Source organism: Symphalangus syndactylus, chromosome 2, assembly GCF_028878055.3.
Source record: "Symphalangus syndactylus isolate Jambi chromosome 2, NHGRI_mSymSyn1-v2.1_pri, whole genome shotgun sequence".
Lineage (NCBI taxonomy): Eukaryota > Metazoa > Chordata > Mammalia > Primates > Hylobatidae > Symphalangus > Symphalangus syndactylus.
The window spans coordinates 511034-583122 of NC_072424.2; positions in this window are offsets into that span (position 1 = coordinate 511034).

Sequence of the window (72089 nt, forward strand, 5' to 3'; positions counted from 1 at the left end):
AAAGGCTCAATCAAAAGTAAGGTTCAACTCTGTTAGTTGAATGCACAGAACAGAAAGAAGTTTCATACAATGCTTCTGTGTAGTTTATATTTGAACATATTATTTTTTCCACTATTACCCTCTTATCGCTACGAATGTCCAGTTGCATTTTCTACAGACAGAGTGTTTCAAAACTGCTCAATCAAAAGTATGGTTTAACTCTGTTAGCTGAATGCTCAGATCAGAAAGAAGTTTCACAGAATGCTTCTGTGTAGTTTATATTTGAATATATTCCTTTTTCCACTACTACGCTCTTAGCGCTCCAAATGTCCAGTTGCATTTTCTACAGAAAGAGTGTTCAGATCTGCTCAATCAAAAGTATGGTTTAACTCTGTTAGCTGAATGCACAGATCAGAAAGAAGTTTCACCGAATGACTCTGTGTAGTTTATATTTGAAGACATTCCTTTTTCCACTATTACCCACTTAGCGCTCCGAATCTCCACTTGCATTTTCTACAAAAAGAGTGTTTCATAACTGCTCAATCAAAAATATGTTTTATCTCTGTTAACTGAATTTACAGATCAGAAATAAGTTTCACAGAATGCATCTGTGTAGTTTTTATTTGAAGATATTCTTTTTCCCAATGTAGGCCTCTTAGCGCTTAGCATGTCCAATTGCAGTTTCTACAGAAAGAGTGTTTCAGAACGGCTCAATCAAAAGTAAGGTTCAACTCTGTTAGTTGAATGCACAGAACAGAAAGAATTTTCACAGAATGCTACTGTGTAGTTTATATTTGAATATATTCCTTTTTCCACTATTACCCTCTTAGCGCTCCGAATGTCCACTTGCATTTTCTACAGAAAGAGTGTTCAGAACTGCGCAATCAAAAGTATGGTTTAACTCTGTTAGCTTAATGAACATATCGGAAATAAGTTTCACACAATGCTTCTGTGTAGTTTTTATTTGAAGATATTATTTTTCCCAATATAGGCCTCTTAGCGCTCAGAATGTCCAATTGCAGTTTCTACAGAAAGAGTGTTTCAGAAAGGCTCAATCAAAAGTAAGTTTCAACTCTGATAGTTGAATGCACAGAACAGAAAGAAGTTTCATACAATGCTTCTGTGTAGTTTATATTTGAACATATTCTTTTTTCCACTATTACCCACATAGCGCTACGAATGTCCAGTTGCATTTTCTACAGACAGAGTGTTTCAAAACTGCTCAATCAAAAGTATGGTTTAACTCTGTTAGCTGAATGCTCAGATCAGAAAGAAGTTTCACAGAATGCTTCTGTGTAGTTTATATTTGAATATATTCCTTTTTCCACTACTACTCTCTTAGCGCTCCAAATGTCCAGTTGCATTTTCTACAGAAAGGGTGTTCAGATCTTCTCAATCAAAAGTATGGTTCAACTCTGTTAGCTGAATGCACAGATCAGAAAGAAGTTTCACCGAACGATTCTGTGTAGTTTATATTTGAAGACATTCCTTTTTCCACTATTACCCTCTTAGCGCTCCGAATCTCCACTTGCATTTTCTACAAAAAGAGTGTTTCATAACTGCTCAATGAAAATATGTTTTATCTCTGTTAACTGAATTTACAGATCAGAAATAAGTTTCACAGAATGCATCTGTGTAGTTTTTATTTGAAGATATTCTTTTTCCCAATGTAGGCCTCTTAGCGCTTAGCATGTCCAATTGCAGTTTCTACAGAAAGAGTGTTTCAGAACGGCTCAATCAAAAGTAAGGTTCAACTCTGTTAGTTGAATGCACAGAACAGAAAGAATTTTCACAGAATGCTACTGTGTAGTTTATATTTGAATATATTCCTTTTTCCACTATTACCCTCTTAGTGCTCCGAATGTCCCCTTGAATTTTCTACAGAAAGAGTGTTCAGAACTGCGCAATCAAAAGTATGGTTTAACTCTGTTAGCTAAATGAACATATCAGAAATAAGTTTCACACAATGCTGCTGTGTAGTTCTTATTTGAAGTTATTATTTTTCATAATATAGGCATCTTAGAGCTCAGAATGTCCAATTGCAGTTTCTACAGAAAGAGTGTTTCAGAAAGGCTCAATCAAAAGTAAGGTTCAACTCTGTTAGTTGAATGCACAGAACAGAAAGAAGTTTCATACAATGCTTCTGTGTAGTTTATATTTGAACATATTCTTTTTTCCACTATTACCCACTTATCACTACGAATGTCCAGTTGCATTTTCTACAGACAGAGTGTTTCAAAACTGCTCAATCAAAAGTATGGTTTAACTCTGTTAGCTGAATGCTCAGATCAGAAAGAAGTTTCACAGAATGCTTCTGTGTAGTTTATATTTGAATATATTCCTTTTTCCACTACTACGCTCTTAGCGCTCCAAATGTCCAGTTGCATTTTCTACAGAAAGAGTGTTCAGATCTGCTCAATCAAAAGTATGGTTTAACTCTGTTAGCTGAATGCACAGATCAGAAAGAATTTTCACCGAATGATTCTGTGTAGTTTATATTTGAAGACATTCCTTTTTCCACTATTACCCACTGAGCGCTCCAAATCTCCACTTGCGTTTTCTACAAAAAGAGTGTTTCATAACTGCTCAATCAAAAATATGTTTTATCTCTGTTAACTGAATTTACAGATCAGAAATAAGTTTCACAGAATGCATCTGTGTAGTTTTTATTTGAAGATATTCTTTTTCCCAATGTAGGCCTCTTAGCGCTTAGCATGTCCAATTGCAGTTTCTACAGAAAGAGTGTTTCAGAACGGCTCAATCAAAAGTAAGGTTCAACTCTGTTAGTTGAATGCACAGAACAGAAAGAATTTTCACAGAATGCTACTGTGTAGTTTATATTTGAATATATTCCTTTTTCCACTATTACCCTTTTAGCGCTCCGAATGTCCACTTGCATTTTCTACAGAAAGAGTGTTCAGAACTGCGCAATCAAAAGTATGGTTTAACTCTGTTAGCTTAATGAACATATCAGAAATAAGTTTCACACAATGCTGCTTTGTAGTTTTTATTTGAAGATATTATTTTTCCCAATATAGGCATCTTAGCGCTCAGAATGTCCAATTGCAGTTTCTACAGAAAGAGTGTTTCAGAAAGGCTCAATCAAAAGTAAGGTTCAACTCTGTTAGTTGAATGCACAGAACAGAAGTTTCATACAATGCTTCTGTGTAGTTTATATTTGAACATATTTTTTTTCCACTATTACCCACTTAGCGCTACGAATGTCCAGTTGCATTTTCTACAGACAGAGTGTTTCAAAACTGCTCAATCAAAAGTATGGTTTAACTCTGTTAGCTGAATGATCAGATCAGAAAGAAGTTTCACAGAATGCTTCTGTGTAGTTTATATTTGAATATATTCCTTTTTCCACTACTACGCTCTTAGCGCTCCAAATGTCCAGTTGCATTTTCTACAGAAAGAGTGTTCAGATCTGCTCAATCAAAAGTATGGTTTAACTCTGTTATCTGAATGCACAGATCAGAAAGAAGTTTCACCGAATGATTCTGTGTAGTTTATATTTGAAGACATTCCTTTTTCCACTATTACCCACTTAGCGCTCCGAATCTCCACTTGTATTTTCTACAAAAAGAGTGTTTCATAACTGCTCAATCAAAAATATGTTTTATCTCTGTTAACTGAATTTACAGATCAGAAATAAGTTTCACAGAATGCATCTGTGTAGTTTTTATTTGAAGATATTCTTTTTCCCAATGTAGGCCTCTGAGCGCTTAGCATGTCCAATTGCAGTTTCTACAGAAAGAGTGTTTCAGAACGGCTCAATCAAAAGTAAGGTTCAACTCTGTTAGTTGAATGCACAGAACAGAAAGAATTTTCACAGAATGCTACTGTGTAGTTTATATTTGAATATATTCCTTTTTCCACTATTACCCTCTTAGCGCTCCGAATGTCCACATGCATTTTCTACAGAAAGAGTGTTCAGAACTGCGCAATCAAAAGTATGGTTTAACTCTGTTAGCTTAATGAACATATCGGAAATAAGTTTCACACAATGCTTCTGTGTAGTTTTTATTTGAAGATATTATTTTTCCCAATATAGGCCTCTTAGCGCTCAGAATGTCCAATTGCAGTTTCTACAGAAAGAGTGTTTCAGAAAGGCTCAATCAAAAGTAAGGTTCAACTCTGATAGTTGAATGCACAGAACAGAAAGAAGTTTCATACAATGCTTCTGTGTAGTTTATATTTGAACATATTCTTTTTTCCACTATTACCCACTTAGCGCTACGAATGTCCAGTTGCATTTTCTACAGACAGAGTGTTTCAAAACTGCTCAATCAAAAGTATGGTTTAACTCTGTTAGCTGAATGCTCAGATCAGAAAGAAGTTTCACAGAATGCTTCTGTGTAGTTTATATTTGAATATATTCCTTTTTCCACTACTACTCTCTTAGCGCTCCAAATGTCCAGTTGCATTTTCTACAGAAAGGGTGTTCAGATCTTCTCAATCAAAAGTATGGTTCAACTCTGTTAGCTGAATGCACAGATCAGAAAGAAGTTTCACCGAACGATTCTGTGTAGTTTATATTTGAAGACATTCCTTTTTCCACTATTACCCTCTTAGCGCTCCGAATCTCCACTTGCATTTTCTACAAAAAGTGTGTTTCATAACTGCTCAATCAAAATATGTTTTATCTCTGTTAACTGAATTTACAGATCAGAAATAAGTTTCACAGAATGCATCTGTGTAGTTTTTATTTGAAGATATTCTTTTTCCCAATGTAGGCCTCTTAGCGCTTAGCATGTCCAATTGCAGTTTCTACAGAAAGAGTGTTTCAGAACGGCTCAATCAAAAGTAAGGTTCAACTCTGTTAGTTGAATGCACAGAACAGAAAGAATTTTCACAGAATGCTACTGTGTAGTTTATATTTGAATATATTCCTTTTTCCACTATTACCCTCTTAGCGCTCCGAATGTCCACTTGCATTTTCTACAGAAAGAGTGTTCAGAACTGCGCAATCAAAAGTATGGTTTAACTCTGTTAGCTTAATGAACATATCAGAAATATGTTTCACACAATGCTGCTGTGTAGTTTTTATTTGAAGATATTATTTTTCCCAATATAGGCATCTTAGAGCTCAGAATGTCCAATTGCAGTTTCTACAGAAAGAGTGTTTCAGAAAGGCTCAATCAAAAGTAAGGTTCAACTCTGTTAGTTGAATGCACAGAACAGAAAGAAGTTTCATACAATGCTTCTGTGTAGTTTATATTTGAACATATTATTTTTTCCACTATTACCCTCTTATCGCTACGAATGTCCAGTTGCATTTTCTACAGACAGAGTGTTTCAAAACTGCTCAATCAAAAGTATGGTTTAACTCTGTTAGCTGAATGCTCAGATCAGAAAGAAGTTTCACAGAATGCTTCTGTGTAGTTTATATTTGAATATATTCCTTTTTCCACTACTACGCTCTTAGCGCTCCAAATGTCCAGTTGCATTTTCTACAGAAAGAGTGTTCAGATCTGCTCAATCAAAAGTATGGTTTAACTCTGTTAGCTGAATGCACAGATCAGAAAGAAGTTTCACCGAATGACTCTGTGTAGTTTATATTTGAAGACATTCCTTTTTCCACTATTACCCACTTAGCGCTCCGAATCTCCACTTGCATTTTCTACAAAAAGAGTGTTTCATAACTGCTCAATCAAAAATATGTTTTATCTCTGTTAACTGAATTTACAGATCAGAAATAAGTTTCACAGAATGCATCTGTGTAGTTTTTATTTGAAGATAGTCTTTTTCCCAATGTAGGCCTCTTAGCGCTTAGCATGTCCAATTGCAGTTTCTACAGAAAGAGTGTTTCAGAACGGCTCAATCAAAAGTAAGGTTCAACTCTGTTAGTTGAATGCACAGAACAGAAAGAATTTTCACAGAATGCTACTGTGTAGTTTATATTTGAATATATTCCTTTTTCCACTATTACCCTCTTAGCGCTCCGAATGTCCACTTGCATTTTCTACAGAAAGAGTGTTCAGAACTGCGCAATCAAAAGTATGGTTTAACTCTGTTAGCTTAATGAACATATCGGAAATATGTTTCACACAATGCTTCTGTGTAGTTCTTATTTGAAGACATTATTTTTCCCAATATAGGCCTCTTAGCGCTCAGAATGTCCAATTGCAGTTTCTACAGAAAGAGTGTTTCAGAAAGGCTCAATCAAAAGTAAGTTTCAACTCTGATAGTTGAATGCACAGAACAGAAAGAAGTTTCATACAATGCTTCTGTGTAGTTTATATTTGAACATATTCTTTTTTCCACTATTACCCACATAGCGCTACGAATGTCCAGTTGCATTTTCTACAGACAGAGTGTTTCAAAACTGCTCAATCAAAAGTATGGTTTAACTCTGTTAGCTGAATGCTCAGATCAGAAAGAAGTTTCACAGAATGCTTCTGTGTAGTTTATATTTGAATATATTCCTTTTTCCACTACTACTCTCTTAGCGCTCCAAATGTCCAGTTGCATTTTCTACAGAAAGGGTGTTCAGATCTTCTCAATCAAAAGTATGGTTCAACTCTGTTAGCTGAATGCACAGATCAGAAAGAAGTTTCACCGAACGATTCTGTGTAGTTTATATTTGAAGACATTCCTTTTTCCACTATTACCCTCTTAGCGCTCCGAATCTCCACTTGCATTTTCTACAAAAAGAGTGTTTCATAACTGCTCAATGAAAATATGTTTTATCTCTGTTAACTGAATTTACAGATCAGAAATAAGTTTCACAGAATGCATCTGTGTAGTTTTTATTTGAAGATATTCTTTTTCCCAATGTAGGCCTCTTAGCGCTTAGCATGTCCAATTGCAGTTTCTACAGAAAGAGTGTTTCAGAACGGCTCAATCAAAAGTAAGGTTCAACTCTGTTAGTTGAATGCACAGAACAGAAAGAATTTTCACAGAATGCTACTGTGTAGTTTATATTTGAATATATTCCTTTTTCCACTATTACCCTTTTAGCGCTCCGAATGTCCACTTGCATTTTCTACAGAAAGAGTGTTCAGAACTGCGCAATCAAAAGTATGGTTTAACTCTGTTAGCTTAATGAACATATCAGAAATAAGTTTCACACAATGCTGCTTTGTAGTTTTTATTTGAAGATATTATTTTTCCCAATATAGGCATCTTAGCGCTCAGAATGTCCAATTGCAGTTTCTACAGAAAGAGTGTTTCAGAAAGGCTCAATCAAAAGTAAGGTTCAACTCTGTTAGTTGAATGCACAGAACAGAAGTTTCATACAATGCTTCTGTGTAGTTTATATTTGAACATATTTTTTTTCCACTATTACCCACTTAGCGCTACGAATGTCCAGTTGCATTTTCTACAGACAGAGTGTTTCAAAACTGCTCAATCAAAAGTATGGTTTAACTCTGTTAGCTGAATGATCAGATCAGAAAGAAGTTTCACAGAATGCTTCTGTGTAGTTTATATTTGAATATATTCCTTTTTCCACTACTACGCTCTTAGCGCTCCAAATGTCCAGTTGCATTTTCTACAGAAAGAGTGTTCAGATCTGCTCAATCAAAAGTATGGTTTAACTCTGTTATCTGAATGCACAGATCAGAAAGAAGTTTCACCGAATGATTCTGTGTAGTTTATATTTGAAGACATTCCTTTTTCCACTATTACCCACTTAGCGCTCCGAATCTCCACTTGCATTTTCTACAAAAAGAGTGTTTCATAACTGCTCAATCAAAAATATGTTTTATCTCTGTTAACTGAATTTAGAGATCAGAAATAAGTTTCACAGAATGCATCTGTGTAGTTTTTATTTGAAGATATTCTTTTTCCCAATGTAGGCCTCTGAGCGCTTAGCATGTCCAATTGCAGTTTCTACAGAAAGAGTGTTTCAGAACGGCTCAATCAAAAGTAAGGTTCAACTCTGTTAGTTGAATGCACAGAACAGAAAGAATTTTCACAGAATGCTACTGTGTAGTTTATATTTGAATATATTCCTTTTTCCACTATTACCCTCTTAGCGCTCCGAATGTCCACATGCATTTTCTACAGAAAGAGTGTTCAGAACTGCGCAATCAAAAGTATGGTTTAACTCTGTTAGCTTAATGAACATATCGGAAATAAGTTTCACACAATGCTTCTGTGTAGTTTTTATTTGAAGATATTATTTTTCCCAATATAGGCCTCTTAGCGCTCAGAATGTCCAATTGCAGTTTCTACAGAAAGAGTGTTTCAGAAAGGCTCAATCAAAAGTAAGGTTCAACTCTGATAGTTGAATGCACAGAACAGAAAGAAGTTTCATACAATGCTTCTGTGTAGTTTATATTTGAACATATTCTTTTTTCCACTATTACCCACTTAGCGCTACGAATGTCCAGTTGCATTTTCTACAGACAGAGTGTTTCAAAACTGCTCAATCAAAAGTATGGTTTAACTCTGTTAGCTGAATGCTCAGATCAGAAAGAAGTTTCACAGAATGCTTCTGTGTAGTTTATATTTGAATATATTCCTTTTTCCACTACTATGCTCTTAGCGCTCCAAATGTCCAGTTGCATTTTCTACAGAAAGAGTGTTCAGATCTGCTCAATCAAAAGTATGGTTTAACTCTGTTAGCTGAATGCACAGATCAGAAAGAAGTTTCACCGAATGATTCTGTGTAGTTTATATTTGAAGACATTCCTTTTTCCACTATTACCCACTTAGCGCTCCAAATCTCCACTTGCATTTTCTACAAAAAGAGTGTTTCATAACTGCTCAATCAAAAATATGTTTTATCTCTGTTAACTGAATTTACATATCAGAAATAAGTTTCACAGAATGCATCTGTGTAGTTTTTATTTGAAGATATTCTTTTTCCCAATGTAGGCCTCTTAGCGCTTAGAATGTCCAATTGCAGTTTCTACAGAAAGAGTGTTTCATAACGGCTCAATCAAAAGTAAGGTTCAACTCTGTTAGTTGAATGCACAGAACAGAAAGAATTTTCACAGAATGATACTGTGTAGTTTATATTTGAATATATTCCTTTTTCCACTATTACCCTCTTAGCGCTCCGAATGTCCACTTGCATTTTCTACAGAAAGAGTGTTCAGAACTGCGCAATCAAAAGTATGGTTTAACTCTGTTAGCTTAATGAACATATCAGAAATAAGTTTCACACAATGCTGCTGTGTAGTTTTTATTTGAAGATATTATTTTTCCCAATATAGGCATCTTAGAGCTCAGAATGTCCAATTGCAGTTTCTACAGAAAGAGTGTTTCAGAAAGGCTCAATCAAAAGTAAGGTTCAACTCTGTTAGCTGAATGCACAGAACAGAAAGAAGTTTCATACAATGCTTCTGTGTAGTTTATATTTGAACATATTCTTTTTTCCACTATTACCCACTTAGCGCTACGAATGTCCAGTTGCATTTTCTACAGACAGAGTGTTTCAAAACTGCTCAATCAAAAGTATGGTTTAACTGTGTTAGCTGAATGCTCAGATCAGAAAGAAGTTTCACAGAATGCTTCTGTGTAGTTTATATTTGAATATATTCCTTTTTCCACTACTACGCTCTTAGCGCTCCAAATGTCCAGTTGCATTTTCTACAGAAAGAGTGTTCAGATCTGCTCAATCAAAAGTATGGTTTAACTCTGTTAGCTGAATGCACAGATCAGAAAGAATTTTCACCGAATGATTCTGTGTAGTTTATATTTGAAGACATTCCTTTTTCCACTATTACCCACTGAGCGCTCCAAATCTCCACTTGCGTTTTCTACAAAAAGAGTGTTTCATAACTGCTCAATCAAAAATATGTTTTATCTCTGTTAACTGAATTTACAGATCAGAAATAAGTTTCACAGAATGCATCTGTGTAGTTTTTATTTGAAGATATTCTTTTTCCCAATGTAGGCCTCTTAGCGCTTAGCATGTCCAATTGCAGTTTCTACAGAAAGAGTGTTTCAGAACGGCTCAATCAAAAGTAAGGTTCAACTCTGTTAGTTGAATGCACAGAACAGAAAGAATTTTCACAGAATGCTACTGTGTAGTTTATATTTGAATATATTCCTTTTTCCACTATTACCCTCTTAGCGCTCCGAATGTCCACTTGCATTTTCTACAGAAAGAGTGTTCAGAACTGCGCAATCAAAAGTATGGTTTAACTCTGTTAGCTTAATGAACATATCAGAAATAAGTTTCACACAATGCTGCTTTGTAGTTTTTATTTGAAGATATTATTTTTCCCAATATAGGCATCTTAGCGCTCAGAATGTCCAATTGCAGTTTCTACAGAAAGAGTGTTTCAGAAAGGCTCAATCAAAAGTAAGGTTCTACTCTGTTAGTTGAATGCACAGAACAGAAAGAATTTTCATACAATGCTTCTGTGTAGTTTATATTTGAACATATTTTTTTTCCACTATTACCCACTTAGCGCTACGAATGTCCAGTTGCATTTTCTACAGACAGAGTGTTTCAAAACTGCTCAATCAAAAGTATGGTTTAACTCTGTTAAACTGAATGATCAGATCAGAAAGAAGTTTCACAGAATGCTTCTGTGTAGTTTATATTTGAATATATTCCTTTTTCCACTACTACGCTCTTAGCGCTCCAAATGTCCAGTTGCATTTTCTACAGAAAGAGTGTTCAGATCTGCTCAATCAAAAGTATGGTTTAACTCTGTTAGCTGAATGCACAGATCAGAAAGAAGTTTCACCGAATGACTCTGTGTAGTTTATATTTGAAGACATTCCTTTTTCCACTATTACCCACTTAGCGCTCCGAATCTCCACTTGCATTTTCTACAAAAAGAGTGTTTCATAACTGCTCAATCAAAAATATGTTTTATCTCTGTTAACTGAATTTACAGATCAGAAATAAGTTTCACAGAATGCATCTGTGTAGTTTTTATTTGAAGATATTCTTTTTCCCAATGTAGGCCTCTTAGCGCTTAGCATGTCCAATTGCAGTTTCTACAGAAAGAGTGTTTCAGAACGGCTCAATCAAAAGTAAGGTTCAACTCTGTTAGTTGAATGCACAGAACAGAAAGAATTTTCACAGAATGCTACTGTGTAGTTTATATTTGAATATATTCCTTTTTCCACTATTATCCTCTTAGCGCTCCGAATGTCCACTTGCATTTTCTACAGAAAGAGTGTTCAGAACTGCGCAATCAAAAGTATGGTTTAACTCTGTTAGCTTAATGAACATATCGGAAATAAGTTTCACACAATGCTTCTGTGTAGTTTTTATTTGAAGATATTATTTTTCCCAATATAGGCCTCTTAGCGCTCAGAATGTCCAATTGCAGTTTCTACAGAAAGAGTGTTTCAGAAAGGCTCAATCAAAAGTAAGTTTCAACTCTGATAGTTGAATGCACAGAACAGAAAGAAGTTTCATACAATGCTTCTGTGTAGTTTATATTTGAACATATTCTTTTTTCCACTATTACCCACATAGCGCTACGAATGTCCAGTTGCATTTTCTACAGACAGAGTGTTTCAAAACTGCTCAATCAAAAGTATGGTTTAACTCTGTTAGCTGAATGCTCAGATCAGAAAGAAGTTTCACAGAATGCTTCTGTGTAGTTTATATTTGAATATATTCCTTTATCCACTACTACTCTCTTAGCGCTCCAAATGTCCAGTTGCATTTTCTACAGAAAGGGTGTTCAGATCTTCTCAATCAAAAGTATGGTTCAACTCTGTTAGCTGAATGCACAGATCAGAAAGAAGTTTCACCGAACGATTCTGTGTAGTTTATATTTGAAGACATTCCTTTTTCCACTATTACCCTCTTAGCGCTCCGAATCTCCACTTGCATTTTCTACAAAAAGAGTGTTTCATAACTGCTCAATCAAAATATGTTTTATCTCTGTTAACTGAATTTACAGATCAGAAATAAGTTTCACAGAATGCATCTGTGTAGTTTTTATTTGAAGATATTCTTTTTCCCAATGTAGGCCTCTTAGCGCTTAGCATGTCCAATTGCAGTTTCTACAGAAAGAGTGTTTCAGAACGGCTCAATCAAAAGTAAGGTTCAACTCTGTTAGTTGAATGCACAGAACAGAAAGAATTTTCACAGAATGCTACTGTGTAGTTTATATTTGAATATATTCCTTTTTCCACTATTACCCTCTTAGCGCTCCGAATGTCCCCTTGAATTTTCTACAGAAAGAGTGTTCAGAACTGCGCAATCAAAAGTATGGTTTAACTCTGTTAGCTAAATGAACATATCAGAAATAAGTTTCACACAATGCTGCTGTGTAGTTCTTATTTGAAGATATTATTTTTCCCAATATAGGCATCTTAGAGCTCAGAATGTCCAATTGCAGTTTCTACAGAAAGAGTGTTTCAGAAAGGCTCAATCAAAAGTAAGGTTCAACTCTGTTAGTTGAATGCACAGAACAGAAAGAAGTTTCATACAATGCTTCTGTGTAGTTTATATTTGAACATATTCTTTTTTCCACTATTACCCACTTAGCGCTACGAATGTCCAGTTGCATTTTCTACAGACAGAGTGTTTCAAAACTGCTCAATCAAAAGTATGGTTTAACTCTGTTAGCTGAATGCTCAGATCAGAAAGAAGTTTCACAGAATGCTTCTGTGTAGTTTATATTTGAATATATTCCTTTTTCCACTACTACGCTCTTAGCGCTCCAAATGTCCAGTTGCATTTTCTACAGAAAGAGTGTTCAGATCTGCTCAATCAAAAGTATGGTTTAACTCTGTTAGCTGAATGCACAGATCAGAAAGAATTTTCACCGAATGATTCTGTGTAGTTTATATTTGAAGACATTCCTTTTTCCACTATTACCCACTGAGCGCTCCAAATCTCCACTTGCGTTTTCTACAAAAAGAGTGTTTCATAACTGCTCAATCAAAAATATGTTTTATCTCTGTTAACTGAATTTACAGATCAGAAATAAGTTTCACAGAATGCATCTGTGTAGTTTTTATTTGAAGATATTCTTTTTCCCAATGTAGGCCTCTTAGCGCTTAGCATGTCCAATTGCAGTTTCTACAGAAAGAGTGTTTCAGAACGGCTCAATCAAAAGTAAGGTTCAACTCTGTTAGTTGAATGCACAGAACAGAAAGAATTTTCACAGAATGCTACTGTGTAGTTTATATTTGTATATATTCCTTTTTCCACTATTACCCTCTTAGCGCTCCGAATGTCCACTTGCATTTTCTACAGAAAGAGTGTTCAGAACTGCGCAATCAAAAGTATGGTTTAACTCTGTTAGCTTAATGAACATATCAGAAATAAGTTTCACACAATGCTGCTTTGTAGTTTTTATTTGAAGATATTATTTTTCCCAATATAGGCATCTTAGCGCTCAGAATGTCCAATTGCAGTTTCTACAGAAAGAGTGTTTCAGAAAGGCTCAATCAAAAGTAAGGTTCTACTCTGTTAGTTGAATGCACAGAACAGAAAGAAGTTTCATACAATGCTTCTGTGTAGTTTATATTTGAACATATTTTTTTTCCACTATTACCCACTTAGCGCTACGAATGTCCAGTTGCATTTTCTACAGACAGAGTGTTTCAAAACTGCTCAATCAAAAGTATGGTTTAACTGTGTTAGCTGAATGATCAGATCAGAAAGAAGTTTCACAGAATGCTTCTGTGTAGTTTATATTTGAATATATTCCTTTTTCCACTACTACGCTCTTAGCGCTCCAAATGTCCAGTTGCATTTTCTACAGAAAGAGTGTTCAGATCTGCTCAATCAAAAGTATGGTTTAACTCTGTTAGCTGAATGCACAGATCAGAAAGAAGTTTCACCGAATGACTCTGTGTAGTTTATATTTGAAGACATTCCTTTTTCCACAATTACCCACTTAGCGCTCCGAATCTCCACTTGCATTTTCTACAAAAAGAGTGTTTCATAACTGCTCAATCAAAAATATGTTTTATCTCTGTTAACTGAATTTACAGATCAGAAATAAGTTTCACAGAATGCATCTGTGTAGTTTTTATTTGAAGATATTCTTTTTCCCAATGTAGGCCTCTTAGCGCTTAGCATGTCCAATTGCAGTTTCTACAGAAAGAGTGTTTCAGAACGGCTCAATCAAAAGTAAGGTTCAACTCTGTTAGTTGAATGCACAGAACAGAAAGAATTTTCACAGAATGCTACTGTGTAGTTTATATTTGAATATATTCCTTTTTCCACTATTACCCTCTTAGCGCTCCGAATGTCCACTTGCATTTTCTACAGAAAGAGTGTTCAGAACTGCGCAATCAAAAGTATGGTTTAACTCTGTTAGCTTAATGAACATATCGGAAATAAGTTTCACACAATGCTTCTGTGTAGTTTTTATTTGAAGATATTATTTTTCCCAATATAGGCCTCTTAGCGCTCAGAATGTCCAATTGCAGTTTCTACAGAAAGAGTGTTTCAGAAAGGCTCAATCAAAAGTAAGTTTCAACTCTGATAGTTGAATGCACAGAACAGAAAGAAGTTTCATACAATGCTTCTGTGTAGTTTATATTTGAACATATTCTTTTTTCCACTATTACCCACATAGCGCTACGAATGTCCAGTTGCATTTTCTACAGACAGAGTGTTTCAAAACTGCTCAATCAAAAGTATGGTTTAACTCTGTTAGCTGAATGCTCAGATCAGAAAGAAGTTTCACAGAATGCTTCTGTGTAGTTTATATTTGAATATATTCCTTTTTCCACTACTACTCTCTTAGCGCTCCAAATGTCCAGTTGCATTTTCTACAGAAAGGGTGTTCAGATCTTCTCAATCAAAAGTATGGTTCAACTCTGTTAGCTGAATGCACAGATCAGAAAGAAGTTTCACCGAACGATTCTGTGTAGTTTATATTTGAAGACATTCCTTTTTCCACTATTACCCTCTTAGCGCTCCGAATCTCCACTTGCATTTTCTACAAAAAGAGTGTTTCATAACTGCTCAATGAAAATATGTTTTATCTCTGTTAACTGAATTTACAGATCAGAAATAAGTTTCACAGAATGCATCTGTGTAGTTTTTATTTGAAGATATTCTTTTTCCCAATGTAGGCCTCTTAGCGCTTAGCATGTCCAATTGCAGTTTCTACAGAAAGAGTGTTTCAGAACGGCTCAATCAAAAGTAAGGTTCAACTCTGTTAGTTGAATGCACAGAACAGAAAGAATTTTCACAGAATGCTACTGTGTAGTTTATATTTGAATATATTCCTTTTTCCACTATTACCCTCTTAGTGCTCCGAATGTCCCCTTGAATTTTCTACAGAAAGAGTGTTCAGAACTGCGCAATCAAAAGTATGGTTTAACTCTGTTAGCTAAATGAACATATCAGAAATAAGTTTCACACAATGCTGCTGTGTAGTTCTTATTTGAAGTTATTATTTTTCCCAATATAGGCATCTTAGAGCTCAGAATGTCCAATTGCAGTTTCTACAGAAAGAGTGTTTCAGAAAGGCTCAATCAAAAGTAAGGTTCAACTCTGTTAGTTGAATGCACAGAACAGAAAGAAGTTTCATACAATGCTTCTGTGTAGTTTATATTTGAACATATTCTTTTTTCCACTATTACCCACTTATCGCTACGAATGTCCAGTTGCATTTTCTACAGACAGAGTGTTTCAAAACTGCTCAATCAAAAGTATGGTTTAACTCTGTTAGCTGAATGCTCAGATCAGAAAGAAGTTTCACAGAATGCTTCTGTGTAGTTTATATTTGAATATATTCCTTTTTCCACTACTACGCTCTTAGCGCTCCAAATGTCCAGTTGCATTTTCTACAGAAAGAGTGTTCAGATCTGCTCAATCAAAAGTATGGTTTAACTCTGTTAGCTGAATGCACAGATCAGAAAGAATTTTCACCGAATGATTCTGTGTAGTTTATATTTGAAGACATTCCTTTTTCCACTATTACCCACTGAGCGCTCCAAATCTCCACTTGCGTTTTCTACAAAAAGAGTGTTTCATAACTGCTCAATCAAAAATATGTTTTATCTCTGTTAACTGAATTTACAGATCAGAAATAAGTTTCACAGAATGCATCTGTGTAGTTTTTATTTGAAGATATTCTTTTTCCCAATGTAGGCCTCTTAGCGCTTAGCATGTCCAATTGCAGTTTCTACAGAAAGAGTGTTTCAGAACGGCTCAATCAAAAGTAAGGTTCAACTCTGTTAGTTGAATGCACAGAACAGAAAGAATTTTCACAGAATGCTACTGTGTAGTTTATATTTGAATATATTCCTTTTTCCACTATTACCCTTTTAGCGCTCCGAATGTCCACTTGCATTTTCTACAGAAAGAGTGTTCAGAACTGCGCAATCAAAAGTATGGTTTAACTCTGTTAGCTTAATGAACATATCAGAAATAAGTTTCACACAATGCTGCTTTGTAGTTTTTATTTGAAGATATTATTTTTCCCAATATAGGCATCTTAGCGCTCAGAATGTCCAATTGCAGTTTCTACAGAAAGAGTGTTTCAGAAAGGCTCAATCAAAAGTAAGGTTCTACTCTGTTAGTTGAATGCACAGAACAGAAAGAAGTTTCATACAATGCTTCTGTGTAGTTTATATTTGAACATATTTTTTTTCCACTATTACCCACTTAGCGCTACGAATGTCCAGTTGCATTTTCTACAGACAGAGTGTTTCAAAACTGCTCAATCAAAAGTATGGTTTAACTCTGTTAGCTGAATGATCAGATCAGAAAGAAGTTTCACAGAATGCTTCTGTGTAGTTTATATTTGAATATATTACTTTTTCCACTACTACGCTCTTAGCGCTCCAAATGTCCAGTTGCATTTTCTACAGAAAGAGTGTTCAGATCTGCTCAATCAAAAGTATGGTTTAACTCTGTTAGCTGAATGCACAGATCAGAAAGAAGTTTCACCGAATGATTCTGTGTAGTTTATATTTGAAGACATTCCTTTTTCCACTATTACCCACTTAGCGCTCCGAATCTCCACTTGCATTTTCTACAAAAAGAGTGTTTCATAACTGCTCAATCAAAAATATGTTTTATCTCTGTTAACTGAATTTACAGATCAGAAATAAGTTTCACAGAATGCATCTGTGTAGTTTTTATTTGAAGATATTCTTTTTCCCAATGTAGGCCTCTTAGCGCTTAGCATGTCCAATTGCAGTTTCTACAGAAAGAGTGTTTCAGAACGGCTCAATCAAAAGTAAGGTTCAACTCTGTTAGTTGAATGCACAGAACAGAAAGAATTTTCACAGAATGCTACTGTGTAGTTTATATTTGAATATATTCCTTTTTCCACTATTACCCTCTTAGCGCTCCGAATGTCCACATGCATTTTCTACAGAAAGAGTGTTCAGAACTGCGCAATCAAAAGTATGGTTTAACTCTGTTAGCTTAATGAACATATCGGAAATAAGTTTCACACAATGCTTCTGTGTAGTTTTTATTTGAAGATATTATTTTTCCCAATATAGGCCTCTTAGCGCTCAGAATGTCCAATTGCAGTTTCTACAGAAAGAGTGTTTCAGAAAGGCTCAATCAAAAGTAAGGTTCAACTCTGATAGTTGAATGCACAGAACAGAAAGAAGTTTCATACAATGCTTCTGTGTAGTTTATATTTGAACATATTCTTTTTTCCACTATTACCCACTTAGCGCTACGAATGTCCAGTTGCATTTTCTACAGACAGAGTGTTTCAAAACTGCTCAATCAAAAGTATGGTTTAACTCTGTTAGCTGAATGCTCAGATCAGAAAGAAGTTTCACAGAATGCTTCTGTGTAGTTTATATTTGAATATATTCCTTTTTCCACTACTACTCTCTTAGCGCTCCAAATGTCCAGTTGCATTTTCTACAGAAAGGGTGTTCAGATCTTCTCAATCAAAAGTATGGTTCAACTCTGTTAGCTGAATGCACAGATCAGAAAGAAGTTTCACCGAACGATTCTGTGTAGTTTATATTTGAAGACATTCCTTTTTCCACTATTACCCTCTTAGCGCTCCGAATCTCCACTTGCATTTTCTACAAAAAGTGTGTTTCATAACTGCTCAATCAAAATATGTTTTATCTCTGTTAACTGAATTTACAGATCAGAAATAAGTTTCACAGAATGCATCTGTGTAGTTTTTATTTGAAGATATTCTTTTTCCCAATGTAGGCCTCTTAGCGCTTAGCATGTCCAATTGCAGTTTCTACAGAAAGAGTGTTTCAGAACGGCTCAATCAAAAGTAAGGTTCAACTCTGTTAGTTGAATGCACAGAACAGAAAGAATTTTCACAGAATGCTACTGTGTAGTTTATATTTGAATATATTCCTTTTTCCACTATTACCCTCTTAGCGCTCCGAATGTCCACTTGCATTTTCTACAGAAAGAGTGTTCAGAACTGCGCAATCAAAAGTATGGTTTAACTCTGTTAGCTTAATGAACATATCAGAAATAAGTTTCACACAATGCTGCTGTGTAGTTTTTATTTGAAGATATTATTTTTCCCAATATAGGCATCTTAGAGCTCAGAATGTCCAATTGCAGTTTCTACAGAAAGAGTGTTTCAGAAAGGCTCAATCAAAAGTAAGGTTCAACTCTGTTAGTTGAATGCACAGAACAGAAAGAAGTTTCATACAATGCTTCTGTGTAGTTTATATTTGAACATATTATTTTTTCCACTATTACCCTCTTATCGCTACGAATGTCCAGTTGCATTTTCTACAGACAGAGTGTTTCAAAACTGCTCAATCAAAAGTATGGTTTAACTCTGTTAGCTGAATGCTCAGATCAGAAAGAAGTTTCACAGAATGCTTCTGTGTAGTTTATATTTGAATATATTCCTTTTTCCACTACTACGCTCTTAGCGCTCCAAATGTCCAGTTGCATTTTCTACAGAAAGAGTGTTCAGATCTGCTCAATCAAAAGTATGGTTTAACTCTGTTAGCTGAATGCACAGATCAGAAAGAAGTTTCACCGAATGACTCTGTGTAGTTTATATTTGAAGACATTCCTTTTTCCACTATTACCCACTTAGCGCTCCGAATCTCCACTTGCATTTTCTACAAAAAGAGTGTTTCATAACTGCTCAATCAAAAATATGTTTTATCTCTGTTAACTGAATTTACAGATCAGAAATAAGTTTCACAGAATGCATCTGTGTAGTTTTTATTTGAAGATATTCTTTTTCCCAATGTAGGCCTCTTAGCGCTTAGCATGTCCAATTGCAGTTTCTACAGAAAGAGTGTTTCAGAACGGCTCAATCAAAAGTAAGGTTCAACTCTGTTAGTTGAATGCACAGAACAGAAAGAATTTTCACAGAATGCTACTGTGTAGTTTATATTTGAATATATTCCTTTTTCCACTATTACCCTCTTAGCGCTCCGAATGTCCACTTGCATTTTCTACAGAAAGAGTGTTCAGAACTGCGCAATCAAAAGTATGGTTTAACTCTGTTAGCTTAATGAACATATCGGAAATATGTTTCACACAATGCTTCTGTGTAGTTCTTATTTGAAGATATTATTTTTCCCAATATAGGCCTCTTAGCGCTCAGAATGTCCAATTGCAGTTTCTACAGAAAGAGTGTTTCAGAAAGGCTCAATCAAAAGTAAGTTTCAACTCTGATAGTTGAATGCACAGAACAGAAAGAAGTTTCATACAATGCTTCTGTGTAGTTTATATTTGAACATATTCTTTTTTCCACTATTACCCACATAGCGCTACGAATGTCCAGTTGCATTTTCTACAGACAGAGTGTTTCAAAACTGCTCAATCAAAAGTATGGTTTAACTCTGTTAGCTGAATGCTCAGATCAGAAAGAAGTTTCACAGAATGCTTCTGTGTAGTTTATATTTGAATATATTCCTTTTTCCACTACTACTCTCTTAGCGCTCCAAATGTCCAGTTGCATTTTCTACAGAAAGGGTGTTCAGATCTTCTCAATCAAAAGTATGGTTCAACTCTGTTAGCTGAATGCACAGATCAGAAAGAAGTTTCACCGAACGATTCTGTGTAGTTTATATTTGAAGACATTCCTTTTTCCACTATTACCCTCTTAGCGCTCCGAATCTCCACTTGCATTTTCTACAAAAAGAGTGTTTCATAACTGCTCAATGAAAATATGTTTTATCTCTGTTAACTGAATTTACAGATCAGAAATAAGTTTCACAGAATGCATCTGTGTAGTTTTTATTTGAAGATATTCTTTTTCCCAATGTAGGCCTCTTAGCGCTTAGCATGTCCAATTGCAGTTTCTACAGAAAGAGTGTTTCAGAACGGCTCAATCAAAAGTAAGGTTCAACTCTGTTAGTTGAATGCACAGAACAGAAAGAATTTTCACAGAATGCTACTGTGTAGTTTATATTTGAATATATTCCTTTTTCCACTATTACCCTCTTAGCGCTCCGAATGTCCCCTTGAATTTTCTACAGAAAGAGTGTTCAGAACTGCGCAATCAAAAGTATGGTTTAACTCTGTTAGCTAAATGAACATATCAGAAATAAGTTTCACACAATGCTGCTGTGTAGTTCTTATTTGAAGTTATTATTTTTCCCAATATAGGCATCTTAGAGCTCAGAATGTCCAATTGCAGTTTCTACAGAAAGAGTGTTTCAGAAAGGCTCAATCAAAAGTAAGGTTCAACTCTGTTAGTTGAATGCACAGAACAGAAAGAAGTTTCATACAATGCTTCTGTGTAGTTTATATTTGAACATATTCTTTTTTCCACTATTACCCACTTATCGCTACGAATGTCCAGTTGCATTTTCTACAGACAGAGTGTTTCAAAACTGCTCAATCAAAAGTATGGTTTAACTCTGTTAGCTGAATGCTCAGATCAGAAAGAAGTTTCACAGAATGCTTCTGTGTAGTTTATATTTGAATATATTCCTTTTTCCACTACTACACTCTTAGCGCTCCAAATGTCCAGTTGCATTTTCTACAGAAAGAGTGTTCAGATCTGCTCAATCAAAAGTATGGTTTAACTCTGTTAGCTGAATGCACAGATCAGAAAGAATTTTCACCGAATGATTCTGTGTAGTTTATATTTGAAGACATTCCTTTTTCCACTATTACCCACTGAGCGCTCCAAATCTCCACTTGCGTTTTCTACAAAAAGAGTGTTTCATAACTGCTCAATCAAAAATATGTTTTATCTCTGTTAACTGAATTTACAGATCAGAAATAAGTTTCACAGAATGCATCTGTGTAGTTTTTATTTGAAGATATTCTTTTTCCCAATGTAGGCCTCTTAGCGCTTAGCATGTCCAATTGCAGTTTCTACAGAAAGAGTGTTTCAGAACGGCTCAATCAAAAGTAAGGTTCAACTCTGTTAGTTGAATGCACAGAACAGAAAGAATTTTCACAGAATGCTACTGTGTAGTTTATATTTGAATATATTCCTTTTTCCACTATTACCCTCTTAGCGCTCCGAATGTCCACTTGCATTTTCTACAGAAAGAGTGTTCAGAACTGCGCAATCAAAAGTATGGTTTAACTCTGTTAGCTTAATGAACATATCAGAAATAAGTTTCACACAATGCTGCTTTGTAGTTTTTATTTGAAGATATTATTTTTCCCAATATAGGCATCTTAGCGCTCAGAATGTCCAATTGGAGTTTCTACAGAAAGAGTGTTTCAGAAAGGCTCAATCAAAAGTAAGGTTCTACTCTGTTAGTTGAATGCACAGAACAGAAAGAAGTTTCATACAATGCTTCTGTGTAGTTTATATTTGAACATATTTTTTTTCCACTATTACCCACTTAGCGCTACGAATGTCCAGTTGCATTTTCTACAGACAGAGTGTTTCAAAACTGCTCAATCAAAAGTATGGTTTAACTCTGTTAGCTGAATGATCAGATCAGAAAGAAGTTTCACAGAATGCTTCTGTGTAGTTTATATTTGAATATATTCCTTTTTCCACTACTACGCTCTTAGCGCTCCAAATGTCCAGTTGCATTTTCTACAGAAAGAGTGTTCAGATCTGCTCAATCAAAAGTATGGTTTAACTCTGTTAGCTGAATGCACAGATCAGAAAGAAGTTTCACCGAATGATTCTGTGTAGTTTATATTTGAAGACATTCCTTTTTCCACTATTACCCACTTAGCGCTCCGAATCTCCACTTGCATTTTCTACAAAAAGAGTGTTTCATAACTGCTCAATCAAAAATATGTTTTATCTCTGTTAACTGAATTTACAGATCAGAAATAAGTTTCACAGAATGCATCTGTGTAGTTTTTATTTGAAGATATTCTTTTTCCCAATGTAGGCCTCTTAGCGCTTAGCATGTCCAATTGCAGTTTCTACAGAAAGAGTGTTTCAGAAAGGCTCAATCAAAAGTAAGTTTCAACTCTGATAGTTGAATGCACAGAACAGAAAGAAGTTTCATACAATGCTTCTGTGTAGTTTATATTTGAACATATTCTTTTTTCCACTATTACCCACATAGCGCTACGAATGTCCAGTTGCATTTTCTACAGACAGAGTGTTTCAAAACTGCTCAATCAAAAGTATGGTTTAACTCTGTTAGCTGAATGCTCAGATCAGAAAGAAGTTTCACAGAATGCTTCTGTGTAGTTTATATTTGAATATATTCCTTTTTCCACTACTACTCTCTTAGCGCTCCAAATGTCCAGTTGCATTTTCTACAGAAAGGGTGTTCAGATCTTCTCAATCAAAAGTATGGTTCAACTCTGTTAGCTGAATGCACAGATCAGAAAGAAGTTTCACCGAACGATTCTGTGTAGTTTATATTTGAAGACATTCCTTTTTCCACTATTACCCTCTTAGCGCTCCGAATCTCCACTTGCATTTTCTACAAAAAGAGTGTTTCATAACTGCTCAATGAAAATATGTTTTATCTCTGTTAACTGAATTTACAGATCAGAAATAAGTTTCACAGAATGCATCTGTGTAGTTTTTATTTGAAGATATTCTTTTTCCCAATGTAGGCCTCTTAGCGCTTAGCATGTCCAATTGCAGTTTCTACAGAAAGAGTGTTTCAGAACGGCTCAATCAAAAGTAAGGTTCAACTCTGTTAGTTGAATGCACAGAACAGAAAGAATTTTCACAGAATGCTACTGTGTAGTTTATATTTGAATATATTCCTTTTTCCACTATTACCCTCTTAGCGCTCCGAATGTCCCCTTGAATTTTCTACAGAAAGAGTGTTCAGAACTGCGCAATCAAAAGTATGGTTTAACTCTGTTAGCTAAATGAACATATCAGAAATAAGTTTCACACAATGCTGCTGTGTAGTTCTTATTTGAAGTTATTATTTTTCCCAATATAGGCATCTTAGAGCTCAGAATGTCCAATTGCAGTTTCTACAGAAAGAGTGTTTCAGAAAGGCTCAATCAAAAGTAAGGTTCAACTCTGTTAGTTGAATGCACAGAACAGAAAGAAGTTTCATACAATGCTTCTGTGTAGTTTATATTTGAACATATTCTTTTTTCCACTATTACCCACTTATCGCTACGAATGTCCAGTTGCATTTTCTACAGACAGAGTGTTTCAAAACTGCTCAATCAAAAGTATGGTTTAACTCTGTTAGCTGAATGCTCAGATCAGAAAGAAGTTTCACAGAATGCTTCTGTGTAGTTTATATTTGAATATATTCCTTTTTCCACTACTACACTCTTAGCGCTCCAAATGTCCAGTTGCATTTTCTACAGAAAGAGTGTTCAGATCTGCTCAATCAAAAGTATGGTTTAACTCTGTTAGCTGAATGCACAGATCAGAAAGAATTTTCACCGAATGATTCTGTGTAGTTTATATTTGAAGACATTCCTTTTTCCACTATTACCCACTGAGCGCTCCAAATCTCCACTTGCGTTTTCTACAAAAAGAGTGTTTCATAACTGCTCAATCAAAAATATGTTTTATCTCTGTTAACTGAATTTACAGATCAGAAATAAGTTTCCCAGAATGCATCTGTGTAGTTTTTATTTGAAGATATTCTTTTTCCCAATGTAGGCCTCTTAGCGCTTAGCATGTCCAATTGCAGTTTCTACAGAAAGAGTGTTTCAGAACGGCTCAATCAAAAGTAAGGTTCAACTCTGTTAGTTGAATGCACAGAACAGAAAGAATTTTCACAGAATGCTACTGTGTAGTTTATATTTGAATATATTCCTTTTTCCACTATTACCCTCTTAGCGCTCCGAATGTCCACTTGCATTTTCTACAGAAAGAGTGTTCAGAACTGCGCAATCAAAAGTATGGTTTAACTCTGTTAGCTTAATGAACATATCAGAAATAAGTTTCACACAATGCTGCTTTGTAGTTTTTATTTGAAGATATTATTTTTCCCAATATAGGCATCTTAGCGCTCAGAATGTCCAATTGCAGTTTCTACAGAAAGAGTGTTTCAGAAAGGCTCAATCAAAAGTAAGGTTCTACTCTGTTAGTTGAATGCACAGAACAGAAAGAAGTTTCATACAATGCTTCTGTGTAGTTTATATTTGAACATATTTTTTTTCCACTATTACCCACTTAGCGCTACGAATGTCCAGTTGCATTTTCTACAGACAGAGTGTTTCAAAACTGCTCAATCAAAAGTATGGTTTAACTCTGTTAGCTGAATGATCAGATCAGAAAGAAGTTTCACAGAATGCTTCTGTGTAGTTTATATTTGAATATATTCCTTTTTCCACTACTACGCTCTTAGCGCTCCAAATGTCCAGTTGCATTTTCTACAGAAAGAGTGTTCAGATCTGCTCAATCAAAAGTATGGTTTAACTCTGTTAGCTGAATGCACAGATCAGAAAGAAGTTTCACCGAATGATTCTGTGTAGTTTATATTTGAAGACATTCCTTTTTCCACTATTACCCACTTAGCGCTCCGAATCTCCACTTGCATTTTCTACAAAAAGAGTGTTTCATAACTGCTCAATCAAAAATATGTTTTATCTCTGTTAACTGAATTTACAGATCAGAAATAAGTTTCACAGAATGCATCTGTGTAGTTTTTATTTGAAGATATTCTTTTTCCCAATGTAGGCCTCTTAGCGCTTAGCATGTCCAATTGCAGTTTCTACAGAAAGAGTGTTTCAGAACGGCTCAATCAAAAGTAAGGTTCAACTCTGTTAGTTGAATGCACAGAACAGAAAGAATTTTCACAGAATGCTACTGTGTAGTTTATATTTGAATATATTCCTTTTTCCACTATTACCCTCTTAGCGCTCCGAATGTCCACTTGCATTTTCTACAGAAAGAGTGTTCAGAACTGCGCAATCAAAAGTATGGTTTAACCCTGTTAGCTTAATGAACATATCGGAAATAAGTTTCACACAATGCTTCTGTGTAGTTTTTATTTGAAGATATTATTTTTCCCAATATAGGCCTCTTAGCGCTCAGAATGTCCAATTGCAGTTTCTACAGAAAGAGTGTTTCAGAAAGGCTCAATCAAAAGTAAGGTTCAACTCTGATAGTTGAATGCACAGAACAGAAAGTAGTTTCATACAATGCTTCTGTGTAGTTTATATTTGAACATATTCTTTTTTCCACTATTACCCACTTAGCGCTACGAATGTCCAGTTGCATTTTCTACAGACAGAGTGTTTCAAAACTGCTCAATCAAAAGTATGGTTTAACTCTGTTAGCTGAATGCTCAGATCAGAAAGAAGTTTCACAGAATGCTTCTGTGTAGTTTATATTTGAATATATTCCTTTTTCCACTACTACTCTCTTAGCGCTCCAAATGTCCAGTTGCATTTTCTACAGAAAGGGTGTTCAGATCTTCTCAATCAAAAGTATGGTTCAACTCTGTTAGCTGAATGCACAGATCAGAAAGAAGTTTCACCGAACGATTCTGTGTAGTTTATATTTGAAGACATTCCTTTTTCCACTATTACCCTCTTAGCGCTCCGAATCTCCACTTGCATTTTCTACAAAAAGTGTGTTTCATAACTGCTCAATCAAAATATGTTTTATCTCTGTTAACTGAATTTACAGATCAGAAATAAGTTTCACAGAATGCATCTGTGTAGTTTTTATTTGAAGATATTCTTTTTCCCAATGTAGGCCTCTTAGCGCTTAGCATGTCCAATTGCAGTTTCTACAGAAAGAGTGTTTCAGAACGGCTCAATCAAAAGTAAGGTTCAACTCTGTTAGTTGAATGCACAGAACAGAAAGAATTTTCACAGAATGCTACTGTGTAGTTTATATTTGAATATATTCCTTTTTCCACTATTACCCTCTTAGCGCTCCGAATGTCCACTTGCATTTTCTACAGAAAGAGTGTTCAGAACTGCGCAATCAAAAGTATGGTTTAACTCTGTTAGCTTAATGAACATATCAGAAATAAGTTTCACACAATGCTGCTGTGTAGTTTTTATTTGAAGATATTATTTTTCCCAATATAGGCATCTTAGAGCTCAGAATGTCCAATTGCAGTTTCTACAGAAAGAGTGTTTCAGAAAGGCTCAATCAAAAGTAAGGTTCAACTCTGTTAGTTGAATGCACAGAACAGAAAGAAGTTTCATACAATGCTTCTGTGTAGTTTATATTTGAACATATTATTTTTTCCACTATTACCCTCTTATCGCTACGAATGTCCAGTTGCATTTTCTACAGACAGAGTGTTTCAAAACTGCTCAATCAAAAGTATGGTTTAACTCTGTTAGCTGAATGCTCAGATCAGAAAGAAGTTTCACAGAATGCTTCTGTGTAGTTTATATTTGAATATATTCCTTTTTCCACTACTACGCTCTTAGCGCTCCAAATGTCCAGTTGCATTTTCTACAGAAAGAGTGTTCAGATCTGCTCAATCAAAAGTATGGTTTAACTCTGTTAGCTGAATGCACAGATCAGAAAGAATTTTCACCGAATGATTCTGTGTAGTTTATATTTGAAGACATTCCTTTGTCCACTATTACCCACTGAGCGCTCCAAATCTCCACTTGCGTTTTCTACAAAAAGAGTGTTTCATAACTGCTCAATCAAAAATATGTTTTATCTCTGTTAACTGAATTTACAGATCAGAAATAAGTTTCACAGAATGCATCTGTGTAGTTTTTATTTGAAGATATTCTTTTTCCCAATGTAGGCCTCTTAGCGCTTAGCATGTCCAATTGCAGTTTCTACAGAAAGAGTGTTTCAGAACGGCTCAATCAAAAGTAAGGTTCAACTCTGTTAGTTGAATGCACAGAACAGTAAGAATTTTCACAGAATGCTACTGTGTAGTTTATATTTGAATATATTCCTTTTTCCACTATTACCCTCTTAGCGCTCCGAATGTCCACTTGCATTTTCTACAGAAAGAGTGTTCAGAACTGCGCAATCAAAAGTATGGTTTAACTCTGTTAGCTTAATGAACATATCAGAAATAAGTTTCACACAATGCTGCTTTGTAGTTTTTATTTGAAGATATTATTTTTCCCAATATAGGCATCTTAGCGCTCAGAATGTCCAATTGCAGTTTCTACAGAAAGAGTGTTTCAGAAAGGCTCAATCAAAAGTAAGGTTCTACTCTGTTAGTTGAATGCACAGAACAGAAAGAAGTTTCATACAATGCTTCTGTGTAGTTTATATTTGAACATATTTTTTTTCCACTATTACCCACTTAGCGCTACGAATGTCCAGTTGCATTTTCTACAGACAGAGTGTTTCAAAACTGCTCAATCAAAAGTATGGTTTAACTCTGTTAGCTGAATGATCAGATCAGAAAGAAGTTTCACAGAATGCTTCTGTGTAGTTTATATTTGAATATATTCCTTTTTCCACTACTACGCTCTTAGCGCTCCAAATGTCCAGTTGCATTTTCTACAGAAAGAGTGTTCAGATCTGCTCAATCAAAAGTATGGTTTAACTCTGTTAGCTGAATGCACAGATCAGAAAGAAGTTTCACCGAATGATTCTGTGTAGTTTATATTTGAAGACATTCCTTTTTCCACTATTACCCACTTAGCGCTCCGAAACTCCACTTGCATTTTCTACAAAAAGAGTGTTTCATAACTGCTCAATCAAAAATATGTTTTATCTCTGTTAACTGAATTTACAGATCAGAAATAAGTTTCACAGAATGCATCTGTGTAGTTTTTATTTGAAGATATTTTTTTTCCCCTATGTAGGCCTCTTAGCGCTTAGCATGTCCAATTGCAGTTTCTACAGAAAGAGTGTTTCAGAACGGCTCAATCAAAAGTAAGGTTCAACTCTGTTAGTTGAATGCACAGAACAGAAAGAATTTTCACAGAATGCTACTGTGTAGTTTATATTTGAATATATTCCTTTTTCCACTATTACCCTCTTAGCGCTCCGAATGTCCACTTGAATTTTCTACAGAAAGAGTGTTCAGAACTGCGCAATCAAAAGTATGGTTTAACTCTGTTAGCTTAATGAACATATCAGAAATAAGTTTCACACAATGCTTCTGTGTAGTTTTTATTTGAAGATATAATTTTTCCCAATATAGGCCTCTTAGCGCTCAGAATGTCCAATTGCAGTTTCTACAGAAAGAGTGTTTCAGAACGGCTCAATCAAAAGTAAGGTTCAACTCTGTTAGTTGAATGCACAGAACAGAAAGAAGTTTCATACAATGCTTCTGTGTAGTTTATATTTGAACATATTCTTTTTTCCACTATTACCCACTTAGCGATACGAATGTCCAGTTGCATTTTCTACAGACAGAGTGTTTCAAAACTGCTCAATCAAAAGTATGGTTTAACTGTGTTAGCTGAATGCTCAGATCAGAAAGAAGTTTCACAGAATGCTTCTGTGTAGTTTATATTTGAATATATTCCTTTTTCCACTACTATGCTCTTAGCGCTCCAAATGTCCAGTTGCATTTTCTACAGAAAGAGTGTTCAGATCTGCTCAATCAAAAGTATGGTTTAACTCTGTTAGCTGAATGCACAGATCAGAAAGAAGTTTCACCGAATGATTCTGTGTAGTTTATATTTGAAGACATTCCTTTTTCCACTATTACCCACTTAGCGCTCCAAATCTCCACTTGCATTTTCTACAAAAAGAGTGTTTCATAACTGCTCAATCAAAAATATGTTTTATCTCTGTTAACTGAATTTACAGATCAGAAATAAGTTTCACAGAATGCATCTGTGTAGTTTTTATTTGAAGATATTCTTTTTCCCAGTGTAGGCCTCTTAGCGCTTAGAATGTCCAATTGCAGTTTCTACAGAAAGAGTGTTTCAGAACGGCTCAATCAAAAGTAAGGTTCAACTCTGTTAGGTGAATGCACAGAACAGAAAGAATTTTCACAGAATGCTACTGTGTAGTTTATATTTGAATATATTCCTTTTTCCACTATTACCCTCTTAGCGCTCCGAATGTCCACTTGCATTTTCTACAGAAAGAGTGTTCAGAACTGCGCAATCAAAAGTATGGTTTAACTCTGTTAGCTTAATGAACATATCAGAAATAAGTTTCACACAATGCTGCTGTGTAGTTTTTATTTGAAGATATTATTTTTCCCAATATAGGCATCTTAGAGCTCAGAATGTCCAATTGCAGTTTCTACAGAAAGAGTGTTTCAGAAAGGCTCAATCAAAAGTAAGGTTCAACTCTGTTAGTTGAATGCACAGAACAGAAAGAAGTTTCATACAATGCTTCTGTGTAGTTTATATTTGAACATATTCTTTTTTCCACTATTACCCACTTAGCGCTACGAATGTCCAGTTGCATTTTCTACAGACAGAGTGTTTCAAAACTGCTCAATCAAAAGTATGGTTTAACTGTGTTAGCTGAATGCTCAGATCAGAAAGAAGTTTCACAGAATGCTTCTGTGTAGTTTATATTTGAATATATTCCTTTTTCCACTACTACGCTCGTAGCGCTCCAAATGTCCAGTTGCATTTTCTACAGAAAGAGTGTTCAGATCTGCTCAATCAAAAGTATGGTTTAACTCTGTTAGCTGAATGCACAGATCAGAAAGAAGTTTCACCGAATGATTCTGTGTAGTTTATATTTGAAGACATTCCTTTTTCCACTATTACCCACTTAGCGCTCCAAATCTCCACTTGCATTTTCTACAAAAAGAGTGTTTCATAACTGCTCAATCAAAATATGTTTTATCTCTGTTAACTGAATTTACAGATCAGAAATAAGTTTCACAGAATGCATCTGTGTAGTTTTTATTTGAAGATATTCTTTTTCCCAATGTAGGCCTCTTAGCGCTTAGCATGTCCAATTGCAGTTTCTACAGAAAGAGTGTTTCAGAACGGCTCAATCAAAAGTAAGGTTCAACTCTGTTAGTTGAATGCACAGAACAGTAAGAATTTTCACAGAATGCTACTGTGTAGTTTATATTTGGATATATTCCTTTTTCCACTATTACCCTCTTAGCGCTCCGAATGTCCACTTGCATTTTCTACAGAAAGAGTGTTCAGAACTGCGCAATCAAAAGTATGGTTTAACTCTGTTAGCTTAATGAACATATCAGAAATAAGTTTCACACAATGCTGCTTTGTAGTTTTTATTTGAAGATATTATTTTTCCCAATATAGGCATCTTAGCGCTCAGAATGTCCAATTGCAGTTTCTACAGAAAGAGTGTTTCAGAAAGGCTCAATCAAAAGTAAGGTTCTACTCTGTTAGTTGAATGCACAGAACAGAAAGGAGTTTCATACAATGCTTCTGTGTAGTTTATATTTGAACATATTTTTTTTCCACTATTACCCACTTAGCGCTACGAATGTCCAGTTGCATTTTCTACAGACAGAGTGTTTCAAAACTGCTCAATCAAAAGTATGGTTTAACTCTCTTAGCTGAATGATCAGATCAGAAAGAAGTTTCACAGAATGCTTCTGTGTAGTTTATATTTGAATATATTCCTTTTTCCACTACTACGCTCTTAGCGCTCCAAATGTCCAGTTGCATTTTCTACAGAAAGAGTGTTCAGATCTGCTCAATCAAAAGTATGGTTTAACTCTGTTAGCTGAATGCACAGATCAGAAAGAAGTTTCACCGAATGATTCTGTGTAGTTTATATTTGAAGACATTCCTTTTTCCACTATTACCCACTTAGCGCTCCGAAACTCCACTTGCATTTTCTACAAAAAGAGTGTTTCATAACTGCTCAATCAAAAATATGTTTTATCTCTGTTAACTGAATTTACAGATCAGAAATAAGTTTCACAGAATGCATCTGTGTAGTTTTTATTTGAAGATATTTTTTTTCCCCTATGTAGGCCTCTTAGCGCTTAGCATGTCCAATTGCAGTTTCTACAGAAAGAGTGTTTCAGAACGGCTCAATCAAAAGTAAGGTTCAACTCTGTTAGTTGAATGCACAGAACAGAAAGAATTTTCACAGAATGCTACTGTGTAGTTTATATTTGAATATATTCCTTTTTCCACTATTACCCTCTTAGCGCTCCGAATGTCCACTTGAATTTTCTACAGAAAGAGTGTTCAGAACTGCGCAATCAAAAGTATGGTTTAACTCTGTTAGCTTAATGAACATATCAGAAATAAGTTTCACACAATGCTTCTGTGTAGTTTTTATTTGAAGATATAATTTTTCCCAATATAGGCCTCTTAGCGCTCAGAATGTCCAATTGCAGTTTCTACAGAAAGAGTGTTTCAGAACGGCTCAATCAAAAGTAAGGTTCAACTCTGTTAGTTGAATGCACAGAACAGAAAGAAGTTTCATACAATGCTTCTGTGTAGTTTATATTTGAACATATTCTTTTTTCCACTATTACCCACTTAGCGATACGAATGTCCAGTTGCATTTTCTACAGACAGAGTGTTTCAAAACTGCTCAATCAAAAGTATGGTTTAACTGTGTTAGCTGAATGCTCAGATCAGAAAGAAGTTTCACAGAATGCTTCTGTGTAGTTTATATTTGAATATATTCCTTTTTCCACTACTATGCTCTTAGCGCTCCAAATGTCCAGTTGCATTTTCTACAGAAAGAGTGTTCAGATCTGCTCAATCAAAAGTATGGTTTAACTCTGTTAGCTGAATGCACAGATCAGAAAGAAGTTTCACCGAATGATTCTGTGTAGTTTATATTTGAAGACATTCCTTTTTCCACTATTACCCACTTAGCGCTCCAAATCTCCACTTGCATTTTCTACAAAAAGAGTGTTTCATAACTGCTCAATCAAAAATATGTTTTATCTCTGTTAACTGAATTTACAGATCAGAAATAAGTTTCACAGAATGCATCTGTGTAGTTTTTATTTGAAGATATTCTTTTTCCCAGTGTAGGCCTCTTAGCGCTTAGAATGTCCAATTGCAGTTTCTACAGAAAGAGTGTTTCAGAACGGCTCAATCAAAAGTAAGGTTCAACTCTGTTAGGTGAATGCACAGAACAGAAAGAATTTTCACAGAATGCTACTGTGTAGTTTATATTTGAATATATTCCTTTTTCCACTATTACCCTCTTAGCGCTCCGAATGTCCACTTGCATTTTCTACAGAAAGAGTGTTCAGAACTGCGCAATCAAAAGTATGGTTTAACTCTGTTAGCTTAATGAACATATCAGAAATAAGTTTCACACAATGCTGCTGTGTAGTTTTTATTTGAAGATATTATTTTTCCCAATATAGGCATCTTAGAGCTCAGAATGTCCAATTGCAGTTTCTACAGAAAGAGTGTTTCAGAAAGGCTCAATCAAAAGTAAGGTTCAACTCTGTTAGTTGAATGCACAGAACAGAAAGAAGTTTCATACAATGCTTCTGTGTAGTTTATATTTGAACATATTCTTTTTTCCACTATTACCCACTTAGCGCTACGCATGTCCAGTTGCATTTTCTACAGACAGAGTGTTTCAAAACTGCTCAATCAAAAGTATGGTTTAACTGTGTTAGCTGAATGCTCAGATCAGAAAGAAGTTTCACAGAATGCTTCTGTGTAGTTTATATTTGAATATATTCCTTTTTCCACTACTACGCTCGTAGCGCTCCAAATGTCCAGTTGCATTTTCTACAGAAAGAGTGTTCAGATCTGCTCAATCAAAAGTATGGTTTAACTCTGTTAGCTGAATGCACAGATCAGAAAGAAGTTTCACCGAATGATTCTGTGTAGTTTATATTTGAAGACATTCCTTTTTCCACTATTACCCACTTAGCGCTCCAAATCTCCACTTGCATTTTCTACAAAAAGAGTGTTTCATAACTGCTCAATCAAAAATATGTTTTATCTCTGTTAACTGAATTTACAGATCAGAAATAAGTTTCACAGAATGCATCTGTGTAGTTTTTATTTGAAGATATTCTTTTTCCCAATGTAGGCCTCTTAGCGCTTAGCATGTCCAATTGCAGTTTCTACAGAAAGAGTGTTTCAGAACGGCTCAATCAAAAGTAAGGTTCAACTCTGTTAGTTGAATCCACAGAACAGTAAGAATTTTCACAGAATGCTACTGTGTAGTTTATATTTGGATATATTCCTTTTTCCACTATTACCCTCTTAGCGCTCCGAATGTCCACTTGCATTTTCTACAGAAAGAGTGTTCAGAACTGCGCAATCAAAAGTATGGTTTAACTCTGTTAGCTTAATGAACATATCAGAAATAAGTTTCACACAATGCTGCTTTGTAGTTTTTATTTGAAGATATTATTTTTCCCAATATAGGCATCTTAGCGCTCAGAATGTCCAATTGCAGTTTCTACAGAAAGAGTGTTTCAGAAAGGCTCAATCAAAAGTAAGGTTCTACTCTGTTAGTTGAATGCACAGAACAGAAAGGAGTTTCATACAATGCTTCTGTGTAGTTTATATTTGAACATATTTTTTTTCCACTATTACCCACTTAGCGCTACGAATGTCCAGTTGCATTTTCTACAGACAGAGTGTTTCAAAACTGCTCAATCAAAAGTATGGTTTAACTCTCTTAGCTGAATGATCAGATCAGAAAGAAGTTTCACAGAATGCTTCTGTGTAGTTTATATTTGAATATATTCCTTTTTCCACTACTGCGCTCTTAGCGCTCCAAATGTCCAGTTGCATTTTCTACAGAAAGAGTGTTCAGATCTGCTCAATCAAAAGTATGGTTTAACTCTGTTAGCTGAATGCACAGATCAGAAAGAAGTTTCACCGAATGATTCTGTGTAGTTTATATTTGAAGACATTCCTTTTTCCACTATTACCCACTTAGCGCTCCGAAACTCCACTTGCATTTTCTACAAAAAGAGTGTTTCATAACTGCTCAATCAAAAATATGTTTTATCTCTGTTAACTGAATTTACAGATCAGAAATAAGTTTCACAGAATGCATCTGTGTAGTTTTTATTTGAAGATATTTTTTTTCCCAATGTAGGCCTCTTAGCGCTTAGCATGTCCAATTGCAGTTTCTACAGAAAGAGTGTTTCAGAACGGCTCAATCAAAAGTAAGGTTCAACTCTGTTAGTTGAATGCACAGAACAGAAAGAATTTTCACAGAATGCTACTGTGTAGTTTATATTTGAATATATTCCTTTTTCCACTATTACCCTCTTAGCGCTCCGAGTGTCCACTTGAATTTTCTACAGAAAGAGTGTTCAGAACTGCGCAATCAAAAGTATGGTTTAACTCTGTTAGCTTAATGAACATATCAGAAATAAGTTTCACACAATGCTTCTGTGTAGTTTTTATTTGAAGATATAATTTTTCCCAATATAGGCCTCTTAGCGCTCAGAATGTCCAATTGCAGTTTCTACAGAAAGAGTGTTTCAGAACGGCTCAATCAAAAGTAAGGTTCAACTCTGTTAGTTGAATGCACAGAACAGAAAGAAGTTTCATACAATGCTTCTGTGTAGTTTATATTTGAACATATTCTTTTTTCCACTATTACCCACTTAGCGATACGAATGTCCAGTTGCATTTTCTACAGACAGAGTGTTTCAAAACTGCTCAATCAAAAGTATGGTTTAACTGTGTTAGCTGAATGCTCAGATCAGAAAGAAGTTTCACAGAATGCTTCTGTGTAGTTTATATTTGAATATATTCCTTTTTCCACTACTATGCTCTTAGCGCTCCAAATGTCCAGTTGCATTTTCTACAGAAAGAGTGTTCAGATCTGCTCAATCAAAAGTATGGTTTAACTCTGTTAGCTGAATGCACAGATCAGAAAGAAGTTTCACCGAATGATTCTGTGTAGTTTATATTTGAAGACATTCCTTTTTCCACTATTACCCACTTAGCGCTCCAAATCTCCACTTGCATTTTCTACAAAAAGAGTGTTTCATAACTGCTCAATCAAAAATATGTTTTATCTCTGTTAACTGAATTTACAGATCAGAAATAAGTTTCACAGAATGCATCTGTGTAGTTTTTATTTGAAGATATTCTTTTTCCCAATGTAGGCCTCTTAGCGCTTAGAATGTCCAATTGCAGTTTCTACAGAAAGAGTGTTTCAGAACGGCTCAATCAAAAGTAAGGTTCAACTCTGTTAGTTGAATGCACAGAACAGAAAGAATTTTCACAGAATGCTATTGTGTAGTTTATATTTGAATATATTCCTTTTTCCACTATTACCCTCTTAGCGCTCCGAATGTCCACTTGCATTTTCTACAGAAAGAGTGTTCAGAACTGCGCAATCAAAAGTATGGTTTAACTCTGTTAGCTTAATGAACATATCAGAAATAAGTTTCACACAATGCTGCTGTGTAGTTTTTATTTGAAGATATTATTTTTCCCAATATAGGCATCTTAGAGCTCAGAATGTCCAATTGCAGTTTCTACAGAAAGAGTGTTTCAGAAAGGCTCAATCAAAAGTAAGGTTCAACTCTGTTAGTTGAATGCACAGAACAGAAAGAAGTTTCATACAATGCTTCTGTGTAGTTTATATTTGAACATATTCTTTTTTCCACTATTACCCACTTAGCGCTACGAATGTCCAGTTGCATTTTCTACAGACAGAGTGTTTCAAAACTGCTCAATCAAAAGTATGGTTTAACTGTGTTAGCTGAATGCTCAGATCAGAAAGAAGTTTCACAGAATGCTTCTGTGTAGTTTATATTTGAATATATTCCTTTTTCCACTACTACGCTCGTAGCGCTCCAAATGTCCAGTTGCATTTTCTACAGAAAGAGTGTTCAGATCTGATCAATCAAAAGTATGGTTTAACTCTGTTAGCTGAATGCACAGATCAGAAAGAAGTTTCACCGAATGATTCTGTGTAGTTTATATTTGAAGACATTCCTTTTTCCACTATTACCCACTTAGCGCTCCAAATCTCCACTTGCATTTTCTACAAAAAGAGTGTTTCATAACTGCTCAATCAAAAATATGTTTTATCTCTGTTAACTGAATTTACAGATCAGAAATAAGTTTCACAGAATGCATCTGTGTAGTTTTTATTTGAAGATATTCTTTTTCCCAATGTAGGCCTCTTAGCGCTTAGAATGTCCAATTGCAGTTTCTACAGAAAGAGTGTTTCAGAACGGCTCAATCAAAAGTAAGGTTCAACTCTGTTAGTTGAATGCACAGAACAGAAAGAATTTTCACAGAATGCTACTGTGTAGTTTATATTTGAATATATTCCTTTTTCCACTATTACCCTCTTAGCGCTCCGAATGTCCACTTGCATTTTCTACAGAAAGAGTGTTCAGAACTGCGCAATCAAAAGTATGGTTTAACTCTGTTAGCTTAATGAACATATCAGAAAAAAGTTTCACACAATGCTGCTTTGTAGTTTTTATTTGAAGATATTATTTTTCCCAATATAGGCATCTTAGCGCTCAGAATGTCCAATTGCAGTTTCTACAGAAAGAGTGTTTCAGAAAGGCTCAATCAAAAGTAAGGTTCTACTCTGTTAGTTGAATGCACAGAACAGAAAGGAGTTTCATACAATGCTTCTGTGTAGTTTATATTTGAACATATTTTTTTTCCACTATTACCCACTTAGCGCTACGAATGTCCAGTTGCATTTTCTACAGACAGAGTGTTTCAAAACTGCTCAATCAAAAGTATGGTTTAACTCTCTTAGCTGAATGATCAGATCAGAAAGAAGTTTCACAGAATGCTTCTGTGTAGTTTATATTTGAATATATTCCTTTTTCCACTACTACGCTCTTAGCGCTCCAAATGTCCAGTTGCATTTTCTACAGAAAGAGTGTTCAGATCTGCTCAATCAAAAGTATGGTTTAACTCTGTTAGCTGAATGCACAGATCAGAAAGAAGTTTCACCGAATGATTCTGTGTAGTTTATATTTGAAGACATTCCTTTTTCCACTATTACCCACTTAGCGCTCCGAAACTCCACTTGCATTTTCTACAAAAAGAGTGTTTCATAACTGCTCAATCAAAAATATGTTTTATCTCTGTTAACTGAATTTACAGATCAGAAATAAGTTTCACAGAATGCATCTGTGTAGTTTTTATTTGAAGATATTTTTTTTCCCAATGTAGGCCTCTTAGCGCTTAGCATGTCCAATTGCAGTTTCTACAGAAAGAGTGTTTCAGAACGGCTCAATCAAAAGTAAGGTTCAACTCTGTTAGTTGAATGCACAGAACAGAAAGAATTTTCACAGAATGCTACTGTGTAGTTTATATTTGAATATATTCCTTTTTCCACTATTACCCTCTTAGCGCTCCGAGTGTCCACTTGAATTTTCTACAGAAAGAGTGTTCAGAACTGCGCAATCAAAAGTATGGTTTAACTCTGTTAGCTTAATGAACATATCAGAAATAAGTTTCACACAATGCTTCTGTGTAGTTTTTATTTGAAGATATAATTTTTCCCAATATAGGCCTCTTAGCGCTCAGAATGTCCAATTGCAGTTTCTACAGAAAGAGTGTTTCAGAACGGCTCAATCAAAAGTAAGGTTCAACTCTGTTAGTTGAATGCACAGAACAGAAAGAAGTTTCATACAATGCTTCTGTGTAGTTTATATTTGAACATATTCTTTTTTCCACTATTACCCACTTAGCGATACGAATGTCCAGTTGCATTTTCTACAGACAGAGTGTTTCAAAACTGCTCAATCAAAAGTATGGTTTAACTGTGTTAGCTGAATGCTCAGATCAGAAAGAAGTTTCACAGAATGCTTCTGTGTAGTTTATATTTGAATATATTCCTTTTTCCACTACTATGCTCTTAGCGCTCCAAATGTCCAGTTGCATTTTCTACAGAAAGAGTGTTCAGATCTGCTCAATCAAAAGTATGGTTTAACTCTGTTAGCTGAATGCACAGATCAGAAAGAAGTTTCACCGAATGATTCTGTGTAGTTTATATTTGAAGACATTCCTTTTTCCACTATTACCCACTTAGCGCTCCAAATCTCCACTTGCATTTTCTACAAAAAGAGTGTTTCATAACTGCTCAATCAAAAATATGTTTTATCTCTGTTAACTGAATTTACAGATCAGAAATAAGTTTCACAGAATGCATCTGTGTAGTTTTTATTTGAAGATATTCTTTTTCCCAATGTAGGCCTCTTAGCGCTTAGAATGTCCAATTGCAGTTTCTACAGAAAGAGTGTTTCAGAACGGCTCAATCAAAAGTAAGGTTCAACTCTGTTAGTTGAATGCACAGAACAGAAAGAATTTTCACAGAATGCTACTGTGTAGTTTATATTTGAATATATTCCTTTTTCCACTATTACCCTCTTAGCGCTCCGAATGTCCACTTGCATTTTCTACAGAAAGAGTGTTCAGAACTGCGCAATCAAAAGTATGGTTTAACTCTGTTAGCTTAATGAACATATCAGAAATAAGTTTCACACAATGCTGCTGTGTAGTTTTTATTTGAAGATATTATTTTTCCCAATATAGGCATCTTAGAGCTCAGAATGTCCAATTGCAGTTTCTACAGAAAGAGTGTTTCAGAAAGGCTCAATCAAAAGTAAGGTTCAACTCTGTTAGTTGAATGCACAGAACAGAAAGAAGTTTCATACAATGCTTCTGTGTAGTTTATATTTGAACATATTCTTTTTTCCACTATTACCCACTTAGCGCTACGAATGTCCAGTTGCATTTTCTACAGACAGAGTGTTTCAAAACTGCTCAATCAAAAGTATGGTTTAACTGTGTTAGCTGAATGCTCAGATCAGAAAGAAGTTTCACAGAATGCTTCTGTGTAGTTTATATTTGAATATATTCCTTTTTCCACTACTACGCTCGTAGCGCTCCAAATGTCCAGTTGCATTTTCTACAGAAAGAGTGTTCAGATCTGATCAATCAAAAGTATGGTTTAACTCTGTTAGCTGAATGCACAGATCAGAAAGAAGTTTCACCGAATGATTCTGTGTAGTTTATATTTGAAGACATTCCTTTTTCCACTATTACCCACTTAGCGCTCCAAATCTCCACTTGCATTTTCTACAAAAAGAGTGTTTCATAACTGCTCAATCAAAAATATGTTTTATCTCTGTTAACTGAATTTACAGATCAGAAATAAGTTTCACAGAATGCATCTGTGTAGTTTTTATTTGAAGATATTCTTTTTCCCAATGTAGGCCTCTTAGCGCTTAGAATGTCCAATTGCAGTTTCTACAGAAAGAGTGTTTCAGAACGGCTCAATCAAAAGTAAGGTTCAACTCTGTTAGTTGAATGCACAGAACAGAAAGAATTTTCACAGAATGCTACTGTGTAGTTTATATTTGAATATATTCCTTTTTCCACTATTACCCTCTTAGCGCTCCGAATGTCCACTTGCATTTTCTACAGAAAGAGTGTTCAGAACTGCGCAATCAAAAGTATGGTTTAACTCTGTTAGCTTTATGAACATATCAGAAATAAGTTTCACACAATGCTGCTGTGTAGTTTTTATTTGAAGATATTATTTTTCCCAATATAGGCATCTTAGCGCTCAGAATGTCCAATTGCAGTTTCTACAGAAAGAGTGTTTCAGAAAGGCTCAATCAAAAGTAAGGTTCAACTCTGTTAGTTGAATGCACAGAACAGAAAGAAGTTTCATACAATGCTTCTGTGTAGTTTATATTTGAACATATTCTTTTTTCCACTATTACCCACTTAGCGCTACGAATGTCCAGTTGCATTTTCTACAGACAGAGTGTTTCAAAACTGCTCAATCAAAAGTATGGTTTAACTGTGTTAGCTGAATGCTCAGATAAGAAAGAAGTTTCACAGAATGCTTCTGTGTAGTTTATATTTGAATATATTCCTTTTTCCACTACTACGCTCTTAGCGCTCCAAATGTCCAGTTGCATTTTCTACAGAAAGAGTGTTCAGATCTGCTCAATCAAAAGTATGGTTTAACTCTGTTAGCTGAATGCACAGATCAGAAAGAAGTTTCACAGAATGATTCTGTGTAGTTTATATTTGGAGACATTCCTTTTTCCACTAATACCCTCTTAGCGCTCCGAATGTCCACTTGCATTTTCTACAGAAAGAGAGTTCAGAACTGCGCAATCAAAAGTATGGTTTAACTCTGTTAGCTTAATGAACATATCAGAAATAAGTTTCACACAATGCTGCTGTGTAGTTTTTATTTGAAGATATTATTTTTCCCAATATAGGCATCTTAGCGCTCAGAATGTCCAATTGCAGTTTCTACAGAAAGAGTGTTTCAGAAAGGCTCAATCAAAAGTAAGGTTCAACTCTGTTAGTTGAATGCACAGAACAGAAAGAAGTTTCATACAATGCTTCTGTGTAGTTTATATTTGAACATTTTTTTTTTCCAATATTACCCACTTAGCGCTACGAATGTCCAGTTGCATTTTCTACAGACAGAGTGTTTCAAAACTGCTCAATCAAAAGTATGGTTTAACTCTGTTAGCTGAATGATCAGATCAGAAAGAAGTTTCACAGAATGCTTCTGTGTAGTTTATATTTGAATATATTACTTTTTCCACTACTACGCTCTTAGCGCTCCAAATGTCCAGTTGCATTTTCTACAGAAAGAGTGTTCAGATCTGCTCAATCAAAAGTATGGTTTAACTCTGTTAGCTGAATGCACAGATCAGAAAGAAGTTTCACCGAATGATTCTGTGTAGTTTATATTTGAAGACATTCTTTTTTCCACTATTACCCTCTTAGCGCTCCGAATCTCCACTTGCATTTTCTACAAAAAGAGTGTTTCATAACTGCTCAATCAAAAATATGTTTTATCTCTGTTAACTGAATTTACAGATCAGAAATAAGTTTCACAGAATGCATCTGTGTAGTTTTTATTTGAAGATATTTTTTTTCCCAATGTAGGCCTCTTAGCGCTTAGCATGTCCAATTGCAGTTTCTACAGAAAGAGTGTTTCAGAACGGCTCAATCAAAAGTAAGGTTCAACTCTGTTAGTTGAATGCACAGAACAGAAAGAATTTTCACAGAATGCTACTGTGTAGTTTATATTTGAATATATTCCTTTTTCCACTATTACCCTCTTAGCGCTCCGAATGTCCACTTGAATTTTCTACAGAAAGAGTGTTCAGAACTGCGCAATCAAAAGTATGGTTTAACTCTGTTAGCTTAATGAACATATCAGAAATAAGTTTCACACAATGCTTCTGTGTAGTTTTTATTTGAAGATATAATTTTTCCCAATATAGGCCTCTTAGCGCTCAGAATGTCCAATTGCAGTTTCTACAGAAAGAGTGTTTCAGAACGGCTCAATCAAAAGTAAGGTTCAACTCTGTTAGTTGAATGCACAGAACAGAAAGAAGTTTCATACAATGCTTCTGTGTAGTTTATATTTGAACATATTCTTTTTTCCACTATTACCCACTTAGCGATACGAATGTCCAGTTGCATTTTCTACAGACAGAGTGTTTCAAAACTGCTCAATCAAAAGTATGGTTTAACTGTGTTAGCTGAATGCTCAGATCAGAAAGAAGTTTCACAGAATGCTTCTGTGTAGTTTATATTTGAATATATTCCTTTTTCCACTACTATGCTCTTAGCGCTCCAAATGTCCAGTTGCATTTTCTACAGAAAGAGTGTTCAGATCTGCTCAATCAAAAGTATGGTTTAACTCTGTTAGCTGAATGCACAGATCAGAAAGAAGTTTCACCGAATGATTCTGTGTAGTTTATATTTGAAGACATTCCTTTTTCCACTATTACCCTCTTAGCGCTCCAAATCTCCACTTGCATTTTCTACAAAAAGGGTGTTTCATAACTGCTCAATCAAAAATATGTTTTATCTCTGTTAACTGAATTTACAGATCAGAAATAAGTTTCACAGAATGCATCTGTGTAGTTTTTATTTGAAGATATTCTTTTTCCCAATGTAGGCCTCTTAGCGCTTAGAATGTCCAATTGCAGTTTCTACAGAAAGAGTGTTTCAGAACGGCTCAATCAAAAGTAAGGTTCAACTCTGTTAGTTGAATGCACAGAACAGAAAGAATTTTCACAGAATGCTACTGTGTAGTTTATATTTGAATATATTCCTTTTTCCACTATTACCCTCTTAGCGCTCCGAATGTCCACTTGCATTTTCTACAGAAAGAGTGTTCAGAACTGCGCAATCAAAAGTATGGTTTAACTCTGTTAGCTTAATGAACATATCAGAAATAAGTTTCACACAATGCTGCTGTGTAGTTTTTATTTGAAGATATTATTTTTCCCAATATAGGCATCTTAGAGCTCAGAATGTCCAATTGCAGTTTCTACAGAAAGAGTGTTTCAGAAAGGCTCAATCAAAAGTAAGGTTCAACTCTGTTAGTTGAATGCACAGAACAGAAAGAAGTTTCATACAATGCTTCTGTGTAGTTTATATTTGAACATATTCTTTTTTCCACTATTACCCACTTAGCGCTACGAATGTCCAGTTGCATTTTCTACAGACAGAGTGTTTCAAAACTGCTCAATCAAAAGTATGGTTTAACTGTGTTAGCTGAATGCTCAGATCAGAAAGAAGTTTCACAGAATGCTTCTGTGTAGTTTATATTTGAATATATTCCTTTTTCCACTACTACGCTCGTAGCGCTCCAAATGTCCAGTTGCATTTTCTACAGAAAGAGTGTTCAGATCTGCTCAATCAAAAGTATGGTTTAACTCTGTTAGCTGAATGCACAGATCAGAAAGAAATTTCACCGAATGATTCTGTGTAGTTTATATTTGAAGACATTCCTTTTTCCACTATTACCCACTTAGCGCTCCAAATCTCCACTTGCATTTTCTACAAAAAGAGTGTTTCATAACTGCTCAATCAAAAATATGTTTTATCTCTGTTAACTGAATTTACAGATCAGAAATAAGTTTCACAGAATGCATCTGTGTAGTTTTTATTTGAAGATATTCTTTTTCCCAATGTAGGCCTCTTAGCGCTTAGAATGTCCAATTGCAGTTTCTACAGAAAGAGTGTTTCAGAACGGCTCAATCAAAAGTAAGGTTCAACTCTGTTAGTTGAATGCACAGAACAGAAAGAATTTTCACAGAATGCTACTGTGTAGTTTATATTTGAATATATTCCTTTTTCCACTATTACCCTCTTAGCGCTCCGAATGTCCACTTGCACTTTCTACAGAAAGAGTGTTCAGAACTGCGCAATCAAAAGTATGGTTTAACTCTGTTAGCTTTATGAACATATCAGAAATAAGTTTCACACAATGCTGCTGTGTAGTTTTTATTTGAAGATATTATTTTTCCCAATATAGGCATCTTAGAGCTCAGAATGTCCAATTGCAGTTTCTACAGAAAGAGTGTTTCAGAAAGGCTCAATCAAAAGTAAGATTCAACTCTGTTAGTTGAATGCACAGAACAGAAAGAAGTTTCATACAATGCTTCTGTGTAGTTTATATTTGAACATATTCTTTTTTCCACTATTACCCACTTAGCGCTACGAATGTCCAGTTGCATTTTCTACAGACAGAGTGTTTCAAAACTGCTCAATCAAAAGTATGGTTTAACTGTGTTAGCTGAATGCTCAGATCAGAAAGAAGTTTCACAGAATGCTTCTGTGTAGTTTATATTTGAATATATACCTTTTTCCACTACTACGCTATTAGCGCTCCAAATGTCCAGTTGCATTTTCTACAGAAAGAGTGTTCAGATCTGCTCAATCAAAAGTATGGTTTAACTCTGTTAGCTGAATGCAAAGATCAGAAAGAAGTTTCACAGAATGATTCTGTGTAGTTTATATTTGGAGACATTCCTTTTTCCACTAATACCCTCTTAGCGCTCCGAATGTCCACTTGCATTTTCTACAGAAAGAGAGTTCAGAACTGCGCAATCAAAAGTATGGTTTAACTCTGTTAGCTTAATGAGCATATCAGAAATAAGTTTCACACAATGCTGCTGTGTAGTTTTTATTTGAAGATATTATTTTTCCCAATATAGGCATCTTAGCGCTCAGAATGTCCAATTGCAGTTTCTACAGAAAGAGTGTTTCAGAAAGGCTCAATCAAAAGTAAGGTTCTACTCTGTTAGTTGAATGCACAGAACAGAAAGAAGTTTCATGCAATGCTTCTGTGTAGTTTATATTTGAACATTTTTTTTTTCCAATATTACCCACTTAGCGCTACGAATGTCCAGTTGCATTTTCTACAGACAGAGTGTTTCAAAACTGCTCAATCAAAAGTATGGTTTAACTCTGTTAGCTGAATGATCAGATCAGAAAGAAGTTTCACAGAATGCTTCTGTGTAGTTTATATTTGAATATATTCCTTTTTCCACTACTACGCTCTTAGCGCTCCAAATGTCCAGTTGCATTTTCTACAGAAAGAGTGTTCAGATCTGCTCAATCAAAAGTATGGTTTAACTCTGTTAGCTGAATGCACAGATCAGAAAGAAGTTTCACCGAATGATTCTGTGTAGTTTATATTTGAAGACATTCTTTTTTCCACTATTACCCTCTTAGCGCTCCGAATCTCCACTTGCATTTTCTACAAAAAGAGTGTTTCATAACTGCTCAATCAAAAATATGTTTTATCTCTGTTAACTGAATTTACAGATCAGAAATATGTTTCACAGAATGCATCTGTGTAGTTTTTATTTGAAGATATTCTTTTTCCCAATGTAGGCCTCTTAGCGCTTAGCATGTTCAATTGCAATTTCTACAGAAAGAGTGTTTCAGAACGGCTCAATCAAAAGTAAGGTTCAACTCTGTTAGTTGAATGCACAGAACAGAAAGAATTTTCACCGAATGCTACTGTGTAGTTTATATTTGAATATATTCCTTTTTCCACTATTACCCTCTTAGCGCTCCGAATGTCCACTTGCATTTTCTACAGAAAGAGTGTTCAGAACTGCGCAATCAAAAGTATGGTTTAACTCTGTTAGCTTAATGAACATATCAGAAATAAGTTTCACACAATACTTCTGTGTAGTTTTTATTTGAAGATATTATTTTTCCCAATATAGGCATCTTAGCGCTCAGAATGTCCAATTGCAGTTTCTACAGAAAGAGTGTTTCAGAAAGGCTCAATCAAAAGTGAGGTTCAACTCTGTTAGTTGAATGCACAGAACAGAAAGAAGTTTCATACAATGCTTCTGTGTAGATTATATTTGAACATATTCTTTTTTCCACTATTACCCACTTAGCGCTACGAATGTCCAGTTGCATTTTCTACAGACAGAGTGTTTCAAAACTGCTCAATCAAAAGTATGGTTTAACTCTGTTAGCTGAATGCTCAGATCAGAAAGAAGTTTCACAGAATGCTTCTGTGTAGTTTATATTTGAATATATTCCTTTTTCCACTACTACTCTCTTAGCGCTCCAAATGTCCAGTTGCATTTTCTACAGAAAGAGTGTTCAGATCTGCTCAATCAAAAGTATGGTTTAACTCTGTTAGCTGAATGCACAGATCAGAAAGAAGTTTCACAGAATGATTCTGTGTAGTTTATATTTGGAGACATTCCTTTTTCCACTATTAACCTCTTAGCGCTCCGAATCTCCACTTGCATTTTCTACAGAAAGAGTGTTTCAGAACGGCTCAATCAAAACTAAGGTTCAACACTTTTAGTTGAACAAAGAGAACAGAAAGAAGTTTCACACAATTCTTCTGTGTAGTTTCTATTTGAACATATTTTTTTTTTCCACTATTACCCACTTAGCGCTACGTATGTCCAGTTGCATTTTCTACAGACAGAGTGTTTGAAAACTGCTCAATCAAAAGTATGGTTTAACTCTGTTAGCTGAATGCTCAGATCAGAAAGAAGTTTCACAGAATGCTTCTGTGTAGTTTATATTTGAATATATTCCTTTTTCCACTACTACGCTCTTAGCGCTCCAAATGTCCAGTTGCATTTTCTACAGAAAGAGTGTTCAGATCTGCTCAATCAAAAGTATGGTTTAACTCTGTTAGCTGAATGCACAGATCAGAAAGAAGTTTCACCGAATGATTCTGTGTAGTTTATATTTGAAGACATTCCTTTTTCCACTATTACCCTCTTAGCGCTCCGAATCTCCACTTGCATTTTCTACAAAAAGAGTGTTTCATAACTGCTCAATCAAAAATATGTTTTATCTCTGTTAACTGAATTTACAGATCAGAAATAAGTTTCACAGAATGCATCTGTGTAGTTTTTATTTGAAGATATTCTTTTTCCCAATGTAGGCCTCTTAGCGCTTAGCATGTCCAATTGCAGTTTCTACAGAAAGAGTGTTTCAGAACGGCTCAATCAAAAGTAAGGTTCAACTCTGTTAGTTGAATGCACAGAACAGAAAGAATTTTCACAGAATGCTACTGTGTAGTTTATATTTGAATATATTCCTTTTTCCACTATTACCCTCTTAGCGCTCCGAATGTCCACTTGCATTTTCTACAGAAAGAGTGTTCAGAACTGCGCAATCAAAAGTATGGTTTAACCCTGTTAGCTTAATGAACATATCAGAAATAAGTTTCACACCATGCTTCTGTGTAGTTTTTATTTGAAGATATTATTTTTCCCAATAGAGGCCTCTTAGCGCTCAGAATGTCCAATTGCAGTTTTTACAGAAAGAGTGTTTCAGAAAGGCTCAATCAAAAGTAAGGTTCAACTCTGTTAGTTGAATGCACAGAACAGAAAGAAGTTTCATACAATGCTTCTGTGTAGTTTATATTTGAACATATTCTTTTTTCCACTATTACCCACTTAGCCCTACGAATGTCCAGTTGCATTTTCTACAGACAGAGTGTTTCAAAGCTGCTCAATCAAAAGTATGGTTTAACTCTGTTAGCTGAATGCTCAGATCAGAAAGAAGTTTCACAGAATGCTTCTGTGTAGTTTATATTTGAATATATTCCTTTTTCCACTACTACGCTCTTAGCGCTCCAAATGTCCAGTTGCATTTTCTACAGAAAGAGTGTTCAGATCTGCTCAATCAAAAGTATGGTTTAACTCTGTTAGCTGAATGCACAGATCAGAAAGAAGATTCACCGAATGATTCTGTGTAGTTTATATTTGAAGACATTCCTTTTTCCACTATTACACACTTAGCGCTCCGAATCTCCACTTGCATTTTCTACAAAAAGAGTGTTTCATAACTGCTCAATCAAAAATATGTTTTATCTCTGTTAACTGAATTTACAGATCAGAAATAAGTTTCACAGAGTGCATCTGTGTAGTTTTTATTTGAAGATATTCTTTTTCCCAGTGTAGGCCTCTTAGCGCTTAGCATGTCCAATTGCAGTTTCTACAGAAAGAGTGTTTCAGAACGGCTCAATCAAAAGTAAGGTTCAACTCTGTTAGTTGAATGCACAGAACAGAAAGAATTTTCACAGAATGCTACTGTGTAGTTTATATTTGAATATATTCCTTTTTCCACTATTACCATCTTAGCGCTCCGAATGTCCACTTGCATTTTCTACAGAAAGAGTGTTCAGAACTGCGCAATCAAAAGTATGGTTTAACCCTGTTAGCTTAATGAACATATCAGAAATAAGTTTCACACAATGCTTCTGTGTAGTTTTTATTTGAAGATATTATTTTTCCCAATATAGGCATCTTAGCACTCAGAATGTCCAATTGCAGTTTCTACAGAAAGAGTGTTTCAGTAACGCTCAATCAAAAGTAAGGTTCAACTCTGTTAGTTGAATGCACAGAACAGAAAGAAGTTTCATACAATGCTTCTGTGTAGTTTATATTTGAACATATTCTATTTTCCACTATTACCCACTTAGCGCTATGAATGTCCAGTTGCATTTTCTACAGACAGATTGTTTCAAAACTGCTCAATCAAAAGTATGGTTTAACTCTGTTAGCTGAATGCTCAGATCAGAAAGAAGTTTCACAGAATGCTTCTGTGTAGTTTATATTTGAATATATTCCTTTTTCCACTACTACTCTCTTAGCGCTCCAAATGTCTAGTTGCATTTTCTACAGAAAGAGTGTTCAGATCTGCTCAATCAAAAGTATGGTTTAACTCTGTTAGCTGAATGCACAGATCAGAAAGAAGTTTCACAGAATGATTCTGTGTAGTTTATATTTGGAGACATTCCTTTTTCCACTATTACCCTCTTAGCGCTCCGAATATCCACTTGCATTTTCTACAGAAAGAGTGTTTCAGAACGGGTCAATCAAAACTAAGGTTCAACTCTTTTAGTTGAACAAACAGAACAGAAAGAAGTTTCACACAATTCTTCTGTGTAGTTTTTATTTGTAGACATTCTTTTTCCCAATATAGGCCTCTTAGCGCTCAGAATGTCCAATTGCAGTTCTACAGAAAGAGTGTTTCAGAACGGCTCAATCAAAAGTAAGGTTCAACTCTGTTAGTTGAATGCACAGAACAGAAAGAAGTTTCATACAATGCTTCTGTGTAGTTTCTACTTGAACATATTCTTTTTTCCACTATTACCCACTTAGCGCTACGAATGTCCAGTTGCATTTTCTACAGACAGAGTGTTTCAAAACTGCTCAATCAAAAGTATGGTTTTACTCTGTTAGCTGAGTGCTCAGATCAGAAAGAAGTTTCACAGAATGCTTCTGTGTAGTTTATATTTGAATATATTCCTTTTTCCACTACTACGCTCTTAGCGCTCCAAATGTCCAGTTGCATTTTCTACAGAAAGAGTGTTCAGATCTGCTCAATCAAAAGTATGGTTTAACTCTGTTAGCTGAATGCACAGATCAGAAAGAAGTTTCACCGAATGATTCTGTGTAGTTTATATTTGAAGACATTCCTTTTTCCACTATTACCCTCTTTGCGCTCCGAATCTCCACTTGCATTTTCTACAAAAAGAGTGTTTCATAACTGCTCAATCAAAAATATGTTTTATCTCTGTTAACTGAATTTACAGATCAGAAATAAGTTTCACAGAATGCATCTGTGTAGTTTTTATTTGAAGATATTCTTTTTCCCAATGTAGGCGTCTTAGCGCTTAGCATGTCCAATTGCAGTTTCTACAGAAAGAGTGTTTCAGAATGGCTCAATCAAAAGTAAGGTTCAACTCTGTTAGTTGAATGCACAGAACAGAAAGAATTTTCACAGAATGCTACTGTGTAGTTTATATTTGAATATATTCCTTTTTCCACTATTACCCTCTTAGCGCTCCGAATGTCCACTTGCATTTTCTACAGAAAGAGTGTTCAGAACTTCGCAATCAAAAGTATGGTTTAACTCTGTTAGCTTAATGAACATATCGGAAATAAGTTTCACACAATGCTTCTGTGTAGTTTTTATTTGAAGATATTATTTTTCCCAATATAGGCCTCTTAGCGCTCAGAATGTCCAATTGCAGTTTCTACAGAAAGAGTGTTTCAGAAAGGCTCAATCAAAAGTAAGGTTCAACTCTGATAGTTGAATGCACAGAACAGAAAGAAGTTTCATACAATGCTTCTGTGTAGTTTATATTTGAACATATTCTTTTTTCCACTATTACCCACTTAGCGCTACGAATGTCCAGTTGCATTTTCTACAGACAGAGTGTTTCAAAACTGCTCAATCAAAAGTATGGTTTAACTCTGTTAGCTGAATGCTCAGATCAGAAAGAAGTTTCACAGAATGCTTCTGTGTAGTTTATATTTGAATATATTCCTTTTTCCACTACTACTCTCTTAGCGCTCCAAATGTCCAGTTGCATTTTCTACAGAAAGAGTGTTCAGATCTGCTCAATCAAAAGTATGGTTTAACTCTGTTAGCTGAATGCACAGATCAGAAAGAAGTTTCACCGAATGATTCTGTGTAGTTTATATTTGAAGACATTCCTTTTTCCACTATTACCCTCTTAGCGCTCCGAATCTCCACTTGCATTTTCTAAAAAAAGAGTGTTTCATAACTGCTCAATCAAAAATATGTTTTATCTCTGTTAACTGAATTTACAGATCAGAAATAAGTTTCACAGAATGCATCTGTGTAGTTTTTATTTGAAGATATTCTTTTTCCCAATGTAGGCCTCTTAGCGCTTAGCATGTTCAATTGCAGTTTCTACAGAAAGAGTGTTTCAGAACGGCTCAATCAAAATTAAGGTTCAACTCTGTTAGTTGAATGCACAGAACAGAAAGAATTTTCACAGAATGCTACTGTGTAGTTTATATTTGAATATATTCTTTTTCCACTATTACCCTCTTTGCGCTACGAATGTCCACTTGCATTTTCTACAGAAAGAGTGTTCAGAACTGCGCAATCAAAAGTATGGTTTAACTCTGTTAGCTTAATGAACATATCAGAAATAAGTTTCACACAATGCTTCTGTGTAGTATTTATTTGAAGATATTATTTTTCCCAATATAGGCATCTTAGCGCTCAGAATGTCCAATTGCAGTTTCTACAGAAAGAGTGTTTCAGAAAGGCTCAATCAAAAGTAAGGTTCAACTCTGTTAGTTGAATGCACAGAACAGAAAGTATTTTCATACAATGCTTCTGTGTAGTTTATATTTGAACATATTCTTTTTTCCACTATTACCCACTTAGCGCTACGAATGTCCAGTTGCATTTTCTACAGACAGAGTGTTTCAAAACTGCTCAATCAAAAGTATGGTTTACCTGTGTTAGCTGAATGCTCAGATCAGAAATAAGTTTCACAGAATGCTTCTGTGTAGTTTATATTTGAATATATTCCTTTTTCCACTACTACTCTCTTAGCGCTCCAAATGTCCAGTTGCATTTTCTACAGAAAGAGTGTTCAGATCTGCTCAATCAAAAGTATGGTTTAACCCTGTTAGCTGAATGCACAGATCAGAAAGAAGTTTCACAGAATGATTCTGTGTAGTTTATATTTGGAGACATTCCTTTTTCCACTATTAACCACTTAGCGCTCCGAATCTCCACTTGCATTTTCTACAGAAAGAGTGTTTCAGAACGGCTCAATCAAAACTAAGGTTCAACTCTTTTAGATGAACAAAGAGAACAGAAAGATGTTTCACACAATTCTTCTGTGTAGTTTCTATTTGAACATATTCTTTTTTCCACTATTACCCACTTAGCGCTACGTATGTCCAGTTGCATTTTCTACAGACAGAGTGTTTCAAAACTGCTCAATCAAAAGTATGGTTTAACTCTGTTAGCTGAATGCTCAGATCAGAAAGAAGTGTCACAGAATGCTTCTGTGTAGTTTATATTTGAATATATTCCTTTTTCCACTACTACGCTCTTAGCGCTCCAAATGTCCAGTTGCATTTTCTACAGAAAGAGTGTTCAGATCTGCTCAATCAAAAGTATGGTTTAACTCTGTTAGCTGAATGCACAGATCAGAAAGAAGTTTCACCGAATGATTCTGTGTAGTTTATATTTGAAGACATTCCTTTTTCCACTATTACCCTCTTAGCGCTCCGAATCTCCACTTGCATTTTCTACAAAAAGAGTGTTTCATAACTGCTCAATCAAAAATATGTTTTATCTCTGTTAACTGAATTTACAGATCAGAAATAAGTTTCACAGAATGCATCTGTGTAGTTTTTATTTGAAGATATTCTTTTTCCCAATGTAGGCCTCTTAGCGCTTAGCATGTCCAATTGCAGGTTCTACAGAAAGAGTGTTTCAGAACGGCTCAATCAAAAGTAAGGTTCAACTCTGTTAGTTGAATGCACAGAACAGAAAGAATTTTCACAGAATGCTACTGTGTAGTTTATATTTGAATATATTCCTTTTTCCACTATTACCCTCTTAGCGCTCCGAATGTCCACTTTATTTTCTACAGAAAGAGTGTTCAGAACTGCGCAATCAAAAGTATGGTTTAACCCTGTTAGCTTAATGAACATATCAGAAATAAGTTTCACACAATGCTTCTGTATAGTTTTTATTTGAAGATATTATTTTTCCCAATAGAGGCCTCTTAGCGCTCAGAATGTCCAATTGCAGTTTTTACAGAAAGAGTGTTTCAGAAAGGCTCAATCAAAAGTAAGGTTCAACTCTGTTAGTTGAATGCACAGAACAGAAAGAAGTTTCATACAATGCTTCTGTGTAGTTTATATTTGAACATATTCTATTTTCCACTATTACCCACTTAGCGCTACGAATGTCCAGTTGCATTTTCTACAGACAGAGTGTTTCAAAACTGCTCAATCAAAAGTATGGTTTAACTCTGTTAGCTCAATGCTCAGATCAGAAAGAACCTTCACAGAATGCTTCTGTGTAGTATATATTTGAATATATTCCTTTTTCCACTACTACTCTCTTAGCGCTCCAAATGTCCAGTTGCATTTTCTACAGAAAGAGTGTTCAGATCTGCTCAATCAAAAGTATGGTTTAACTCTGTTAGCTGAATGCACAGATCAGAAAGAAGTTTCACAGAATGATTCTGTGTAGTTTATATTTGGAGACATTCCTTTTTCCACTATTACCCTCTTAGCGCTCCGAATCTCCACTTGCATTTTCTACAGAAAGAGTGTTTCAGAACGGCTCAATCAAAGCTAAGGTTCAACTCTTTTAGTTGAACAAACAGAACAGAAAGAAGTTTCACACAATTCTTCTGTGTAGTTTTTATTTGTAGACATTCTTTTTCCCAATATAGGCCTCTTAGCGCTCAGAATGTCCAATTGCAGTTTCTACAGAAAGAGTGTTTCAGAACGGCTCAATCAAAAGTAAGTTTCAACTCTGTTAGTTGAATGCACAGAACAGAAAGAAGTTTCATACAGTGCTTCTGTGTAGTTTCTATTTGAACATATTCTTTTTTCCACTATTACCCACTTAGCGCTACGAATGTCCAGTTGCATTTTCTACAGACAGAGTGTTTCAAAACTGCTCAATCAAAAGTATGGTTTAACTCTGTTAGCTGAATGCTCAGATCAGAAAGAAGTTTCACAGAATGCTTCTGTGTAGTTTATATTTGAATATATTCCTTTTTCCACTACTACGCTCTTAGCGCTCCAAATGTCCAGTTGCATTTTCTACAGAAAGAGTGTTCAGATCTGCTCAATCAAAAGTATGGTTTAACTCTGTTAGCTGAATGCACAGATCAGAAAGAAGTTTCACCGAATGATTCTGTGTAGTTTATATTTGAAGACATTCCTTTTTCCACTATTACCCTCTTAGCGCTCCGAATCTCCACTTGCATTTTCTACAAAAAGAGTGTTTCATAACTGCTCAATCAAAAATATGTTTTATCTTTGTTAACTGAATTTACAGATCAGAAATAAGTTTCACAGAATTCATCTGTGTATTTTTTATTTGAAGATATTCTTTTTCCCAATGTAGGCCTCTTAGCGCTTAGCATGTCCAATTGCAGTTTCTGCAGAAAGGGTGTTTCAGAACGGCTCAATCAAAAGTAAGGTTCAACTCTGTTAGTTGAATGCACAGAACAGAAAGAATTTTCACAGAATGCTACTGTGTAGTTTATATTTGAATATATTCCTTTTTCCACTATTACCCTCTTAGCGCTCCGAATGTCCACTTGCATTTTCTACAGAAAGAGTGTTTCAGAACGGCTCAATCAAAACTAAGGTTCAACGCTTTTAGTTGAACAAACAGAACAGAAAGAAGTTTCACACAATTCTTCTGTGTTGTTTTTATTTGTAGACATCCTTTTTCCCAATATAGGCCTCTTAGCGCTCAGAATGTCCAATTGCAGTTTCTACAGAAAGAGTGTTTCAGAACGGCACAATCAAAAGTAAGGTTCAACTCTGTTAGTTGAATGCACAGAACAGAAAGAAGTTTCATACAATGCTTCTGTGTAGTTTCTATTTGAACATATTTTTTTTCCACTATTACCCACTTAGTGCTACGAATGTCCAGTTGCATTTTCTACAGACAGAGTGTTTCAAAACTGCTCCATCAAAAGTATGGTTTAACTCTGTTAGCTGAATGCTCAGATCAGAAAGAAGTTTCACAGAATGCTTCTGTGTAGTTTATATTTGAATATATTCCTTTTTCCACTACTACGCTCTTAGCGCTCCAAATGTCCAGTTGCGTTTTCTACAGAAAGAGTGTTCAGATCTGCTCAATCAAAAGTATGGTTTAACTCTGTTAGCTGAATGCACAGATCAGAAAGAAGTTTCACCGAATGATTCTGTGTAGTTTATATTTGAAGACATTCCTTTTTCCACTATTACCCTCTTAGCGCTCCGAATCTAGACTTGCATTTTCTACAAAAAGAGTGTTTTATAACTGCTCAATCAAAAATATGTTTTATCTCTGTTAACTGAATTTAAAGATCAGAAATAAGTTTCACAGAATGCATCTGTGTAGTTTTTATTTGAAGATATTCTTTTTCCCAATGTAGGCCTCTTAGCGCTTAGCCTGTCCAATTGCAGTTTCTACAGAAAGAGTGTTTCAGAACGGCTCAATCAAAAGTAAGGTTCAACTCTGTTAGTTGAATGCACAGAACAGAAAGAATTTTCACAGAATGCTACTGTGTAGTTTATATTTGAATATATTCCTTTTTCCACTATTACCTTCTTAGCGCTCCGAATGTCCACTTGCATTTTCTACAGAAAGAGTGTTCAGAACTGCGCAATCAAAAGTATGGTTTAACCCTGTTAGCTTAATGAACATATCAGAAATAAGTTTCACACAATGCTTCTGTGTAGTTTTTATTTGAAGATATTTTTTTTCCCAATATAGGCATCTTAGCGCTCATAATGTCCAATTGCAGTTTCTACAGAAAGAGTGTTTCAGAAAGGCTCAATCAAAAGTAAGGTTCAACTCTGTTAGTTGAATGCACAAAACAGAAAGAAGTTTCATACAATGCTTCTGTGTAGATTATATTTGAACATATTCTATTTTCCACTATTACCCACTTAGCGCTACGAATGTCCAGTTGCATTTTCTACAGACAGAGTGTTTCAAAACTGCTCAATCAAAAGTGTGGTTTAACTCTGTTAGCTGAATGCTCAGATCAGAAAGAAGTTTCACAGAATGCTTCTGTGTAGTTTATATTTGAATATATTCCTTTTTCCACTACTACTCTCTTAGCGCTCCAAATGTCCAGTTGCATTTTCTTCAGAAAGAGTGTTCAGATCTGCTCAATCAAAAGTATGGTTTAACTCTGTTAGCTGAATGCACAGATCAGAAAGAAGTTTCACAGAATGATTCTGTGTAGTTTATATTTGGAGACATTCCTTTTTCCACTATTACCCTCTTAGCGCTCCGAATCTCCACTTGCATTTTCTACAGAAAGAGTGTTTCAGAACGGCTCAATCAAAACTAAGGTTCAACTCTTTTAGTTGAACAAACAGAACAGAAAGAAGTTTCACACAATTCTTCTGTGTAGTTTTTATTTGTAGACATTCTTTTTCCCAATATAGGCCTCTTAGCGCTCAGAATGTCCAATTGCAGTTTCTACAGAAAGAGTGTTTCAAAACGGCTCTATCAAAAGTAAGGTTCAACTCTGTTAGTTGAATGCACAGAACAGAAAGAAGTTTCATACAATGCTTCTGTGTAGTTTCTATTTGAACATATTCTTTTTTCCACTATTACCCACTTAGCGCTACGAATGTCCAGTTGCATTTTCTACAGACAGAGTGTTTCAAAACTGCTCAATCAAAAGTATGGTTTTACTCTGTTAGCTGAGTGCTCAGATCAGAAAGAAGTTTCACAGAATGCTTCTGTGTAGTTTATATTTGAATATATTCCTTTTTCCACTACTACGCTCTTAGCGCTCCAAATGTCCAGTTGCATTTTCTACAGAAAGAGTGTTCAGATCTGCTCAATCAAAAGTATGGTTTAACTCTGTTAGCTGAATGCACAGATCAGAAAGAAGTTTCACCGAATGATTCTGTGTAGTTTATATTTGAAGACATTCCTTTTTCCACTATTACCCTCTTTGCGCTCCGAATCTCCACTTGCATTTTCTACAAAAAGAGTGTTTCATAACTGCTCAATCAAAAATATGTTTTATCTCTGTTAACTGAATTTACAGATCAGAAATAAGTTTCACAGAATGCATCTGTGTAGTTTTTATTTGAAGATATTCTTTTTCCCAATGTAGGCCTCTTAGCGCTTAGCATGTCCAATTGCAGTTTCTACAGAAAGAGTGTTTCAGAACGGCTCAATCAAAAGTAAGGTTCAACTCTGTTAGTTGAATGCACAGAACAGAAAGAATTTTCACAGAATGCTACTGTGTAGTTTATATTTGAATATATTCCTTTTTCCACAATTACCCTCTTAGTGCTCCGAATGTCCACTTGCATTTTCTACAGAAAGAGTGTTCAGAACTGCGCAATCAAAAGTATGGTTTAACTCTGTTAGCTTAATGAACATATCAGAAATATGTTTCACACAATGCTTCTGTGTAGTTTTTATTTGAAGATATTATTTTTCCCAATATAGGCCTCTTAGCGCTCAGAATGTCCAATTGCAGTTTCTACAGAAAGAGTGTTTCAGAAAGGCTCAATCAAAAGTAAGGTTCAACCCTGTTAGTTGAATGCACAGAACAGAAAGAAGTTCCATACAATGCTTCTGTGTAGTTTATAATTGAACATATTCTTTTTTCCACTATTACCCACTTAGCGCTACGAATGTCCAGTTGCATTTTCTACAGACAGAGTGTTTCAAAACTGCTCAATCAAAAGTATGGTTTTACTCTGTTAGCTGAATGCTCAGATCAGAAAGAAGTTTCACAGAATGCTGCTGTGCAGTTTATATTTGAATATATTCCTTTTTCCACTACTACGCTCTTAGCACTCCAAATGTCCAGTTGCATTTTCTACAGAAAGAGTGTTCAGATCTGCTCAATCAAAAGTATGGTTTAACTCTGTTAGCTGAATGCACAGATCAGAAAGATGTTTCACCGAATGATTCTGTATAGTTTATATTTGAAGACATTCCTTTATCCACTATTACCCTCTTAGCGCTCCGAATCTCCACTTGCATTTTCTACAAAAAGAGTGTTTCATAACTGCTCAATCAAAAATATGTTTTATCTCTGTTACCTGAATTTACAGATCAGAAATAAGTTTCACAGAATGCATCTGTGTAGTTTTTATTTGAAGATATTATTTTTCCCAATGTAGGCCTCTTAGCGCTTAGCATGTCCAATTGCAGTTTCTACAGAAAGAGTGTTTCAGAACGGCTCAATCAAAAGTAAGGTTCAACTCTGTTAGTTGAATGCACAGAACAGAAAGAATTTTCACAGAATGCTACTGTGTAGTTTATATTTGAATATATTCCTTTTTCCACTATTACCCTCTTAGCGCTCTGAATGTCCACTTGCATTTTCTACAGAAAGAGTGTTCAGAACTGCGCAATCAAAAGTATGGTTTAACTCTGTTAGCTTAATGAACATATCAGAAATAAGTTTCACACAATGCTTCTGTGTAGTTTTTATTTGAAGATATTATATTTCCCAATATAGGCCTCTTAGCGCTCAGAATGTCCAATTGCAGTTTCTACAGAAAGAGTGTTTCAGAAATTCTCAATCAAAAGTCAGGTTCAACTCTGTTAGTTGAATGCACAGAACAGAAAGAAGTTTCATACAATGCTTCTGTGTAGTTTATATTTGAACATATTCTTTTTTCCACTATTACCAACTTAGCGCTACGAATGTCCAGTTGCATTTTCTACAGACAGAGTGTTTCAAAACTGCTCAATCAAAAGTATGGTTTAACTCTGTTAGCTGAATGCTCAGATCAGAAAGAAGTTTCACAGAATGCTTCTGTGTAGTTTATATTTGAATATATTCCTTTTTCCACTACTACTCTCTTAGCGCTCCAAATGTCCAGTTGCATTTTCTACAGAAACAGTGTTCAGATCTGCTCAATAAAAAGTATGGTTTAAGTCTGTTAGCTGAATGCACAGATCAGAAAGAAGTTTCACAGAATGATTCTGTGTAGTTTATATTTGGAGACATTCCTTTTTCCAATATTACCCTCTTAGCGCTCCGCATCTCCACTTGCATTTTCTACAGAAAGAGTGTTTCAGAACGGCTCAATCAAAACTAAGGTTCAACTCTTTTAGTTGAACAAACAGAACAGAAAGAAGTTTCACACAATTCTTCTGTGTAGTTTTTATTTGTAGACATCCTTTTTCCCAATATAGGCCTCTTAGCGCTCAGAATGTCCAATTGCAGTTTCTACAGAAAGAGTGTTTCAGAACGGCTCAATCAAAAGTAAGGTTCAACTCTGTTAGTTGAATGCACAGAACAGAAAGAAGTTTCATACAATGATTCTGTGTAGTTTATATTTGAACATATTTTTTTTTCCACTATTAATCACTTAGCGCTACGAATGTCCAGTTGCATTTTCTACAGACAGAGTGTTTCAAAACTGCTCAATCAAAAGTATGGTTTAACTCTGTTAGCTGAATGCTCAGATCAGAAAGAAGTTTCACAGAATGCTTCTGTGTAGTTTATATTTGAATATATTCCTTTTTCCACTACTACGCTCTTAGCGCTCCAAATGTCCAGTTGCATTTTCTTCAGAAAGAGTGTTCAGATCTGCTCAATCAAAAGTATGGTTTAACTCTGTTAGCTGAATGCACAGATCAGAAAGAAGTTTCACCGAATGATTCTGTGTAGTTTATATTTGAAGATATTCCTTTTTCCACTATTACCCTCTTAGCGCTCCGAATCTCCACTTGCATTTTCTACAAAAACAGTGTTTCATAACTGCTCAATCAAAAATATGTTTTATCTCTGTTAACTGAATTTAAAGATCAGAAATAAGTTTCACAGAATGCATCTGTGTAGTTTTTATTTGAAGATATTCTTTTTCCCAATGTAGGCCTCTTAGCGCTTAGCATGTCCAATTGCAGTTTCTACAGAAAGAGTGTTTCAGAACGCCTCAATCAAAAGTAAGGTTCAACTCTGTTAGTTGAATGCACAGAACAGAAAGAATTTTCACAGAATGCTACTGTGTAGTTTTTATTTGAATATATTCCTTTTTCCACTATTACCCTCTTAGCGCTCCGAATGTCCACTTGCATTTTCTACAGAAAGAGTGTTCTGAACTGCGCAATCAAAAGTATGGTTTAACTCTGTTAGCTTAATGAACATATCAGAAATAAGTTTCACACAATGCTTCTGTGTAGTTTTTATTTGAAGATATTATTTTTCCCAATAGAGGCCTCTTAGCGCTCAGAATGTCCAATTGCAGTTTCTACAGAAAGAGTGTTTCAGAAAGGCTCAATCAAAAGTCAGGTTCAACTCTCTTAGTTGAATGCACAGAACAGAAAGAAGTTTCATACAATGCTTCTGTGTAGTTTATAATTGAACATATTCTTTTTTCCACTATTAACCACTTAGCGCTACGAAAGTCCAGTTGCATTTTATACAGACAGAGTGTTTCAAAACTGCTCAATCAAAAGTATGGTTTAACTCTGTTAGCTGAATGCTCAGATCAGAAAGAAGTTTCACAGAATGCTTCTGTGTAGTTTATATTTGAATATATTCCTTTTTCCACTACTACTCTCTTAGCGCTCCAAATGTCCAGTTGCATTTTCTACAGAAAGAGTGTTCAGATCTGCTCAATCAAAAGTATGGTTTAACTCTGTTAGCTGAATGCACAGATCAGAAATAAGTTTCACAGAATGATTCTGTGTAGTTTATATTTGGAGACATTCCTTTTTCCACTATTACCCTCTTAGCGCTCCGAATCTCCACTTGCATTTTCTACAGAAAGAGTGTTTCAGAACGGCTCAATCAAAACTAAGGTTCAACTCTTTTAGTTGAACAAACAGAACAGAAAGAAGTTTCACACAATTCTTCTGTGTAGTTTTTATTTGTAGACATTCTTTTTCCCAATATAGGCCTCTTAGCGCTCAGAATGTCCAATGGCAGTTTCTACAGAAAGAGTGTTTCAGAACGGCTCAATCAAAAGTAAGGTTCAACTCTGTTAGTTGAATGCACAAAACAGAAAGAAGTTTCATACAATGCTTCTGTGTAGTTTATATTTGAACATATTCTTTTTTCCACTATTACCCACTTAGCGCTACGAATGTCCAGTTGCATTTTCTACAGACAGAGTGTTTCAAAACTGCTCAATCAAAAGTATGGTTTAACTCTGTTAGCTGAATGCTCAGATCAGAAAGAAGTTTCACAGAATGCTTCTGTGTAGTTTATATTTGAATATATTCCTTTTTCCACTACTACTCTCTTAGCGCTCCAAATGTCCAGTTGCATTTTCTACAGAAGGAGTGTTCAGAACTGCTCAATCAAAAGTATGGTTTAACTCTGTTAGCTGAATGCACAGGTCAGAAAGAAGTTTCACAGAATGATTCTCTGTAGTTTATATTTGGAGACATTCCTTTTTCCACTATTACCCTCTTAGCGCTCCGAATCTCCACTTGCATTTTCTACAGAAAGAGTGTTTCAGAACGGCTCAATCAAAACTAAGGTTCAACTCTTTTAGTTGAACAAACAGAACAGAAAGAAGTTTCACACAATTCTTCTGTGTAGTTTTTATTTGTAGACATTCTTTTTCCCAATATAGGCCTCTTAGCGCTCAGAATATCCAATTGCAGTTTCTACAGAAAGAGTGTTTCAAAACGGCTCAATCAAAAGTAAGGTTCAACTCTGTTAGTTGAATGCACAGAACAGAAAGAAGTTTCATACAATGCTTCTGTGTAGTTTCTATTTGAACATATTCTTTTTTCCACTATTACCCACTTAGCGCTACGAATGTCCAGTTGCATTTTCTACAGACAGAGTGTTTCAAAACTGCTCAATCAAAAGTATGGTTTTACTCTGTTAGCTGAGTGCTCAGATCAGAAAGAAGTTTCACAGAATGCTTCTGTGTAGTTTATATTTGAATATATTCCTTTTTCCACTACTACGCTCTTAGCGCTCCAAATGTCCAGTTGCATTTTCTACAGAAAGAGTGTTCAGATCTGCTCAATCAAAAGTATGGTTTAACTCTGTTAGCTGAATGCACAGATCAGAAAGAAGTTTCACCGAATGATTCTGTGTAGTTTATATTTGAAGACATTCCTTTTTCCACTATTACCCTCTTTGCGCTCCGAATCTCCACTTGCATTTTCTACAAAAAGAGTGTTTCATAACTGCTCAATCAAAAATATGTTTTATCTCTGTTAACTGAATTTACAGATCAGAAATAAGTTTCACAGAATGCATCTGTGTAGTTTTTATTTGAAGATATTCTTTTTCCCAATGTAGGCCTCTTAGCGCTTAGCATGTCCAATTGCAGTTTCTACAGAAAGAGTGTTTCAGAACGGCTCAATCAAAAGTAAGGTTCAACTCTGTTAGTTGAATGCACAGAACAGAAAGAATTTTCACAGAATGCTACTGTGTAGTTTATATTTGAATATATTCCTTTTTCCACCATTACCCTCTTAGTGCTCCGAATGTCCACTTGCATTTTCTACAGAAAGAGTGTTCAGAACTGCGCAATCAAAAGTATGGTTTAACTCTGTTAGCTTAATGAACATATCAGAAATATGTTTCACACAATGCTTCTGTGTAGTTTTTATTTGAAGATATTATTTTTCCCAATATATGCCTCTTAGCGCTCAGAATGTCCAATTGCAGTTTCTACAGAAAGAGTGTTTCAGAAAGGCTCAATCAAAAGTAAGGTTCAACCCTGTTAGTTGAATGCACAGAACAGAAAGAAGTTTCATACAATGCTTCTGTGTAGTTTATAATTGAACATATTCTTTTTTCCACTATTACCCACTTAGCGCTACGAATGTCCAGTTGCATTTTCTACAGACAGAGTGTTTCAAAACTGCTCAATCAAAAGTATGGTTTTACTCTGTTAGCTGAATGCTCAGATCAGAAAGAAGTTTCACAGAATGCTTCTGTGCAGTTTATATTTGAATATATTCCTTTTTCCACTACTACGCTCTTAGCACTCCAAATGTCCAGTTGCATTTTCTACAGAAAGAGTGTTCAGATCTGCTCAATCAAAAGTATGGTTTAACTCTGTTAGCTGAATGCACAGATCAGAAAGAAGTTTCACCGAATGATTCTGTATAGTTTATATTTGAAGACATTCCTTTATCCACTATTACCCTCTTAGCGCTCCGAATCTCCACTTGCATTTTCTACAAAAAGAGTGTTTCATAACTGCTCAATCAAAAATATGTTTTATCTCTGTTAACTGAATTTACAGATCAGAAATAAGTTTCACAGAATGCATCTGTGTAGTTTTTATTTGAAGATATTATTTTTCCCAATGTAGGCCTCTTAGCGCTTAGCATGTCCAATTGCAGTTTCTACAGAAAGAGTGTTTCAGAACGGCTCAATCAAAAGTAAGGTTCAACTCTGTTAGTTGAATGCACAGAACAGAAAGAATTTTCACAGAATGCTACTGTGTAGTTTATATTTGAATATATTCCTTTTTCCACTATTACCCTCTTAGCGCTCCGAATGTCCACTTGCATTTTCTACAGAAAGAGTGTTCAGAACTGCGCAATCAAAAGTATGGTTTAACTCTGTTAGCTTAATGAACATATCAGAAATAAGTTTCACACAATGCTTCTGTGTAGTTTTTATTTGAAGATATTATATTTCCCAATATAGGCCTCTTAGCGCTCAGAATGTCCAATTGCAGTTTCTACAGAAAGAGTGTTTCAGAAATTCTCAATCAAAAGTCAGGTTCAACTCTGTTAGTTGAATGCACAGAACAGAAAGAAGTTTCATACAATGCTTCTGTGTAGTTTATATTTGAACATATTCTTTTTTCCACTATTACCAACTTAGCGCTACGAATGTCCAGTTGCATTTTCTACAGACAGAGTGTTTCAAAACTGCTCAATCAAAAGTATGGTTTAACTCTGTTAGCTGAATGCTCAGATCAGAAAGAAGTTTCACAGAATGCTTCTGTGTAGTTTATATTTGAATATATTCCTTTTTCCACTACTACTCTCTTAGCGCTCCAAATGTCCAGTTGCATTTTCTACAGAAAGAGTGTTCAGATCTGCTCAATAAAAAGTATGGTTTAACTCTGTTAGCTGAATGCACAGATCAGAAAGAAGTTTCACAGAATGATTCTGTGTAGTTTATATTTGGAGACATTCCTTTTTCCAATATTACCCTCTTAGCGCTCCGCATCTCCACTTGCATTTTCTACAGAAAGAGTGTTTCAGAACGGCTCAATCAAAACTAAGGTTCAACTCTTTTAGTTGAACAAACAGAACAGAAAGAAGTTTCACACAATTCTTCTGTGTAGTTTTTATTTGTAGACATCCTTTTTCCCAATATAGGCCTCTTAGCGCTCAGAATGTCCAATTGCAGTTTCTACAGAAAGAGTGTTTCAGAACGGCTCAATCAAAAGTAAGGTTCAACTCTGTTAGTTGAATGCACAGAACAGAAAGAAGTTTCATACAATGCTTCTGTGTAGTTTATATTTGAACATATTTTTTTTTCCACTATTAATCACTTAGCGCTACGAATGTCCAGTTGCATTTTCTACAGACAGAGTGTTTCAAAACTGCTCAATCAAAAGTATGGTTTAACTCTGTTAGCTGAATGCTCAGATCAGAAAGAAGTTTCACAGAATGCTTCTGTGTAGTTTATATTTGAATATATTCCTTTTTCCACTACTACGCTCTTAGCGCTCCAAATGTCCAGTTGCATTTTCTTCAGAAAGAGTGTTCAGATCTGCTCAATCAAAAGTATGGTTTAACTCTGTTAGCTGAATGCACAGATCAGAAAGAAGTTTCACCGAATGATTCTGTGTAGTTTATATTTGAAGATATTCCTTTTTCCACTATTACCCTCTTAGCGCTCCGAATCTCCACTTGCATTTTCTACAAAAAGAGTGTTTCATAACTGCTCAATCAAAAATATGTTTTATCTCTGTTAACTGAATTTACAGATCAGAAATAAGTTTCACAGAATGCATCTGTGTAGTTTTTATTTGAAGATATTCTTTTTCCCAATGTAGGCCTCTTAGCGCTTAGCATGTCCAATTGCAGTTTCTACAGAAAGAGTGTTTCAGAACGCCTCAATCAAAAGTAAGGTTCAACTCTGTTAGTTGAATGCACAGAACAGAAATAATTTTCACAGAATGCTACTGTGTAGTTTTTATTTGAATATATTCCTTTTTCCACTATTACCCTCTTAGCGCTCCGAATGTCCACTTGCATTTTCTACAGAAAGAGTGTTCTGAACTGCGCAATCAAAAGTATGGTTTAACTCTGTTAGCTTAATGAACATATCAGAAATAAGTTTCACACAATGCTTCTGTGTAGTTTTTATTTGAAGATATTATTTTTCCCAATAGAGGCCTCTTAGCGCTCAGAATGTCCAATTGCAGTTTCTACAGAAAGAGTGTTTCAGAAAGGCTCAATCAAAAGTAAGGTTCAACTCTCTTAGTTGAATGCACAGAACAGAAAGAAGTTTCATACAATGCTTCTGTGTAGTTTATAATTGAACATATTCTTTTTCCACTATTAACCACTTAGCGCTACGAAAGTCCAGTTGCATTTTATACAGACAGAGTGTTTCAAAACTGCTCAATCAAAAGTATGGTTTAACTCTGTTAGCTGAATGCTCAGATCAGAAAGAAGTTTCACAGAATGCTTCTGTGTAGTTTATATTTGAATATATTCCTTTTTCCACTACTACTCTCTTAGCGCTCCAAATGTCCAGTTGCATTTTCTACAGAAAGAGTGTTCAGATCTGCTCAATCAAAAGTATGGTTTAACTCTGTTAGCTGAATGCACAGATCAGAAATAAGTTTCACAGAATGATTCTGTGTAGTTTATATTTGGAGACATTCCTTTTTCCACTATTACCCTCTTAGCGCTCCGAATCTCCACTTGCATTTTCTACAGAAAGAGTGTTTCAGAACGGCTCAATCAAAACTAAGGTTCAACTCTTTTAGTTGAACAAACAGAACAGAAAGAAGTTTCACACAATTCTTCTGTGTAGTTTTTATTTGTAGACATTCTTTTTCCCAATATAGGCCTCTTAGCGCTCAGAATGTCCAATTGCAGTTTCTACAGAAAGAGTGTTTCAGAACGGCTCAATCAAAAGTAAGGTTCAACTCTGTTAGTTGAATGCACAAAACAGAAAGAAGTTTCATACAATGCTTCTGTGTAGTTTATATTTGAACATATTCTTTTTTCCACTATTACCCACTTAGCGCTACGAATGTCCAGTTGCATTTTCTACAGACAGAGTGTTTCAAAACTGCTCAATCAAAAGTATGGTTTAACTCTGTTAGCTGAATGCTCAGATCAGAAAGAAGTTTCACAGAATGCTTCTGTGTAGTTTATATTTGAATATATTCCTTTTTCCACTACTACTCTCTTAGCGCTCCAAATGTCCAGTTGCATTTTCTACAGAAGGAGTGTTCAGAACTGCTCAATCAAAAGTATGGTTTAACTCTGTTAGCTGAATGCACAGGTCAGAAAGAAGTTTCACAGAATGATTCTCTGTAGTTTATATTTGGAGACATTCCTTTTTCCACTATTAACCTCTTAGCGCTCCGAATCTCCACTTGCATTTTCTACAGAAAGAGTGTTTCAGAACGGCTCAATCAAAACTAAGGTTCAAGTCTTTTAGTTGAACAAACAGAACAGAAAGAAGTTTCACACAATTCTTCTGTGTAGTTTTTATTTGTAGACATTCTTTTTCCCAATATAGGCCTCTTAGCGCTCAGAATGTCCAATTGCAGTTTCTACAGAAAGAGTGTTTCAGAACGGCTCATTCAAAAGTAAGGTTCAACTCTGTTAGTTGAATGCACAGAACAGAAAGAAGTTTCATACAATGCTTCTGTGTAGTTTATATTTGAACATATTCTTTTTTCCACTATTACCCACTTAGCGCTACGAATGTCCAGTTGCATTTTCTACAGACAGTTTCAAAACTGCTCAATCAAAAGTATGGTTTAACTCTGTTAGCTGAATGCTCAGATCAGAAAGAAGTTTCACAGAATGCTTCTGTGTAGTTTATATTTGAATATAATCCTTTTTCCACTACTACGCTCTTAGCGCTCCAAATGTCCAGTTGCATTTTCTACAGAAAGAGTGTTCAGATCTGCTCAATCAAAAGTATGGTTTAACTCTGTTAGCTGAATGCACAGATCAGAAAGAAGTTTCACCGAATGATTCTGTGTAGTTTATATTTGAAGATATTCCTTTTTCCACTATTACCCTCTTAGCGCTCCGAATCTCCACTTGCATTTTCTACAAAAAGAGTGTTTCATAACTGCTCAATCAAAAATATGTTTTATCTCTGTTAACTGAATTTACAGATCAGAAATAAGTTTCCCAGAATACATCTGTGTAGTTTTTATTTGAAGATATTCTTTTTCCCAATGTAGGCCTCTTAGCGCTTAGTATGTCCAATTGCAGTTTCTACAGAAAGAGTGTTTCAGAACGCCTCAATCAAAAGTAAGGTTCAACTCTGTTAGTTGAATGCACAGAACAGAAAGAATTTTCACAGAATGCTACTGTGTAGTTTATATTTGAATATATTCCTTTTTCCACTATTACCCTCTTAGCGCTCCGAATGTCCACTTGCATTTTCTACAGAAAGAGTGTTCAGAACTACGCAATCAAAAGTATGGTTTAACTCTGTTAGGTTAATGAACATATCAGAAATAAGTTTCACACAATTCTTCTGTGTAGTTTTTATTTGAAGATATTATTTTTCCCAATAGAGGCCTCTTAGCGCTCAGAATGTCCAATTGCAGTTTCTACAGAAAGAGTGTTTCAGAAAGGCTCAATCAAAAGTAAGGTTCAACTCTGTTAGTTGAATGCACAGAACAGAAAGATGTTTCATACAATGCTTCTGTGTAGTTTATATTTGAACATATTCTTTTTTCCACTATTACCCACTTAGCGCTACGAATGTCCAGTTGCATTTTCTACAGACAGAGTGTTTCAAAACTGCTCAATCAAAAATATGGTTTAACTCTGTTAGCTGAATGCTCAGATCAGAAAGAAGTTTCACAGAATGCTTCTGTGTAGTTTATATTTGAATATATTCCTTTTTCCACTACTACTCTCTTAGCGCTCCAAATGTCCAGTTGCATTTTCTACAGAAAGAGTGTTCAGATCTGCTCAATCAAAAGTATGATTTAACTCTGTTAGCTGAATGCACAGATCAGAAAGAAGTTTCACAGAATGATTCTGTGTAGTTTATATTTGGAGACATTCCTTTTTCCACTATTACCCTCTTAGCACTCCGAATCTCCACTTGCATTTTCTACAGAAAGAGTGTTTCAGAACGGCTCAATCAAAACTAAGGTTCAACTCTTTTAGTTGAACAAACAGAACAGAAAGAAGTTTCACACAATTCTTCTGTGTAGTTTTTATTTGTAGACATTCTTTTTCCCAATATAGGCCTCCTAGCGCTCAGAATGTCCAATTGCAGTTTCTACAGAAAGAGTGTTTCAGAACGGCTCAATCAAAAGTAAGGTTCAACTCTGTTAGTTGAATGCACAGAACAGAAAGAAGTTTCATACAATGTTTCTGTGTAGTTTATATTTGAACATATTCTTTTTTCCACTATTACCCACTTAGCGCTACGAATGTCCAGTTGCATTTTCTACAGACAGAGTGTTTCAAAACTGCTCAATCAAAAGTATGGTTTAACTCTGTTAGCTGAATGCTCAGACCAGAAAGATGTTTCACAGAATTCTTCTGTGTAGTTTATATTTGAATATATTCCTTTTTCCACTACTACGCTCTTAGCGCTCCAAATGTCCAGTTGCATTTTCTACAGAAAGAGTGTTCAGATCTGCTCAATCAAAAGTATGGTTTAACTCTGTTAGCTGAATGCACAGATCAGAAAGAAATTTCACCGAATGATTCTGTGTAGTTTATATTTGAAGACATTCCTTTTTCCACTATTACCCTCTTAGCGCTCCGAATCTCCACTTGCATTTTCTACAAAAAGAGTGTTTCATAACTGCTCAATCAAAAATATGTTTTATCTCTGTTAACTGAATTTACAGATCAGAAATAAGTTTCACAGAATGCATCTGTGTAGTTTTTATTTGAAGATATTCTTTTTCCCAATGTAGGCCTCTTAGCGCTTAGCATGTCCAATTGCAGTTTCTACAGAAAGAGTGTTTCAGAACGGCTCAATCAAAAGTAAGGTTCAACTCTGTTAGTTGAATGCACAGAACAGAAAGAATTTTCACAGAATGCCACTGTGTAGTTTATATTTGAATATATTCCTTTTTCCACTATTACCCACTTAGCGCTCCGAATGTCCACTTGCATTTTCTACAGAAAGAGTGTTCAGAACTGCGCAATCAAAAGTATGGTTTAACTCTGTTAGCTTAATGAACATATCAGAAATAAGTTTCACACAATGCTTCTGTGTAGTTTTTATCTGAAGATATTATTTTTCCCAATATAGGTCTCTTAGCGCTCAGAATGTCCAATTGCAGTTTCTACAGAAAGAGTGTTTCAGAAAGGCTCAATCAAAAGTAAGGTTCAACTCTGTTAGTTGAATGCACAGAACAGAAAGAAGTTTCATACAATGCTTCTGTGTAGTTTATATTTGAACATATTCTTTTTTCCACTATTACCCACTTAGTGCTACGAATGTCCATTTGCATTTTCTACAGACAGAGTGTTTCAAAACTGCTCAATCAAAAGTATGTTTTAACTCTGTTAGCTGAATGCTCAGATCAGAAAGAAGTTTCACAGAATGCTTCTGTGTAGTTTATATTTGAATATATTCCTTTTTCCACTACTACTCTCTTAGCGCTCCAAATGTCCAGTTGCATTTTCTACAGAAAGAGTGTTCAGATCTGCTCAATCAAAAGTATGGTTTAACTCTGTTAGCTGAATGCACAGATCAGAAAGAAGTTTCACAGAATGATTCTGTGTAGTTTATATTTGGAGACATTCCTTTTTCCACTATTACCCTCATAGCGCTCCGAATCTGCACTTGCATTTTCTACAGAAAGAGTGTTTCAGAACGGCTCAATCAAAACTAAGGTCCAACCCTTTTAGTTGAACAAACAGAACAGAAAGAAGTTTCACACAATTCTTCTGTGTAGTTTTTATTTGTAGACATTCTTTTTCCCAATATAGGCCTCCTAGTGCTCAGAATGTCCAATTGCAGTTACTACAGAAAGAGTGTTTCAGAACGGCTCAATCAAAAGTAAGGTTCAACTCTGTTAGTTGAATGCACAGAACAGAAAGAAGTTTCATACAATGTTTCTGTGTAGTTTATATTTGAACATATTCTTTTTTCCACTATTACCCACTTAGCGCTACGAATGTCCAGTTGCATTTTCTACAGACAGAGTGTTTCAAAACTGCTCAATCAAAAGTATGGTTTAACTCTGTTAGCTGAATGCTCAGATCAGAAAGAAGTTTCACAGAATTCTTCTGTGTAGTTTATATTTGAATATATTCCTTTTTCCACTACTACGCTCTTAGCGCTCCAAATGTCCAGTTGCATTATCTACAGAAAGAGTGTTCAGATCTGCTCAATCAAAAGTATGGTTTAACTCTGTTAGCTGAATGCACAGATGAGAAAGAAGTTTCACCGAATGATTCTGTGTAGTTTATATTTGAAGACATTCCTTTTTCCACTATTACCCTCTTAGCGCTCCGAATCTCCACTTGCATTTTCTACAAAAAGAGTGTTTCATAACTGCTCAATCAAAAATATGTTTTATCTCTGTTAACTGAATTTACAGATCAGAAATAAGTTTCACAGAATGCATCTGTGTAGTTTTTATTTGAAGATATTCTTTTTCCCAATGTAGGCCTCTTAGCGCTTAGCATGTCCAATTGCAGTTTCTACAGAAAGAGTGTTTCAGAACGGCTCAATCAAAAGTAAGGTTCAACTCTGTTAGTTGAATGCACAGAACAGAAAGAATTTTCACAGAATGCTACTGTGTAGTTTATATTTGTATATATTCCTTTTTCCACTATTACCCTCTTAGCGCTCCGAATGTCCACTTGCATTTTCTACAGAAAGAGTGTTCAGAACTGCGCAATCAAAAGTATGGTTTAACTCTGTTAGCTTAATGAACATATCAGAAATAAGTTTCACACAATGCTTCTGTGTAGTTTTTATTTGAAGATATTATTTTTCCCAATAGAGGCCTCTTAGCGCTCAGAATGTCCAATTGCAGTTTCTACAGAAAGAGTGTTTCAGAAAGGCTCAATCAAAAGTAAGGTTCAACTCTGTTAGTTGAATGCACAGAACAGAAAGAAGTTTCATACAATGCTTCTGTGTAGTTTATATTTGAACATATTCTTTTTTCCACTATTACCCACTTAGTGCTACGAATGTCCAGTTGCATTTTCTACAGACAGCGTGTTTCAAAACTGCTCAATCAAAAGTATGGTTTAACTCTGTTAGCTGAATGCTCAGATCAGAAAGAAGTTTCACAGAATGCTTCTGTGTAGTTTATATTTGAATATATTCCTTTTTCCACTACTACGCTCTTAGCGCTCCAAATGTCCAGTTGCATTTTCTACAGAAAGAGTGTTCAGATCTGCTCAATCAAAAGTATGGTTTAATTCTGTTAGCTGAATGCACAGATCAGAAAGAAGTTTCACAGAATGATTCTGTGTAGTTTATATTTGGAGACATTCCTTTTTCCACTATTACCCTCTTAGCGCTCCGAATCTGCACTTGCATTTTCTACAGAAAGAGTGTTTCATAACTGCTCAATCAAAAATATGTTTTATCTCTGTTAACTGAATTTACAGATCAGAAATAAGTTTCACAGAATGCATCTGTGTAGTTTTTATTTGAAGATATTCTTTTTCCCAATGTAGGCCTCTTAGCGCTTAGCATGTCCAATTGCAGTTTCTACAGAAAGAGTGTTTCAGAACGGCTCAATCAAAAGTAAGGTTCAACTCTGTTAGTTGAATGCATAGAACAGAAAGAATTTTCACAGAATGCTACTGTGTAGTTTATATTTGAATATATTCCTTTTTCCACCATTACCCTCTTAGTGCTCCGAATGTCCACTTGCATTTTCTACAGAAAGAGTGTTCAGAACTGCGCAATCAAAAGTATGGTTTAACTCTGTTAGCTTAATGAACATATCAGAAATATGTTTCACACAATGCTTCTGTGTAGTTTTTATTTGAAGATATTATTTTTCCCAATATAGGCCTCTTAGCGCTCAGAATGTCCAATTGCAGTTTCTACAGAAAGAGTGTTTCAGAAAGGCTCAATCAAAAGTAAGGTTCAACCCTGTTAGTTGAATGCACAGAACAGAAAGTAGTTTCATACAATGCTTCTGTGTAGTTTATAATTGAACATATTCTTTTTTCCACTATTACCCACTTAGCGCTACGAATGTCCAGTTGCATTTTCTACAGACAGAGTGTTTCAAAACTGCTCAATCAAAAGTATGGTTTTACTCTGTTAGCTGAATGCTCAGATCAGAAAGAAGTTTCACAGAATGCTTCTGTGCAGTTTATATTTGAATATATTCCTTTTTCCACTACTACGCTCTTAGCGCTCCAAATGTCCAGTTGCATTTTCTACAGAAAGAGTGTTCAGATCTGCTCAATCAAAAGTATGGTTTAACTCTGTTAGCTGAATGCACAGATCAGAAAGAAGTTTCACCGAATGATTCTGTATAGTTTATATTTGAAGACATTCCTTTATCCACTATTACCCTCTTAGCGCTCCGAATCTCCACTTGCATTTTCTACAAAAAGAGTGTTTCATAACTGCTCAATCAAAAATATGTTTTATCTCTGTTAACTGAATTTACAGATCAGAAATAAGTTTAACAGAATGCATCTGTGTAGTTTTTATTTGAAGATATTATTTTTCCCAATGTAGGCCTCTTAGCGCTTAGCATGTCCAATTGCAGTTTCTACAGAAAGAGTGTTTCAGAACGGCTCAATCAAAAGTAAGGTTCAACTCTGTTAGTTGAATGCACAGAACAGAAAGAATTTTCACAGAATGCTACTGTGTAGTTTATATTTGAATATATTCCTTTTTCCACTATTACCCTCTTAGCGCTCCGAATGTCCACTTGCATTTTCTACAGAAAGAGTGTTCAGAACTGCGCAATCAAAAGTATGGTTTAACTCTGTTAGCTTAATGAACATATCAGAAATAAGTTTCACACAATGCTTCTGTGTAGTTTTTATTTGAAGATATTATATTTCCCAATATAGGCCTCTTAGCGCTCAGAATGTCCAATTGCAGTTTCTACAGAAAGAGTGTTTCAGAAATTCTCAATCAAAAGTCAGGTTCAACTCTGTTAGTTGAATGCACAGAACAGGAAGAAGTTTCATACAATGCTTCTGTGTAGTTTATATTTGAACATAT